Source organism: Nuphar pumila, chromosome 1, assembly GCF_984573655.1.
Source record: "Nuphar pumila chromosome 1, dmNupPumi1.hap1.1, whole genome shotgun sequence".
Taxonomy (NCBI): Eukaryota; Viridiplantae; Streptophyta; class Magnoliopsida; order Nymphaeales; family Nymphaeaceae; genus Nuphar; species Nuphar pumila.
In genome coordinates, this window is record NC_143249.1 from 44226405 (window position 1) to 44298493 (window position 72089).

The 72089-nt window shown below is 36.2% G+C and overlaps 1 protein-coding gene and 1 pseudogene across 1 annotated transcript; one reads left to right on the forward strand and one right to left on the reverse strand.

The window, feature by feature from the left end:
* The first annotated feature begins 4314 nt into the window (after positions 1 to 4314).
* On the forward strand, positions 4315 to 8700 carry LOC149848843 (F-box protein At5g39250-like; annotated as a pseudogene).
* Positions 8701 to 10170: 1470 nt separating this feature from the next.
* LOC149848844 (uncharacterized) lies at positions 10171 to 54035 on the reverse strand. The gene is made up of 18 exons (XM_089997680.1): positions 53999 to 54035; positions 53848 to 53878; positions 53667 to 53740; positions 53523 to 53588; positions 53353 to 53424; positions 52390 to 52462; positions 50753 to 50790; positions 50529 to 50645; positions 41513 to 41632; positions 41324 to 41404; positions 40770 to 40838; positions 39587 to 39664; positions 39346 to 39504; positions 37192 to 37299; positions 36915 to 36983; positions 36756 to 36818; positions 36465 to 36628; positions 10171 to 10630 (listed from the first exon to the last, which is right to left on the reverse strand). Exons 1-18 carry the CDS (start codon positions 54005 to 54007, stop codon positions 10327 to 10329), a joined length of 1695 nt encoding a protein of 564 aa, XP_089853806.1. The 5' UTR covers positions 54008 to 54035; the 3' UTR covers positions 10171 to 10326.
* Between the last annotated feature and the right edge of the window lie 18054 nt (positions 54036 to 72089).

Sequence of the window (72089 nt, forward strand, 5' to 3'; positions counted from 1 at the left end):
TCTTGCTGAGCAACTTCTTGATCACAGTGACATTTTAGCAGCAGTGATGGAACGCCATGATCTCCATTTCTGTAGTATAAGGAACCAAGCAAACATCCTTTCTAATAGCCACAACCAATGGCCAGCTTTTGCAAGAGACATCATTTTGCAGATGCTACAGTGCAAGATTTTGCAAAGGGATAACAAAAATGATGTGATCGACAGAACATGGTGCTTATGCTGGATTTGGTGACTGCTAAAACACTCAAGGATACATCGAGTAATATCAGGTGAGAGAAAGCTTGTAACAAAATCAGATCAGGCCGACAAATAAAAGGCAACAATAACAGCAAAAAAAATGTGTAAATCAAATACAGGGCTCAGATCAAGATATGAAACAGTCTGAAATCAAAGGGTTATGGTGCCAATGATTTTTGGTTGAAATGATTAAGGCTTGCTGATAAGGTATTTGATCCTCTGAATTTCTCTCTCGACAAACTATGAACTCTAGATCGACACCTATCTTGAAGCTTCCCCAATCAGAAGATCTTTCCAGAAGATCAACATGGGTTCATGAAATTTCCATCAATCGTCATTGGTCCTTGTGGGCTGATTGTTTAATCTAGATCTTGGATCATGCAATCTATCGATCACAATCTGATTACATGATAAAACAACACACTGAAGAATATTTACACGGGTGTGGATTTGTCGTAACCTGCTCGCCTGCCTTATGAAAGGTATACGTGAAGCACTGTAATGAAGGCAAGAGGTGACGTGATGGGAGTTTATTGCTATCATGGAGGTATTGTGTAATGAAGATGGTAAATGATGCATAGGGTGGCAGTGGATGGGGATCAAACATGCGTAAGTGATGGAGGAATTTTAATAATAACATAGGTGGGAAAGAAACAGAGAGTGTTACTGGATTAAATCTGTAATCAATAAATCAAAGGAAGAAAATACATGAGCCAACTGAACAAATACGCATTAACTAATCCAAACCCCTAGACCCAGCAAAGAGATCAAGCATCATAGATTGACGTAAACGATAAGCCAAACAGGGAGAATAAGAAACCCAAAAATCGAAGATAAAGAAGGAAAATGGGGAATCGATCATATCAGCAAAAAAAAAAAAAATTAATAATTAAGATCAAACAATATTATGCTAAATCGATGGATATTCAGAATTACTTGAATGTAAAGAAAATTTTAAAAGGAAGAAGATAAAATAAATGTTGGAGCGATCGGTTCCATTGATATTGCATGTCTATAAACCGAAAATTGCAGTATGCAAATCGGGATTAATAGATGATGCGTTAACTGGTCCTGGTAAGATTCAAAGAAAATATAAAGGGGAAGTAAAATAAACAAGAAAGGAAAACTAAAAAAAATAAAAATTCAAGGACAAACGCAACAATCCGGGGATGAATGAAATGTTCTTTTGAGACTATTAAAATGGAAAACCAAAATATAAAAGATGAAATAGATTAAAAAAAAATGGATGATTGGATATGAGAGTTAGGGACTCAGTTAATCTTGTAATACCGTGAATTTATTTACTATAGGTAAGTTGACATCGCAGGAAGTGCTTGAATAAGGTTGGAAAAGAAAGAAAGTTAAAGGAAAAAAGGGACTCACCGATGTTTGATCTCCTTTGCCTGATCAGAAGGGAAGAGGCTGAGACTTCTTTAATTATCCTTTATTCTTGCAGAGTTTTTGCTGGAGGATTGAGAGAGGTCACGATGGAGAGGTGAAAGATGGTGCGTGATAAGGAGGAAGCTATGTACAAGAAGGGGAAGGGTGAAGACGATCAAGAAGAAGAGGGGAATGAGAAGAGCACATGGGGAGGCAGAAGACGGATCGTAATGGAGAAGGTGGGTGGGTGAAGTTGGATACCTTGGCTTCGTCTGTATGCTCCCCTTTTAAAGAGCCAAAGGAGAGTTCGCGAGAAGGAGATTTTGTTGCAGATGGAAGGTTGAGGGAGACTCCGGGGAGTTTGGTTGAAGATCAATGGTGGGAAGCGGAGGGAGTCGTTGTAATTTTTCTAAAATTCCCTACAGGGGTCTCCTTTTCAGAAATTTCCTAAAAAAATAGTTTTTGTTTTCAAAAAGAGGTTTCAAGAGCGGGTTTTATCAAAAAAGGTTTAAAAAGGAAGGTAGATTGCATAGTTTCTGAAATTTTTGGATTTTTTATTTTCTTATTATTTTTTTTCTTTTTAAACATATATTTGTAAAAACAAAACTCTAAAACTAAGAAAATTAATACTAATTTTACAAAATTTCAAAATATTCATAAGAGAAAGGTTTTCCTGAAAGATCAGGGTTATTTTGGGGAAAATTTCTTCAGAAGAATGGGTTTGGACCCAAGTATTGAGGAAATGTTTGAGTTTTGACACTCGAATCGAAAAATACAATGTGATGGATCCAAATGGATGTCGGAGGGATTGTCCGAGCTATTTAAAGGCTATTTTTGGTATTTTCTATAATTTTAATTTAAAATTTGAACAATGAGGCTCGGATTTGGATCTGGACAACGGATCCAGGTCCGAAATCAATTTAAACATATACAATGAATTTAATTTCAGTAAAACTTGAGAAATGAACTGGAATTTATATTCAAAAGTGGTTTAATTTCTCAGAAAATGATTTCAAGGGCAAAAAGGAAATATTTAAAAGATTTTGAAAAATTTGGGGTGTTCACACTATACCATTGTACAATTTTGGAATCCTGCTCTCAACACTTTCCAATTCTTTGAATTTGAGCTCTTCATTACTTTAGAAGATGACACACATCACAAGATTAAAGTGTTATAGGAAGTCAGTAAATGCACCAAGGTTTGAAAACTTCAAGCATGAATGTCAAGTTATATTAGAGCAAATAATGATATATTTGAAGATAATAGGCTCAAGCTATGATTGTTGAGGAAGACATATGACAACAACAAACCAAAATTGCTTGATCAAATGCACTTATGATGATTCTTGAAGGTTATACCATGGACTATACCATCGTGCAATTTTGGAATCCTGCTCACAACACTTTCCAATTCTTGAAATTTGAGCTCTCTATCACTTTAGAAGACGACACACATCACAGGATTAAAGTGTCATAGGAAGCCAGTAAATGCACCAAGGTTTGAAAAACTTCAAGCATGAATGTCAAGTTATTTTGGAGAAACTGATGATACATTTGAAGGTGATAGGCTCAAGCTATCATTATTGAGGAAGACATATGACCACAACAAATCGAAAAGACTGAAGGGCAAGATACCTTGCATGAAAGGCTAGTCACAGACAAGACAAAGAGTTGAAGGTATTTCTGTTATATTTTCTTAGCACATGTCCATTCATCGACAATGATTGGAAGACCATCCATGCATCTTATACGCAACCAGTGTGAGATACGAATCATGTCAATGACTTTGCATGGGGGCAACTTCACTTGCACACCTACATGCAAGTCTGAGTTAGGTGAAGCAGGGTAAAAAAACTTAGCTGGCATTCTAGTTTTTCTAAAAGTATAAAAAGTAATATCTTGATTTGATTTATATGAAAATATGAATTTGTGGTCCTTCATGTAATCTGTGTAGCACAAGTTGTGTACTTTTCTTGTTTGGATACAGGAGCACCTAAACATTGGAAGACCTTTTAGACATGTCCCATAGCATAGGTTTTCATGTATGACAATATAGAGAAGGTCACGTAAGGGAGAGAACGAAGAAGAAGAGATAAATGATGAAAGATGAAAGGGACATACCTTAGGAAGAGCTTTTTTGTATGCAAAGTTGTGTAGACTAACCGAAGCTCAAGAAAATATACATGAAGCAAGGGGTTCTTGACTTTATAAATAATGTAATATACCTATTAATGTTTGAAAATTCATTGTGCAGGTAATGTGGTGCCCCTATGGAGAGCATGAAGATAATGATGTAGATGTGATCGTCTATGCGATGAAGCTTGCCAAAAAGGACATATGAATGCATATTGCATAACATGAATAAAGTCTAATGACAAATGACAAGCTGAGTAATATGGCAGCTTGGTTGTGGTCAGCCACCACCCAATTATCTTTCTTTTGAGAGCAAAATCATTTAATCTTGTCTCAAGGATTAGTGAAATCATTACCCCACCATGTTCCTTAAGGAACTGCAAAACTAGCGTGATGGTGGAGATGACATTGCATAATACTCTAGTGTAGATGTCACCCAATGAGATGATAATGAAAATTATAAACTTTGATTACCTCGTACACACTGTCATAGTGCATGCTATTCATAATTTATTTAGGAAACTTATATACTTTGTTTACAAATGTAAGGGGGTCGAGCAAATCATGGCTAAGAGTCTAAAACATAGAAGAACTTCAAGTGAAGTGGGAGTTGCAACTGATCAGTTAGATACAAAGGTAGAATTAGCAGCAACTGAAATTTCTCAACTGCATGTAACTTTGATGGCCTTAAATCAATTACTTGTGACAAAGGACAAGCTTCTACAAGCCAAGAAAGAGGTACTCGCTATGAAGGAAAAGGAGGTGAATGGTCTTAGAGTACACATGGAAACTCTACAACATTACAAGCCATAGATTTCTCGTTTGACATGTGATTCTTAATTTTCACAAAAACATGAAATGTTGTGTAAATAATATACTTGTTATACTATAATAATTACTGTAATTCTTTAATATAACAAAAAATAAATTTGAATGAATCCATTGGCAGAAATATGATTTTTTCATATAAACATGAAATATTATATAAATAACATACTTTTTAAACAAATACATGAAACATTATGTTAAAATAAATTAGCATTGCATTAAAAGGAGGTTCACATGTAGTATTTACGAAAGTCATGCCATACATTTGTTGACATCCTAACTATATGCAATTTTTAGTTAAAGAGTTTTTGCATAGTATCTACACGAAGGTCGAAACGCTTGCAAATGTATTACATGAATTTGTCAAGCTTGAATCAGAAAACATGCAAAGGCAAGGACATGCATACATTTGCAAAGGCCACGACTTACATTTGCAGATATCTTGACTTCATATGAATTTTTAGTTAAAGGAGGTTTGCATGTCGTCTGCACGAAGGTCAGGACGTTCGTAAATGTATGGTGCAAATCTAAAGAAATTGAACTTTTAAATTTTAAAAGGTTTGCAATCAAAAGATCTCTATATTTCATATGTGAATCTCTTTTGTTGGGATTCAAGATAACCATATTTACAATTTTTTTATACCAATGTTCTCAGGTTTATAAATCTAATAGTTAATGTTACAACCTTTAAACAACATACATATCTATTGTGCAACCATCAACAAGTTCTCTAGTGCGGAAACTAAAAATATCTTTAAAAAGTCAAGAAAGTCAAGAATAAGCATTTCTGAAAATGCACCATTTTAGGACAATAGTCACTTTTTGAAGTAATTAATTGTGCAGTGACATATTCACCCCTTTACCGAGGCCTTTATTTCTCTTTATTGACATCCATATCAGGCTATCTTTGTTTAATTAAGAAGGGTATATATGTAATTTCTTCTATATAAATTTGACTCCACATTGTTCAAACTGTTCAGACGTTGATTTTTGAGCCACCAAAAAACCTTTACACAAGTCAAATATGGGCGATTTAAATGTTGATCTCCCCTAAATGAATGATGTAGATCACATCTGTCTGATTTGATGAAAACAACATCAACAAAATCTTGAGGGGTATGAAGATAGGGATGACATAGGGGATGAATGAAACTTGGTATCCATGTTTCTTGTTATTTTTCATTAATTTCTGAATAACGAAGTCGTTTCTCTTGTTAGGGTTTATGATCAGTATCTACACAAAATTTAAGTGAAGGATCCAATTGATTCCTCTTTGCAGATGATCACTGATCAAAGACATGTATCTAACTCTTATTTATTTTCTTCACATTGCTGCAGGAAACATCTCTCTCAAACTCCATTACAGAACTCAATCTTCTGGAAAGCTGAAACAGAATGATCAAGGACTAGCCCTACAGGGTAATCTTGAAAGTCGTCTCCCCCCTGCTGAGCGTGTAAAACCCATGGAAAAAAAAATTGGACCCGACGCAGGGGGGCGCAGGTTTTTAAAACCCTCTTCTCTCCCCCCCCCCCCCCCCTGTGCACCGCACTCCCCCTTACGAAAAGAGAAACCCTTTGAGGGTTTTCCGAATCACACTCCCCCCTTCCATTTTACGAAAAAGGAAACCCCTCTGAGGTTTCCCTATTTGATGCCTCCGAACTCTCTTTAAATCAGCACAGAAAGGAGGAGGGCTTCCAGTGTCTCCTCCTCCCTCCTGACTCCTCTCCTCTCACGTCCCTCTCTTTGTTGCGCCTCCGACGAGCCCCAAAGGCACCAGATCCCTGTGTGTGACCACAACCCCAGTGCCACCTCCTCTCTCTCGTTGCGTTCACCATCACCGAAAACCTCATAGGTACGCCTCTATCTCTCTCTTGCTCTTAGTTTTCTTCTCCCTCCATCTTCTTTCTCTCCTTCTTTGTTTCCCTTTGTTGTTGAAGACCCAGCAGGAGACTGGCAATCCATGTTGTGCCCTCCCACTCTCTTTGTGGTTGTCTATTAGGTCGGCAGGGGACTGACAGCCCCTGTCACAACTTTTCCTTCCCCCTAAGCATGCTGAAAGATCGATAGGAGGTTGTCGGCCTCTGTTGTGCCTTCCCTCTCTCTTTTGTTGCTGAAGGGCTAGCAGGAGGCCAAAGGCCGCCTGTCGTGCCCTCCCCCTCTCTACTGCCTCTTTGTTTCGGCCGACAGGCAGGGGCAATGCCCCTGCATGATCCCCCTTTTTGGTAAGACCAATGAGGTCTCTGCTTGTCTGGCAAATGCAGTTAGTGCACTGTCACCTTGTGTTGGGATGCTGCAACTTCGAATCCCAAATGGTATGGTTGTATAGTTGGTCAGGGTTTGCTTAACCTCAACCTTCAGATTAGCCAAGCAAGTCTGGGCTCGCCTGGTTGCCGAGCCCACACATGTCGCCCCCTACTTCCACTGCGTGGGGTCGACACCCCCTATTTCCCCTTGACCAGTCGGCAGGCAGGGGCGATGCCCCTGCCACCTTTCATGTGGTAGGTTGGCAGGGGCTGAGCCCCTGCCACTCTGCATTTTTTAGCAAATCGGCAAAAACTGAGCTCTTGTCGCCTTCTGTGTTCATCAGTGAGACGGCAGGGGCCGAGCCCTGCCATTTTTTCGGCTTTCTGGCAGGTCGGCAGGGGCCAAGCCCTTGCCCCTGTTTGCGATAACAAAAGGTTGGCAAGGGACTTAGCCCCTGCAGCCATTTGTCTTTTCTACTGTTGTGACCTACGGTCAGGTAGGAGGCGGACCCTTCTTGCGCTTGTTTATGGCAGGCAGGGGTGCAACCCTGCTCCTTCTCTCCTTGTGGATTGGCGGCAAGGACGGTGCCCTGCCTTTTCATTTTTGTTTGATGGCATACTAAGTATTTTTCATTTACGTAGACTGCATGATATGTCATGCTTGTGCTCTACGGCATGAGCTTCGCATCATCGACACTCGTAGGCGCACGTAGCGACGCAACCTCTTGAGGTAAAGAAAAGTCGCACGAGGACTCTGGATGAATTAAATAAAATAGTTGAATCTTGAGATAAGAACGATTGATATTTTCATGCATGTGTACATATAGATGAATATGACTGATTATGGTTTGTTCTTTACTTGTATTAATTAGCTAAGCATGTTAGTTAACTGCACAGAATGTTGCTTACATCTTGTGTTGTCTCTTTCCTTCAGTTTAGATGTTCTTTGCATATGTTGCTCAGATTTAATTTCTTGCAATTACAAATGTTATTATTGCTTTCAATGAAATAAAGTGTTTATCTTGTGATGTCCTACTTTATTTATTCTATATTGTTTAGTTGTGCACCTACCAATTTGTTATAAAACTGACCTATTTCATGGGCAGGTGGCAAGTAAAACTTTACAGACAGTCGATGGCACAATGCAACATGGCTCGAGATCACCTTCTTTCTGCTGGCATCCTGGCTATTCTCTGTAAGTAAGATTGGTTTGTAAACTAACATGCCTAGAATTGTCAACTTGTTTTCCTTTCTAAAAAGAAATTGCTTTCACTGAAGTCTTTAAAACTAAACCCTAAAATTTGAAAGGTTTTCTCTAAATGATTTTAATGGCGAAACATAGAAATTTTGGGGCGTTACAAAGCAGTTCACACCTCGCAGCCTGCATGTGCGTGTGCCACCAATGGCGAAACATAGACAAACATGAATTCTTCTGGAAAGGCCTTTGTGCCAAAAGATGGCCATCCATCTGCAATAAGGCCTCGTCTCTGCCCGGTGGCTACCTGGAGTAGAGTTTGTTTGGAAGGGCCCGGATACAAGATGATAATGGCAATCAATCCTTGGTTCTCCACAGTTCAGAGTTAGAGCATCCTTGTCTATGTGCTCGTGTCTCGCTGCGATATCAAGAAGTTTGCTCACATTATCAGCAAGTCGAGTTTCGATTATGCGGAGCACATTCACACATTCACTTGTATGACTGCCTGGAGTTCTCACCCCTGCACCCATTTATATCAGGCATCAGGGCTTGGCTTTCTTTGACTCTTGATGCAAGATGGTCACGGTGGGAACCTTGTCTTTGGCATTGAAATGGATTTCTTTGATGCTGCCAACTCTGAGGATGAGGTATTGTGGCTTCTGGACATGCTGGACTGGAAGTGATTGATGGCTTTTTAATGATGTCACAGTGATACCATCTCGAGTTCACTCTCGTGTCGTGCCTTCTTGTATACCATTCTTTAATGGTAATTACACAAAAATGGCGTGAACGTATACAATTTACTTGACAAAGTTTTGATGGATAAAATCAGTTTCTGTAAAAAAATTGAAAGCCAAAACATTTCTTGTCCGTTTCAATTCCTCTACCTTAAAGAAATCAGAACGCTACTCATTCAGATCTTCATCAAATATGCCTAGCAATGTCATGTCTTAAACTATCCAAACAATAGGCACCATGCCGTTTTTTTCCCTTTTCCTATGAAAAGAAAGCTAAGGCTATGTAGACCCTTAACAGTTATTCAACACACGGATTCCCTGAGTTTCAAACTTGCAACATCCCTTCATTTGGCCCTCAAGGGGTCCACTCATCTGGTAAGGGAAACATGTGAATGTCACCAAGTTGGCGGGACATACACAAGATCGAAACTCATGGGTGGCATCCCTTATTGCAAAATCGAAGCTGGGTGTAGTTGTCGGTAGGCAGAGGAGCCCTCAAGGATTTTTACCAACCGAAGGCCAGCCGATGTGCAGTTGGTGATGGGAGGGTTTTGCCTTGATTTTTTTTTAGATTTTTACTCAGAGAAACCACCCTAGGCACAGAGACCTAGCCACACTGGCTCAGCCTGTTGTAATTACGGTCTCTGTCCATGTCAGCGTTAAAACTCCAGGGGCTTACCCCTCAACCCCAGGGAGTCACCAAGCTTTGGCTTATGCAAGTGGGGTGACGCCCATGGGATTTGAACCAACACGGCCTACGCCCCATCCCACTACACCAAACCTTGAATTAGCCACCGAAAAAATATATAAACCTCACTTGGTGACATGCACAAGCCGTTCCCAGCAGATGAGCGGAGACCTCATGGGCATCGTGTGCAAAAGCATTAACTAAAACATTCGGACACAAAATTTCACTCACAAAGTGGCAACCAAAATACTACCTTGAGGTAAATCATTTCAAAGGCACCTTCTTTTTTCGCAACAGATGAAGTCCCTTCCATGCTCTATGAAATGCTAAGAATAAAATCAAAAATAGCTTTTAAAACGTAGAAGCCCCTAGATGAGAAGATGGCAGCAAATTCCTAAGCCGATTAGACAATTTCTAGGGCCAACATGTAAAATGCTGTAAGCAATTCCGATTATTCAGAGAGAAAAAGCAAGAAGCTCGAGTGTTAGTGGAGACTTCCCAGAAATAGTTTCTTCCACGGTTCCACCTCCCACTCCATAGTGGTAATCAGAAGGTCCGCAATCCCATAATAAAATGCCCTCGATGATGTTAGAGAATAATTAGAAGGCATCCACTTGGAAAGAGTGCAGGTCACAATGTGATTTGGAAATGGAATGGGGCAAGGTAATAATTTCCTAGCAGTAAATAGGCCACACAGTATATAGATTAGATCTTTAGTCCTGCGATCCTGAACACCAACACAGTCACTGTTTGATTGTAAATTGTAGACAGCATTTAATCATCTAAACTCCTTACCTGATTAATCATTGGTCAATGTGTTGTAACAGTAGAACAGTATCAAAAGATCTAACCAATTGCAAATACATTAGACTTCTAGAAACCATTCAATAGCGGCCAATAGAGTGGCTTGGAAATGATTCATGCTGAATTGGCTCACCAGTGAATGGGTCAAACTTGTAAGGGACACCAGTGAACGGATCGAAACGGAAAGTGGGTTTCCGATCGCTGCTGCTTGAAGCAAGGCGAACATCGGATCCAATCCCCTCCTCATAAGCCAGAGAGTGTGCTGCTTCTCTGTATGCGGACTGAGGCCCAGAATCAACAAACGAGGTAAATTTTGACCTTGGAAGGACCGGTTCAGTTGAGAGGGATGACCGATAACGATCCCTTGTAGGTGACAGGTCGTACCTGTAACACTCATTCAGATTAAAAGATGTCCAGAAACCATGATGAAGAAAGAACTGGAAAAGAAATGTATCTGCAGCTGCTCGGATTATCACATTTGAATCCACTTTGAGCTATGGTAATTAGAATTATCATATCCCTCAATTTCTCTATTAGAATTTCGACCTCTCTAGGTAGGAACTCTAATTCTTGGAACCCATTTAACTGAGACCCCTGCTCTCTCTCTCTCTCTCTCTCTCTCTCTCTCTCTCTCTCTCTCTCTCTCTCTCTTAGGAGCTGCAAATGGGCAGGATGCAGTCAGATCATGTTTAATCCAAACCCAAACCCAAATCCAAATGTGTGGAATAAGGCTAATATGGATTAGACAGTGAGATAGGTTGAGAACAGATCCAACATACAAATAGCCATTGGGCCCATAAAAGAACCAAAAATAAGCTTCTTTGGCATAACAACGCAAATGGATCAGATACGATCTGAAATTAAACATAGATCCAACAGAAAATTAGATTTAAATAAAAAAATTAATTGGATTAAGTGATCTGAATCTGATCCAAAATGTGCATTTGAATTTTGTGTTAAGGATCCATACCCAAAAATATCTAATTCAGATCAAACATCAGACCATATTTAATTCATTTTCACCCCAACGAACAAGTGTTCGCTATGTTCTTTGGCTGAACTTTCTTTTCTATCAGTAGATAGGGATGTCAATGGATTGGATTTGAGTTGATATTTAATCGAATCCAATTAACTAGAATGGGCACCATCAAATGACTGAATTTGAATCTGATAGGTAATCTAACCTGATATACATACATACATATATAGCTAATCAGATCTGGAGTTGATATACATTTCTTTTTTACTCTGAATCCAAATCTAATCAGACAATAACAGATCGAGTCATATTCAGTAATGTACAGATCCAAACTGATTCTGATCCATTTACATCCCTTACTAATATACCTCATTTTTGGCTACCACAAATACATAAAAATGAGAATTTTCACATCAGTTCCATGATAAACCCAAATAATAATACAAGATTCTCAAAGCAAAGGAATAGTGCATCAAAGTTATCCAAACACTAGAAATCTAGATATTGAGAATTCCCTTTCATGAAATTTCTTTGGATTCAGAATTCACTTTTTCATGGGAATTCTCATCCAAAGTATCCAATCGCATCCTTAAATTCAATATTCCAGCTTGGATTATAAATTAGAGAGTTTATTTTTTAATTTAAGTTTAACAAGCATTTAATCAGTCAAGCTCGAACCAAACATGAGTAGCTTGACCTAACCACCCCTAGACCTAGGTGTCTCTAGTTGCATATAGCAGAGTAAGGTGGATCAGTAATTGAGAACGTCACTTGAGCATTGCTCACTTTTGAAACCAGTAACCTCTCCTGTAAGTATATGCTAATGGTAGAATTCAGCAATCCATGATCCTTGCATCCTAAATCTCTGAAGTTCAGGTCCACCAAAATTCCACATATTTCCTAGTAGTTTTTGAAATGAACAACACAATGCTCAGGCAATGCGAAAACTTAACAGATACAATACTGGGATTCAGACAACTGGAGACATCGGCAACAGTGCTGAAAGAGGTAAGTCACCAGTCATGATCTATGATCTGGCACTGATTTAGATAAACAGAAAACCATTTTCCTGATTGGGCTGTTGAGTTTTAAATTGTTGAAAACTTTTGGCGACCATTTGTATACTTCTAGAAGATTTCTTCTCAAAATATCCTTTATTCTTTTGCCAGTGCCAAGCATGACCCTGCTTGCACAAAAGGAAACATTACACAGTGGCATAGATTTATAAGGACTACTCTCGGTCACTGATTCATTACTATTAGGTAGCAGTCTATGATACTACAGTAACTGTCACAGCTCAATCAAGACATGAACGCTAAATAGTGCATGAAACTTTTGCCAGAAAACAAGGTGATCAAATGGGGATGCTGCCAAATAATGCACCACTCTGGCATGATACCAGGATCAATATGAACAGGGAACTAGGGTGTCAAATTCTACAATTGTTGATCCCACTGGAACTGAGATAAAGCCCCACATTGAACTAGCAGGAAAACCTCTGGTCAAAGGTCAGTCATCTCTGTATCTCAAAGATTATCAAGTCTCCACCCATATCATGACAGAAAAGGGTTGACTAAGTCACAATGAAGATAACTTACAAAATATTGAAATCAAGAAGAAGCATACCCCAAGAGGAAGAAGAGAAAATAGAGAGGAAAAACTCAAAGAAACTTCATTAGCTCTGAAAATGAGAAGCTACAACCAGAAATAGGGGGCGTCCCTCTATGGCACTACAGGGAAAAACAGTTGATTCTACTCTCTACCACTAAGTCTTAAATACAGAAATACGCTTGAAAAGAATGAAAAGTACACATAAATACAAAAAGAAGGGGTAGCACACTAAATGTAATACACATGTAATACATAAGTCTCAATACTCTCCCTCAAACTTGAGATGATGCAGAAGGAATCATCTCAAGTTTGGAAAGGAATGTGCTAAAGTGCAAAGGAGCAAGACTCTTGGTGAACACATCAGCAATCTGATTTTTAGAGCCCACATGCTCAAGAGTGATGACTCTATCTTCATAGGCCCTCCTTGTAAAGTGATAATATATCTCAACATGTTTAGTTCTTTCATGACATTCTGGATTCTTTGCAATATGAATGACACTCATATTGTCACAATATAAGGTCTGACAATCTATAGAAACTCCCAACTCTCCCAATAGTCATCTTATCCAAATAATCTCAGTTGTAACCGGAGTTATTGCTCTATATTCTTCTTAAGCTGTAGATAAGGTAACTCTTTGTTGTTTCTTACTTTTCCATGATATTAGGGAGCTCCCAAGAAAAATGCAAAGACTAGTAGTAAATAGCCAATCCCGAGTAGAGCTTCCAAAATTAGCATCACAAAAAACTCTCATACCTGTGGAGGAGGACGATGAAAAGATACTATAGTGCATGGGGTCCCTCACATATCTAACAATCCGACGTACCGCAACAAGATGAATTGTCCTATTGGAGCTCATAACCGACCGACCACATGATTAGCACAAGTGACATCTGGTATAGATATAGTCAAATATATACTTATATACCACTGGATCATCTAGTTCCACTTCATTTGAAGTTGTTAGCTTAACACTAGCTTTCATAAGAGAACAAATCCTTTTTAATCATATACTAATTGTGCCTCATAACCAAATCAGTTGCATACTTATGTTGGGACAAGAAAAGTCCTCGCTTGGAGTATGCAATCTCTAAGCCAAGAAAGTATTCCAGATTTCCTAGATCCTTCACCTCAAAGATGTCAGCTAACTATTTTTTGGTATCACTTACCTTCAGCAAATCATCTTTTATAATGATCATATCATCAACATATAGGAGTAATACACTTTCCTTGGGAGGAAGATGATACAAATAAGGTTGGATCATGGTAACTCTCCTCAAACCAAGAGATCTGACAAGAACTTTTCAAACCAGGCCCGAAGAGCCTGCTTGAGCACATACAAGGCCCTTGTCAATGTATATACATAGTACATAAGGGTATTATTGTCATTGTACACTATTTTCTATATTTATTTTATTTTTATTTTTACTTTTATAAATGTTAGAATAGGGAAGGGCTTGATGGTCTTTTGACCATAGAGCCATTGGGATCTTCCCAATTGCAACATTTCTAGCTGTTGGAGAGGTCTCAACGACTCTCGCTTGTCTCCTTTGCGTATATAAAGGGGTTGAAACCCCACACCATGTAAGCTATTTCTTATAACATTTTTCTCAATAACATTCTATATTTTTTGTGTTGTGTGTCCTTAAGTGGCTGATTTGTGTGACTCTTGTGTTCATGTAATTGACCCATAAGTGGTCATCTATGTCACAGGGATTCGGCTAACCAGGTGCGCCCGACCCTGGGTGCGGACACCCAAGGTCATTTATGTAAAAAGAAAAGAAAAACACGTCGAGGGAGGCTCGCCTGAAGAAGAAGAAGAAGAAGACAACAAGGAAAGAGAGAGGCGAGATGGAGCTCACCAGAAAAGGGGGTCGGAGGGCGCATCGCTGGCACAGGAAGGACCGGCGTCGAGTGGCCGGAAATCCAAGGCTCGACGAACGTGGGGCTCGTCGGACGTGGGGCTTGCCAGCGTCAGGTGGCCGGAAAACGAACGAGAAGAGGGAGCCTAAGGTAGGGGGGAAAGGCGAGTGAGGAGAGAGAGTGAGTAGCGTGGGGGAGGGTTTCTCGAATGAGAAACCCTACCCTGCGTGCTTTAAATAAGCACGCAGGGTATGTTTTATCGGGTTTAGATTCGGGTCGAATCCGAATCTGACCCAGGTTTGTTTGTTTGTTTTTTGTTGCACCCCTGCACCCATGTTTCTTTAAAGTGTCGCATCCCCGCACCCACACCCATGTGAGATAGGTGGTCATTGTGATTTTGTATGTCCATAAGTGACATTTGAATATCTTTTCTATTTCATTTTATAGTACCAGAGCCTGGAGTACTTTCTTGATCTTATTGAGGCATTCAAGAGACTCGTGGGAGACCAAGAAGATCGAGGAGAGACTCGAGAAGCGTGCCTATTACCTCACTTCAAGTTTTAAAGATTAAAAGAGTTTGTCATATCAAAGTGTAGAGCATTGCCAAACTAAGTGCCTCTTACTCTTTTTGGCTTTATTTTTTTTTGTTTTCTCTATTCTCTCTTCAATGTTTGATAAGGAGGTGGTGACGGTGGTGTTAAATTGTATTGTATCTTATATATATATATATATATATATATATATATATATATATATATATATATATATATATATATATATATATATATATATATATATATATATATATATATATATACAGGATAAGGGTAAATCAGTCTTTTCACTTTATTTTACGCATACTTCAATTTATGTATGTAATTTTCTTTTTTCTATTTTTTTCCTCTTTTTTATTTTTTTATTTCTTTTAGCTTTTAGCCATAGAGGGGCCCACTTCATATGAATGTTGGGCCCCTCCAACGGTCAATAATATGAGTGTTGGAGGGGCTCCAACATTCACATGAGGAGCCCCTCCAATGGCTCTCTCATTCCCTTATAAATAAGGGACTTCCCCTTCATTGTATTTCAAGCTTTTTAAAAGCTCTCAAGTGTGGCTTCAATAATAACATATATTCCTTTCCCTTTGTGCATGTGGTTTTGTGCCTTTGTGCACTTTTGAGTGTTCTCCTTGTGCCTTTGTGCATACTTTTTACATCTAGCATATTGTGCTCTCTTGCACATCTATTTCTATAGAGTTTTTCACATGGTATCAGAGCAAGGTGCTTAAAGAAAGAGGATTGTGTGGTTCTTCACATTATCGGGTGCCTCAAAAAATGTGCCTTCAACTCATTTTTTGGTGATTGGCGTGAAGACCTCTTTGCAATCCAATTTGTGAGAAGTATACCACAAGTAAGCTCTAAAAACATATTGTAGTATGTACCTCTATCTCTCTTCTCTCTTCTCAAATGGGTGAAAAAGGTTCTCATTTTTCTCTTAGCTTTAAACTTAATGGCTCAAACTATCACGTTTGGGCCGGCAACATGGAAGCCCATATCAAAGGAAAAGGGCTTTTGAGTTATGTCCAAGGCTCAATTCTGAAACCGGAGCAAAAAATCACTTTGGTAGAAAAAGGTGAAATTAAGATTCTTGAAAGTGAAGACAAAACTAAAGCTCTTGAAAAATATAGCAAGAGACATGAGTGGGAAATGAAAAATTTTAAGAACCTATCATGGATTTTTTCATTTGTTGAAACTAGAATCAACGCGAACATTATAAAATTCAAGAACGCATCTCAAGCATGGGAATACCTTGAGAAAATGTATACTTCAAGGGACTCGTCCCATAAATACTACCTTCAAAAAAGGGCTTTGACCCTTCTTCAAGGCGAAATGACCATTAGAGAGTATTTTGCCGAACTATCCTCTATTTGGGATGAGCTTGCCATGCTCAAACCAAAATGGAGTGGAGAAGTCATAGAACTTTGTCATAAGCAATTAGAGAAAGATCAGTTCTTTAATATTTTGAATGAGCTAAGGCCCGAATTTGAGCAAATTAGATCTTCTCTTCTGTTTTCCTTCACTTCTCCCTCCCTTGAAGATGTTATTACAAAATTGAGTGGAGAAGAAACTCGTATGGGCATAAGCAAGCACAATCCATGTGTTCTTGCAATGCCTTCAAATCAAAAAGAAAATGATGAAGTGAATGTTGTTTATAGGCTGGAAAATAATTTGAGAACCTACAAACCTCCTCATTTTAAAAATCAAAATTAAGGAGCTAATAGTAGACAAGGCAGAAGAAGTGACTATAGCAAAATTGTATGTCATTTTTGCAAAGAACCAGGGCACATCAAACCGGTATGTCCCAAATGGAAGAAATTATTTGCCATGGCCACCACATCCCAATCGCAAAAAAAAGAAAGTTCATCTACTCCCATAAATGAATCTCTCTCTCTCAATCAAATTATGGAGACACTTCAACCTCTTCTCAAGGGAGTCATTTCCTTAGTCGTGTCTACATTTTCTCCTTCAGGTAAAACCTCTTGGCTCTTATACTCGGGTGCATCATTTCACATGTCTCCAAATGCTTTATCTCTTCCCGAATATTCAAAAAATGCATCACCATATTTTGTTTCAACTGCGGATGACACTTCTCTTAAAATTAAAGGTATTGAAAACTTTGAAAGACAATTTCTTTATCCCCAAAATTAGATTTATACCAAAATTGAATTTAAATTTACTTTCCGTCACTCAACTCTCGGACTATGGATGTGATATAAAAATTTTATCTGATAAATGCTTAATACAGGATCGTCGGTCGGGAAAGTTGATTGGGGAAGGCTTTAGGAAGGGAGATTTATAATATGTGGACTATCTCCAAATACCAAAAACTATATTTTGCAATGTTTCACAACTTAAAGATATAAATGTTTGACACAAAAGACTTGGTCATCCAAAAATCACCAAGTTAGCCTATTTACATTTTGTCACAAATCTTTGTAAAAGTTCGCTCTCGTGTAACGATTGTATTCTTGAAAAAATGAGAAGTATGCCTTTTGAACAAAGATCTATGTTTACCACTAAACCTATTGAAATTGTTCATTCGGATGTTTGGGGACTGACACCCATTATATCAAAAGTAGGTTTTGCATATTATGTAATCTTTGTGGATGATTAATCTAGATATTGTTGGATATACTTCCTTAAAAACAAACCTGAAGTATTTTCGTGTTTTAAATCATATCATATGATGATTAAGAATCAATTTAGTGGGAACCTAAAAATATTTAGGACCGACTCCTGAGGTGAATATCTCTCCAATGAATTTAAGAGTTACTTTGAAAATTACGGTATTGTTCACCAAAAATCATATCCTAAAACCCCTCAACAAAATGGGTTGGCAGAAAGAAAGCATAGGCATATCATTGAAACCACTAGAACCTTACTCATATCTCAAAACATTCCAAAAAGATTTTGGGCTGAGGCGGCTCTAGCATCCGTTTATCTTATTAATCGTCTTTCATTCAAAAATCTAAACAAAATTTCTCCTTTTGAAATACAACAACAACAACAACAACTACGCCTTCATCCCAAAACAATTGGGGTCAGCGATATGAACCAAAAAAGAAATTCATTTTGGGTCTTCCACATGAATCCTTTTCCTCCAATCATTTCTATCCAACGCCATGTCCTCGGTGAGGTTCAAAGCATTCATATCCTTTCCTATCATCTCCATCCAAGTCTTCCTAGGCCTACCCCGACCTCTTTTAACTAATATATTTTCCCATTTCTCCAACCTTCTAACTGGAGCATCATTAGGCCTTCGCCGAATATGTCCAAACCACCGTAAACGATTCTCTCGCATCTTATTTTCAATGGGTGCAACACCTACCTTCTTACGTATCTCTTCGTTCCGAATCTTATCTTTTATTGTATTTCCACACATCCATCTAAGCATCCGCATCTCAGCTACACTCATTTTTTGAATATGATGTCTCTTGGCAGCCCAACATTCCGTACCATATAGTAAAGCGGGTCTAATAGTCGTCCTATAAAACTTTCCCTTCAACCGCAATGGCATTCTACGATCGCACAGCACTCCAGTAGCACTTTTTCATTTCATCCACCCAACCTTTATCCTATGATTTACATCTCCATCAATTTCTCCATACTTTTGAATGATGGATCCCAAATATTTGAAATAATCATTCACCGGTATATCTTGCTCACCAAGTTTCACTACACTCCCATCACTACTTCGTTGCTTACTAAACCGACATTCCATATATTCAGTCTTACTCTTACTCAACTTAAAACCTCTAGCTTCCAATGTCTGTCTCCATAATTCTAACTTAGCATTAACCCCAGCTCGAGACTCATCAATCAAAACAATATCATCAGCAAACAACATACACCACGGTACATTTTCTTGAATTGATCTCGTAAGCTCATCCATCACTATCGCAAATAGGAAAGGGCTTAAACCAGATCATTGATGTAACCCAACCGTTATCGGAAAATTGGTTGTCACCCCTCCACAAGTGCGGACATTGGTTACTACTCCTTCATACATATCTTTAATTATACTAATGTACTTGAGAGAAACACCTTTCTTCATCATTGTCCACCAGAGAACGTCCCTAGGTACTCTATCGTATGCCTTCTCTAAATCAATAAAAACCATATGCAAATCTTTGTTCCTCTCTCTATATCTTTCAATAAGTTGTCTAAGAAGATGTATAGCTTCCATAGTTGATCTTCCAGGCATAAAACCAAATTGATTCTCCGATATCATGACAACCTTCCTCAACCTAGACTCAATCACCCTCTCCCAAAGTTTCATAGTATGACTCATGAGTTTTATACCACGATAGTTTGTGCAATCTTGTATATCACCCTTATTCTTATATAAAGGCACCAAAGTACTCTTCCTCCACTCATTAGGCATCTTATTTGTTCGCCAAATCAAGTTAAAAAGATTTGTCAACCATTCTAAACCTTTCTCTCCCAAGCATTTCCAAGCCTCGATAGGTATACCATCTGGGCCAACTGCCCTTCTTGATTTCATTTTCTTCAAAGCCTCTGCAATTTCTTTCTTTTGAATCTTGCGCATGAAGTCACGATTTATCTCATGAAAAGGAATGGAGAAGTCTCCAAGATCTTGAGCATGACTATCATTAAATAGCTTATCAAAATAATCTTTCCATCTCTCCTTAATCTCCTCATCTTTGACTAAAACCCTTTGCGTTTCATCTTTGATACATCTAACCATACCCAAATCCTTCGATTTCCTATCTCTCATCTTTGCAAGCCTATAAATATCCTTCTCGCCTTCTTTGGTATCCAACTTGTCATAAACCTCCTTATATACCTTAGCCCTCGCGTTTCGAACAACTTTTTTAGCTTCCTTCTTTGCTATCATATACTTCTCCAAATTCTCATTATCACGACTCTTACTTAGATTTCTATAACACTCTCTTTTAACCTTAATAGCTAATTTGACATCCTCGTTCCACCATGATGTATCCTTACCTAGTGGTGCACCGCCTTTAGACTCACCCAATACCTCCTTAGCTACTTTTCTCATACCACCCGCTATCTTATTCCACATTGATTCTGAATCCTCCTCGAGACACCAATCAACTTCCTTAACTACCTGCTCTACAAACATTCCTTGTTTAGCTCCTTTCAGTGCCCACCACTTAATTCTAGGATCTATCCTATGTCTATCCCTTTTGCGGCATTGTCTAATTCTAAGATCTAAAATTAAGACTCTATGTTGTGTAGCTACACTTTCTCCTGGTATAACCTTACAATCGATGCAACAACCCCTATCTCTCTTTCTAAGTAGGAAAAAATCTATCTGACTAGTATTAACCCCACTTTTAAATGTTACTAGGTGAGACTCCCTCTTCCTAAACCAAGTGTTTGCTAAGATCATATCATAGGACAAACAAAAATCTAAAATCCTTTCTCCACTTTCATTTCTTTTTCCTATACCATAGCCTCAATGGATATTCTCAAATCCATCCCTACTAATGCCTACATGTCCATTAAGGTCACCGCCGATGAAAAGCTTTTCTCCATAAGATGTCTCTTGTACTTCTCCATAAAATTTCTCCTTTTGAAATATTATATAAAAAAGAATCTGATTAATAATAGGTTAAGATGGATACAAATGTTTCGTACTTACGGACAAAAATGATAAACTCTCCAAAAGCTATTCTTTGTGCATTTCTTGGATGTTTCGAAACACAAAAAGGGTTTCGATGTTATGATGTGTCAAATGGCAAACTATATGTCTCAAGGAATGTGACCATTTTGGAAAATGATAGTGGTTTCGAAAATTGTGAATCACATGAAAATAATGTCGACTATTCTTTTTTATTTGACCTATTATCTAGAAATGATGATATTAGTGATAATGAATTATCATGTAATGATACTAGTGATTATGAAATGGATGAAAACAACAATGATATAAATCCATCTACCAACCATCATCAAGAAAGGACATCTAGTAATCCTATCACTTGTACACATAAAGATAGAGGCACTTTTAGAAGTGCAATTGAACAATATAGTGAACCTGGGGAATCCACCTCCTCTCATGATACATATTCTAGGACTGAAAGAAGAAAGTTTCCTCTAGATTTGTATCCTTCGATTCATTCTCACCTAAATATAGAGCTTGTCTTAGTGTCATTCACTCATATTTCGAACCTAGAAACTTTGAGAAAGCCAAAAAATATGTTGAATGGAAAGAAGCTATGGAAACAAACTTAGGGTTCTTAGGAAAGCCAACACATGGGAATTCCAAAATCTCCCTAACGGAAAGGTGTTTAAAGTCAAAATCAAGACTGATGGATCTCTTGAAAGATATAAAGCTCGCTTAGTAGCAAAAGATATAGTCAAGAATATGGAATTGACTATGATGAAACATTTGCTCTAGTAGCACGCATGGTCACTGTTAGATGTCTCATCATCATCGTGACAGATTTAACAATGTAATGTTAGAAAATGGATTTTAATCATGTTATACTGACACTGCTTTGTTTGTTAAAAAATTTGATACAGGAATTGTAATATGATTATTATATGTTGATGACATGTTAATAACAGAAGATGATGTCAAAGGAATCAAGAGCATTAAATTTACATTAACCACAAAATTTAAAATGTCAAACTTAGGTTTTCTGACATATTTTTTGGGTATTGAGGTTGTCTAATCTGATAGAAGTTGTTTTTTATCTCAAACTAAACTTGCTTGTGAGGTTATTGACAGATCAAGAATTACAGATGACATGGTTTGTCAGTGAAACTTATGAAATAGTAGGGTAAAAAATGAAGATTGATAATGGGATTCCTCTAAAAGATCCCACTCCTTACAGGCAAATGGTTGGATCACTAACATATCTCAGTATTACCAGACTTGATATCTCTCATGCAGTGAATGTTGCTAGTCAGTTTCAACATGCCCCTTATACACTACATATGAGCACAATTCTTTGAATTATCAGATACATAAAGGGAACAATAAACAAGTGGGTATTTCTATCTTCCTTCTCTGATTTAAACTTAATTGCTTATACTGACTCTAATTGGAGAGGTGACCCAAATAATCGTCATTCCTCTACTGGTTTTTGTATCTTTTTAGGAGAATCATTGGTTTCTTGGAGATGTAAGAAACGACAGAAAGTGTCTCTCTTATCTACTGAATCTGGGTATCGAGCCATGACAACCACTACGATGGAAATTGTTTAGATTCGGAGATTGCTGGAAGATATGAGCATATACATTCAAGGGCCCACAAAACTGTGTTGTAATAATAAAAGTGCAATCTATATTGCCAAAAATCACACATTTCATGAGCGCACGAAGCATATTGAGATAGACTGTCACTATGTTCGCGAAGAATACTTAAGAAGAATCATAGACCTCTCTTATGTAACATCCAAATATCAATTGGCAGACTTCTTCACCAAGGCGTTGTGTTCTCCAAGATTTAACTTTCTTCTTGGCAAACTCTCAATTATGTCACCCTAAGTTTGAGGGGGGGTGTTAAATTGTATTGTATCTTTTATATATATTTATATAGAGAGAGAGAGATATATATACATATATATTATATATATGTGTGTGTATATGTATATGTTTATGTATCTATCTAATCATATATATTTAAATATATATTTATACTCGATAAGGGTAAATCAGTCTTTTCACTTCATTTTACGCATATTCTTATTTAAAGAATATGTATGTAATTTCCTTTTTCTTTTTCTAATTTCTTTTTCCTCTTTTTTATTTTTTTATTTCTTTTGGCTTTTAGCCATGGAGGGCCCCACTTCATATGAACGTTGGGCCCCTCCAACAGTCAATAATATGACCATTGGAGGGGCTCCAACGTTCACATGGGGAGCCCCTCCAATGGCTCTCGCATTCCCTTATAAATAGGGGACTTCCCCTTCATTGTATTTCAAGCTTTTTAAAAGCTCTCAAGTGTGGCTTCAATAATAACATATATTCCTTTCCCTTTGTGCATGTGGTTTCGTACCTTTGTGCACTTGTGAGTGTTCTCCGTGTGCCTTTGTGTGCACTTTTTACATCTAGCATATTGTGCTCTCTTGCACATCTATTTCTATAGAGTTTTTCACAAGTGGTCCCTATTAAATTTGAAGGAAATAACTATCACTTATGGGTCACCGCCATCAAAATAATCTTAATCGGAAAAGGCTTGTGGGAATACGTAGATGGTTCCTCAGTAGAACCTCAACCTACTTTTACAAAGTCTTCGACCCAAAAGGATGGTACTATTAAAGAAGAGGTCTTTAAAGGAAAAGAGAAAGAAAAGACTCTCTTAAACTATAAGAAAGCTATGAAAGAATGAAAAAATGGACATGCCAAGTTACTTTCCTTGTTTATGGGAAGTATGAATGAGGACACGTGAAAACATATTGAAATTTGAAAGAGTCAATGAAGCTTGGATCTAAACAAACTTATACTCAAAATGATGTCGTGTATAGATGATAGTTGCAAGACAAAATTCGCACTTGCAAACAAGGAAAAAAGAGTGTAAGAGAGTACTATGGGACTCTAAAAAGGTTGTGAGATCAAATGGAAAAAATGAAACCTATTTGGGAAACCCCAAATGATGCCCAACAAAGAAAGAAGCAAATTTTGAATGAATAATTTTTTCAATTTATAAGGGGTCTACGACCCAAATTTGAGCAAATGAGGAGCAACATCCACCATAGAAAGCAAGAAGAACTTCCACCTATTCATGAAGTTTTGGCTCAAGTATGCATTGAAGAAACGAGGTTAAAATCTCAAACCGAAGCAAAGGAGTCCAATGATAATGTTTTAGTTGTTTCAAGACCGGGTGCTAATTCTCATACATATAAACCTCCACATTTCTATGAGAATAACTTTGAAAAACCACGGTCTTTTGAGAGAAAAGGAGACGGAAAGAAGAAAATTGCTTGTTACAATTATGGAGAACCAAGACATATCAAGCCATATTGTCCAGAATTTAAAGCCAAAGAGGAAAGGAAGATCGCTTCATTTGGTACTTCTCAAGTCGACAAAGAAAACTCAAGCAAATCTATTGGAAACATGTCATTATCTCAATTGATGGAAGCTTTGCAACCTCTCTTCAAAGGTTCCTCCACAACTCGAGTCGTAGTCTCCGCTTCATCCCCCCTCGTATGACTGCTTGGCTCCTAGACTCTGGTGCCAATAATCTTGCCTTGTATCTCTTGAGAGGAAGATGATACAGACAAGGTTGGATCATGAAAATTCGGCTCAAAACCAAGAGATTTGACAACAGAATTGAACTTTTAAAATCAGGCTCGAGGAGCCTGCTTGAGTCCATACAAGGCCCTCTTTAATCTGCTCACTCTACTATCTAGATCTGAATATCCTTATGGGCAACTCCATGTATATGTCCTCATCCAAGTCACCATTCAAGAAGTTGTTCTTCATATTTAGTTGCCACAAGTTACATTGTTCACTGCAGCTATTGCAAGCAAAGTTCATATGGTAGTCATGTGAGCTATAAGTGCAAAGGTTTTTGCAAAGTCAATTTCAAACTCTAGATAGAAACCCTTTGCCACTAATCTTGCCTTGCATCTCTCAACTGACCCATCATCCTTAGTCTTGATCTTATAGAACCATTAACTCTCCACCATAGTTGGCAAACCCGGTGAGTGAAATCAAGAATCGCACAAAACAAATTGGGTCACTGATTTAGGACCACCGATCCATATGCCTCTTGTGTGTCTTTTGTCATGCATTTGTAGTTTTAATGCATAATGCTCATAAAAGGATAAATTTTATAAAGAATCATATATTTTTAAATCATAAATATCAAAAATTATATATAGTTGAATACTTATATAGCTTAGTCATTGATGTCATGTGCTAAATTTACTGATTGTTGTTAAGATATATATATACACATATACATATATGCATTTATATTTAATGTAAACCGAAATACCCATCAGGGGTATTTCGGTCTTTTCCTGTAATAGGCATCAGCTCATTAGGGGCTGACTATTCTCCTTTTTATTTTTTTATTTATTTTTGCTTTTGTCAGCCTTTTTCAGACTGAGGGGACAGCTCCAACTAGCTGTTGGAGCTGCCCCCAATGGTCACAAATTTGACCGACGGGGGCAGCCCCAACAGCCACTTGGGGAGCTGCCCCTTCTCTTGCTCATGTGTAAATAGGCCATTAAGGCCTTGCATTGAATGCATCTCTTGGAGAGTTTCTCCACATGTTTTTGACCCTTGTGAGGGTGGTTTGGATGATTCAATCAAGTATTCTACTTGATTGAAGTGTGTTCTTGTTTGTCCATAAGCGACGTTCTTGGATTTAGTCCGTTTCATTACAATTATACTGAGTTTGATTTTTTCCAAGGTTTTTAAAGGCATAAAGCGTAATGAAGCGTTTTTTGAAAAATATAAACAAGGCATAAGCCTTTAGGCATTTCAAGGCGTAAGCCTTAATGTTTTTGAGATCTCAAGATTAAATCATCCAAAAAAATTAGCATATTGAAGATTATTCTTTTTTATATGATAAATAAATAACAAGAAATATAAGCAACTATAGACTTTGTTCTTTAATGTTTGCAAAATCAAATACTAGTGAAAACTGGATTGCTTGAATTCATGAATCAACATCATTGTTAAATATTAGTCTACAATATTATTAAATTTGAAAAATAAATGTTTACATGAAAAATTAACTCATTATTAGTGATTTCAATAAATTTTATAAAAAAATCATGCAAAACAAAGATTACTAGTGCAAGAGCAGGAGAAAATGAAGCTCTTATTTTTGTTTTATATTTCTTTTTTTAGGTTTTTAATCATTTAAGGTCATGAAGCCTTTATATAGTCTTTGTGGAAATGCTAAGAAATAATATTGTTTCCACTAAATAGTACTTAATTTAAATTAAGGTTCCCTTTCGATTTGTTTTTACTCTAGTTAATTGTGGTAGTTGTGCAACCTAATTCTTATATAATAGAGGATGTCCATCATTGTAAGAGTTATCTACTCAAAAAGAGCTTAAATCTAGATTATTTATATTTTTATTAACGATTATTTAAGTTTAATTTAATGTATAAAATATTTTATCAACACAAATCTGATGTTACAACAAGATTTTTAATTTTCTAAATAACTTTATTTCAACTAAAAAGAAAACTTTAAAAGTAACTAAATTGTACAAAGACTTTTTAATGAACTCATTTTTTAAAGGCTTAAGCCTCGTGTAAAAGCTTAAACCTCTATAGGTAAGAAGTGTAGGCCTTGACGTGCATGAACCCATGAGGCGTAAAAGGAGTAAGCCTCTAAAAACCATGATTTGTTCTGCATCTTAACACTAAAATAAGCAGTCCTAAGTGTTACTGGAAACACCTAGGTAAGTGGGGAAGCGTGCTTCCCCGAAGCGCATTTCGGAAGCGTGAAACGTCGTGCTTCCGAAATGCACTGGGAAGCGCACTTCCCCTTCGCTTCCCCTATTTTTTTTGTATTTTTTTTTCTTTTTGTTTTTTTTTCTTTTTTCTTTTTTTGCTTCCCCTCGCTTCCTTATTCGCTCCTAAGTCGTCCCACGCTTCCCGCTTCCTAAAATTTTGAAAGTGCCTCGCTTCCCGCTTATGCTTCCCGTATTGCTTCTCGTTCATGCTTCCTCGACTGGCAACCATGGTCCTAACTTGTTTGAGTTACCGAGTCAACCCATGGACTCGTGAGTCAAGGGTCAGGCAATCCAAATATGAGTTATGATTTTGCCAACCATGCTTCCCACTATATTCTTGCATGGTGGAAGCATTACTATATCCCACGCATGCATTCTCTCCATAGCATTCATCGCCTTAGTCATTGCTTGCAGCCACTCTTCTTTACTAGTTGCATTTGCATAAGACTCAGACTCAACATAAGAATGAATCAAGACTAAAAATGCATGATATTTTTGGGATAAAGCTTCATGAGACACAAAGCAGGCAGGAGGAATAAATACTCTAGAGTCTGAGCAAACCTAAAGAGAGGGTGAAAGAGATTAAGATGAATCAGGTCACTCCAAACTTGGATGCTTAAGGTCAGCCGAAGAAGGAATGAGATTAGAACTGACCTCTATGCTTCTTACTGAAAAGAAGTCGTTATTGGGTCTTGGACCCAAGTCGGGTCTGTGCAGGACCAGACCCGACTTCTGTACTGGATCAGATCAAGATCCAAATGTTAAAAGTGTTATAATTAAGCTTGTTGTTAGAGGGTATTTTTGTACCCTAAAATTATGTATTAGTTATATACTCAAAACATAATACAAATGAATACACGCTGAATTATTTTAACGTGTTTTCCCTGCAGCCACTTCTCTCAATATCTCGTTCCTTCTTTCCTACACAGGTGAACGTGGAGACCTTCATTTTAACATGGTATCAGAGCAGTGTTAAAGTTGGGCCTGAGATTGCTTTCCTCCAAGGAGATGATCTGAGTTTTTCAAGTCAAGAAATATCATCTATGCAGCCTTCTCGTCTGCGTGCGTCTTTCTTCCTCCTTTCTTTCTATTTTATTTTCAGTTCTGGTAAGAATGTTAATAGCTCCTTCTTCTTATTAACGTCTCCTCCTCCTCTTCCGTCAACGTCCCCTCCTTCTCTTCTTTTTCTTTAGATTTGATTCTCTTGAAATCAGTTAATCGATTCCATAACTATAAAAAAAAAAAGAGGACAGGCGTCTATCTAGAATCTTTTCCTTACTCAAAAGGGATTTTTGTTTGGATTTGTCGACGTGAAGAGACTCAGATCAGTTTTCTTCACTCGATCTGAACACTTGCTTATTAATGCTTGTGGTATTTCCGTCTGCATAATATTTTATTTTGAAATATCCATATTCCTATTTCACGATTTTCCTTAATCTGGAACCATTTCTTCATTATTGTGTTGTTTTCATTGTGAATATTCTACTCTCTGAAATCAATATTGTGTTGTTTCAGTTTGCAATACCTTTATCTTAAAGTGTTCATAACCCTGTTTCACGTTTACACTGATTCAATTTTGATATTCAGTTTTTGATCAGTTTTTTTTTTATCATACCCGAATATAATATATCGGTCACCCTAAAAAAAGACAGAATATTCGAGTGACTGATTTCTTTGTTCGGTCCAGGCATTCCTCTTTCTTCTTTCCTTTTCACAATATTTTTTTTTCAAATGGACTCCTCTTTCCCACGGTCAGGCCTTTCCTCTAACTTCCTCAGGCAATTGGTCTCTGAAAAGCTGAATAATTCCAACTTCTTGACCTGAAAAAGGCAAATTGTTCCTTTTATAAGGAGACAGCATCTCTCTGGTCATCTGGATGGATCGGTCTCACCCCCTCCAGAGTTTACTTCGCAAGAAAAGACGGACAATAAAGAGGCGCAATCTATTGTTCTTCTCAAAAATCCAGATTATGTTGCTTGAATGAAAAAAGATCAAGCATTAGTGGCATTCATCACCTCAACACTCTCATAGGAAGTTCTTGTAGCCATTCTCGATGATTGTTCAGCCAAAGAGCTATGGGACAAGCTAGTTCAGACATATTCGCAAATCTCTGAAGCGAGAATCGTGTTTCTCAAGCGAGAATTTCAAATGTTGAAGAAAGATTTGATGTCTATTATGGAGTACCTGAATAAAATGAAAGGCATCACAGATCAGTTGGCTATTGTGGGATGTCTTGTCAGTGATAAAGGCAAGGTGCAACAGACCTTAAGTGGATTGGGGTCAGACTATCATGTTCTGACGACGTCTTTATTGTGTCTCCCCGAACTTCCAAATTTTAAAGATCTTCGTGCAAAGTTACTTCAGTATGAAATCACCCTGAAAGGGTTTTCTGAGGACACCCATGTACAATCAGGAACTCAAGATGTGCCGACCACGGGGCTGACCTATAGTAGAGGTAGAGGAGGAAATTCCTTCTGAGGAAGGGGAGGACAAGGGAGAAATGCTTTTGGGGGTCGTGATCTACTTTCAACGCCCAGTATACAAGGACAAAAGCCCATTCCTACTTGCTTCCTATAAAATAAGAAAGGGCATATTAAAGAAAATTTGGTTCAACCCTCAAAATAAGGGAAAAACCAGAGTTACCATAAGCGCCTAGGTAAGTGGGGGAAGCGCGCTTCGGAAACGTGCGAAGAAGCGCCATTTTTAAATGGTAAACACGCTTCCCTTTAATAAGAAACATGTTTCCCATCACGCTTCCCCCGCGCTTCCCCCATTTTTTCAATTTTTTTATATTTTATATTTTTATTTTTTTCGCTTCCCCCTCGCTTCCTATGCCGCTTTTGGTTCGCTTCCAAGACGATTCTCGATTCGCTCCTAAGTGGTCCCACGCTTCCCGCTTCCTAAAATTTTGAAAGTGGCTCGCTTCCTGCTTCCAGTATCGCTTCTCGTTTCCTGCTTCCTCAACTGGCAACCATGGGAAAAACCCCACAAACAGAGACTAAGAGGGATGGAGAAGTAAAGGAGTTGCTATTGGCAGGCTTGAACATGAAACAAAATGATAAAGGCATTTGGTACGTAAACTCTGGAGCAGCGACCCACGTCTGGAGTGATGTGGGTAAACTCTTGAATCTTACTCCTTATGTTGGTAAGAATAGCATAGTCACAGGAGATGGTTCTCATCACTCGATCTCACATATTGAAAATGCCATTATACCCATGTCCAAGTCTTCTCTTAATCTTTCGAACGTTAATGCCTCAGTTTAATTTATTTTCTCTTCTGTTTATGTCAAGGATTTTCGCACGAGGGAGACATTCGTTGAGGGAAAGAGACGAGGCAACATGTACATCTTTCAAGAAGATCCCTCATTCTTTGTTCATCCTTGAAGCCTCGTCAGCATCCATCTTTTGTTTCTTTTGAAAATATGTTCATCTCTGAATGTAATAAGTCAACTCTTTAGCATAGTCGTTTAGGTCATTGTGATCGTCAATTTATTGAAAAACTTGTTTCGAATAATTTCATTCATAAGTCCAGTCTGAGTTCAAAAGTCAGTGATATAAAGTGCCCTAGTTGTCATTTATGTAAGAGTCGCATTTTGCCCTTCAATTCAATTAATAAGAGAGCTTCATGGCCCTTTGAGGTCATACGTTCTGATGTCTGTAGTCCTTCCCCAATTACTTTTGTTTCTGGTAGTAAATATTATCTTATTTTCATTGATAGTTATTCACATTATACTTGAATATTTTTCATGAAGCACAAATCAGAAGTTTTTGGATCGTTTCAAAATTTTCATTCCTTTGTTTAAAATCATTTATCTACTAACATTCTCAATTTTCAATGTGATTGAAGAGGTGAATTCTCTTCTAGTGATTTTGTTGGTTTCCTTCAACATAATGGGACAAAGAGAAGAGTGTTTTGCCCACATACACCTCAACAAAATGGGATAGCTGAGAGGAAGCATCGACATATTGTTGAGAGTGCAATGAGCATGATGCACGGGAGTAATCTCCCTATTACCCGATGGACAGAAGCTTTCCACTCCACAGTCCATGTGATAAATCGATTGCCCATGATCATTTTAGAAAATAAGTCACCACTTTTCTATCTATTTGGCATACAACCCGATTATCATGAATTACATGTGTTTGGATCTGTTTGCTATGTTCACGTTGACAGCTCATTGAGACATAAGTTTCAAGGCAAAGCCTTAAAGTGCAGGTTTGTGAGATATGCTGAAGACTACAAGGGGTATAGGTGCTATGATCCATTGAGCAAACACGACAAAATATCGAGAAATGTCATTTATGACGAGATGAATTTTGACAATCAGCCTGCTAATCCAAATCTTCATTTTGCTGATTCGAGTCCCAGTGTTGAAGTGTACTATCCACGGTTAAATTCAGAACTCTTCTCCAATGCTAGGGAAGATTGTCCTACAGATTGCAGTCAGAAGAAGATATGTGAGGAATCAGCAAATGCATCCCAACCAGAAGAGGTTACCACACAAAACTTAGAACCAGTAAGGTATAAGGGTGTTGTATACACCCGACGAGACAAAGAGCCCTCATCTATTCCTTGCACAGATATTGGTCCTTCTACTCCCGCTCCACAGATGTTGGACATCAGAAGATCCACCTGGATCCGACATCCGCTTGACAGGTGGGTAAGCTATAAAAACTTTTCATTGGATTTTCAATTGTTCCTAACATCCATAAATAAAGAGGATGAGCCTCTTACATTTTATCAAGAGGCAAGTTCTAGAAGATGGATTGAAGCAATGAATGAAGAAATGGAAGCCTTACATGAATGTGGTACATGGAAAGTTGTGCCTAGACCACTAAATAGAAATGTGGTTGGGTCGAAGTGGGTGTACAAGATAAAATATAAACCAAATGAGAGCATTGAAAGGTATAAAGCTAGACTTGTAGCCAAAGGATTTACACAAGAACAAGGACAGGACTTTGATGAAACTTCCAGTCTTGTCGTTAAGATGGGGATCATTTGTATTGTATTGAGTCTAGCCATTGAACATGGATGGACGTTGAGCCAGCTAGATGTAAAAAATGTCTTTTTACATGGGGACCTAAAAGAGAAAGTCTATATGGAACAACCCACTAGATATGCCGAACATGATGCCAATCAGTATATATGCAAGTTGAAAAGAGCACTCTATGGATTGAAACAAGCTTCTCGGTCCTGTTTCAAAAGCTTTTCGCTAGAAATACAAATGCACGGTTTCTCTCGGTCTCTTCTAGATCACTCATTATTCATCCACAATGAACGAGATGTCACCACTCTTCTATTGATATAGATAGATGATATCATTATCATAGGGAACTGCAGAAATCATATTCAGGAAGTAAAGAAGCTATTAAATCAGAGATTCAAAATGAAAGATCGGGGAGAGCTGTGATATTTTCATGGGGTGAAAGTTGATAAGATGTGTGATACACTTACTCTTACTCAACACAAATACACTATGGATATTCTTAGTAGGGCAGGCATGAAAGATTGTAAGCCATTGGCAACTCCAAGTATCGTCCATCAGAAATTGAGTTCTAAAGAAGGGAATTTATATGGAGATCCCACTAGGTATCGCTGCATAGTTGGCATGATGCAATACCCGACCTTTACTAGACCCAACAGTGTATTCGGTTAATCAGGTATCTCAATTTATGCATGAACCTCATACACCGCACATGGAGGCAGTTAAGCGAATACTTCATTATCTGAAGGGTGCAGTTGGTGATGGGATGGTGTACAGGAAAAGTGAATTAAATCAAGGTAGCCATGAAATCATTATCTATGCTGATGTTCATTGGGCGGGTGACCCAGATGAACGACGGTCAGTATCTAGTTATTGTAGCTTTATTGGATCGAACATGGTCTCTTAGAGTAGTAGAAAGCAAAAGGCAATTGCTAGGTCGAGTACTGAGGCTAAATACAGATCGATGGCTACTGTCACTGCTGAGGCTACATGGATAAGACATCTCCTAACAGAAATGGGAGAACTGATTGCTCGATCACTTCTGTTGTGTGATAATCAAAGTGCCATCAATATGTCTTTTAATCCCATCTATCATAGTTGAACAAAGCATATTGAGATAGATCAACATTTTGTAAGGAAAAAGGTTGAAGACAAAGAGATTGAGCCTATGTTTGTGCGAACTGAAGAGCAAGTTGCGAATATTTTCATCAAAGGGTTGACAAGGGACAGATTTTGGTTTCTAAAAGACAAGTTGTTCATGGTTCAGGACCATGCATAACTTGAGGGAGGCTAAAAAGAAGTTATTGGGTCTTGGACCCAAGTCGGGTCTGTGCAAGACCAGACCCGACTTCTATACTGGATTGGATCAAGATCCAAATGTTAAAAGTGTTGTAATTAAGCTTGTTGTTAGAGGGTATTTTTGTACCCTAAAATTATATATTAGTTATATACTCAAAACCTAATACAAATGAATACACGCTGAATTCTTTTAACGTGTTTTCCCTTCAGCCTCTTCTCTCAATATCTCGTTCCTTCTTTCCTGCACCGGTGAACGTGGAGACCTTCATTTTAACACTTACTCCATAGCCTCCACTTGATTTGATAACAGTATTTCAACAATATTTTCATGTTGTCTAGAATAGAGTTATCCAAACCTATTCTCTCTAAAGGGAACTTGCTCCCCATGAACCTCCACATGCCCATCAACTCCCTCTTTCTTAGAAAATGACACCAAGGACAAATCAGTCTCCTCTCTCACCTTAACCTTAATTTGACTGAAATAAGGTGTATCTTCACAAAAGATAACATTTTTAGATATTCAAATTTTTCTTTCAATTGGATTATAGCACTTACATCATTTTTTACCATATGAAAAAAACCCAAGCAATACAACAATTTTAGGAGAGTTTATCTCTATATCTATTAAGTAAAAGCACAAAAGAGGTACATCCAAGCACTTTCATTACTTTATAATTCGAAACAATTTCATATAACTTCTGAAAATGAGATATACCTTTGAAAACATTTGATGGCCATATACACAGCATTTGCCCAATATATTTTCAGCACACATCCATCAAAGAGAAGAGCTCTAGTTGTCTCCAAAATATGTCTATCTTTCCTCTCAATGACTCCATTTTGTTCTAGAGTATAAATACAAGATTTTTTATGATTCACACCTCTTTCCTACAAGAACCACTCAAACACATAACTGACATATTCACTATCATAATCGGTTCTAAGAGTTTTAATCTTAACTGCAAACTGAGTTTCAATGATAGTACAAAAATTCTTGAATATCGCAAAATGTTTACTTTTATTTCTCATGAAATATAGCTAGGTTGTATAATCATCTATGAATGTTACAAAATATGACGGAACCACCCTTAGATAGAACTGGTAAAGGATCTCACACATTTGAATGTATAAGCTCAAAAGAACACTCAGCTTCCTTGTTTTTAATCCCAAATGGCAAAGCATAACCATCTACAGCTCTCACATGCTTGCATATGACTTGACACAACTATCTTCGGCCCACCTAAACTCCATACCAAACGTTGCAACCTGAAACTAAAAATATGACCTAGTCTGTAGTACCACAAAACTAACTCATCTATAACTGCAGCTCCTAGCAGTCATGTGGCAATTGGCTGAAATAGATTCATGAGTAGTCATGTGGCATGATGCTCCTGAATCTATCAACTACCCAACTACCTGAAATACATGAACAAGCAATATCAGAAAAGGAAGTGGGAACATAAGAGAGGTCAAAAGAGAAAGCATTAGTGAATGATTGAGTTAAGAGTTGCAACTGAAGAATCAGATGGTGAATCTGTCGCATCAACTGTAAAATTCATAGTTGACTCCCACAAGAATGCTCAAAAGAACTTCCCATAGGCAATGGTTCTTTCCACTATTATCCATTTGCCCATTCTGGTCCCTAGGACTCTCTCCAATGAACTAAGTTGCAGAACTCCACTCTTCTTTTTCAATGCAGAGCAAGATTGCTTTATATGCCCCATTTTTTGCAATTTGCAATGGTAGCATTTCATACCACTCATGTCACCCCTGGATGCTCTTGACATAGCAATCCTCTAGTCACTGAATCCGACATTCTAACAAACATATGCACAGGTCCCATAAAACTTCACAGGACAATCTGAACAGATTCCCCCTTCTCCATATTCACTTCAACCTCCAACTATTCAATTTCGCTGCACACAACAGCAAATATAGCAGGACAATAACAAGGAACCACCAGACTATCAACTGCAGTAACACTAAATCACTATGAAGCTTATTACCATAGAAAAAGTCAAGAACTATACCCAAAACTGAGTTGCCGATATCAAAGTAAGAGTGCTACCTCAACAAACACTCACCAAAATATATGAACCTCACAACCAAAACACAAGATGGAACAACAGCAACCCCAGCGCAAACTATGTTGATATCAAAAAATCGATAATCAAGAACACTTAAAACTGGGTACTGGCTACAATAACTCCAAAAACTTATTAGAAACCATTCCAATGACTCCCATAAGATCATTACCATTCAATCCCTTACACAAAAATGACCTTAGTGCATCAAATCAAGACCATCGATTCTCACAAATGCACAACCACCACCATTAGTGACAATATGATACTATTGATTGCACAATGGCACAATAATCACTACTACACAAAACAGCCAACTGATGGTAGTCGGTCAAAAATACCAGCAACAAGTATCAAAGAATGGCCAAAATACAAGTGACATCCACAAAACCTAGTTACCGCCCCAATGAGAATAGAAACCTCAACAAAAATGCTGTTAAATCCTCAGAACAGCACCCAAAACACAAATCAATCAGTCCCTCACACAAATCAATCAGTCCCTCAACCAAAAATGATCTGATTGAAACCAATCTGAGACAACAAGACCCACAGATAATCAACAGATTCGTGCAAACAGGGCACTATTCACCGTAATTTCCAGAAAATATGGAAAATTTTGCAGAAAATCAAGATTTCATCCAATCTTCACGATTCTTGATTCACTGACTGTTAAAATAAAGAACTAGCTTAATCAAACCTCAATTGATGTGATTTGCTCATAGAAAAAAGGATAACAAATCCTCCTAAATCTATATATAAATGCTGGTTGATCAAAAATATGCAAGAAAAGCACTTTCAATTGTCAACCAAAATCTTGATATCTGGTCTGATGTCAGCAGCAAGGCACACAAAATGAGGTTTGCCAAAACTACAGTCGGTTCTCATGAAGCTCCTTCCTCTCAACAGCTTCTTCACACAGCCCTCTTTCTTATTTTAATATGGCTCTGATACCATATTGAAATCAAGAAGAAGCATACCCCAAGATGAAGAGGAAATAGAGAGGATCAACTCAGAGAAACTTCATTAGCTTTGAAAATGAGAAGCTACAACCAGAAATAGGGGATGTCCCCTCATGGCACTACAAGACAAAAATAATTGACTATACTCTAAGTCTCAACACAAAACAATAGCTTAATGAGATTTGACATCTAGATGAGCCATGGTCCCTGGGGACAACTCAGCATTTCTCCAATTCTAAATTTCTAATTCCAATTTGCAAGTTCAGGTGGTTCAACCCTGATTCAGCAAGCCGGCAAATGATGGTATGATAATCCTCTAGTCAACACAGATTTTGTTGTAAATCAGCCGTACAAACCATTCAAGAACCAGGTTGGTTCCATGCATATACTTCAATTAGCAGTTAATAGGTGATACAAAAAGCATATAATGAAGAACATTTAAACAACTCAAACAGAAATGTATAACCTGATTGAAGAAATGGCAGCAGGCCTTGAGATAAGAGGTTCATAGCTAGGAGTGTGAATAGAAGCTCGTTCCTTCAGAAAATCAGCCTCACCAGGAGTATAATCCATGTAACTTCGTTGGAAAGAAAATGAATCATGACTGATTCCCAATTTGTTCGTCTGATGCTGCACAAGGGAATGTAAAAGGATAACTGAATCACAAAATCTATAAATTACCAATAAAGAACTCCGACAAACACAAATTTCCTTTTTTTAAACCTTTAAACCAAAGAGGTGGAAATATCAAGTCAACCTTTGCAATTAAGCTTGCAAGATATGCTGCTTTGGCATGGCCAACTGGCCCACTGGATAAGAACTACAAAGCCAGAAGAGAGCAAGATATGAAGGATATATTAGTAAAAATTAATGTCAAAAGAAAATGAATTGCAAGAAGCTTGTTAATGCTCCACACCTCATCGAGAACCGCTACAGCTGTTGATTCAGGAAGTTCTTTCAGGCTGGTAATACACTGAATATCTATCTGCAGAACATGACAAGGAACATGGTTAATTGAATTCACTATTATGATTCAACAGAAATCAGGAAATGTACAACTTTTTTTCCCTCAAACCAAGCAGAGTTGTGGACCAAAAAGCTCTCATTACAGCATAAAGACCCAAGCTAAAGACCTATCAAGTCAAGCTTTTAATCATAAAAGAAACTTTCCATCTTTACACAAGTTCACTTACATCATATCTTGTAGCAATACCAAGGCGAAAGATACGAAGCAACCGCCCCGTAATTGATGATGGCAAAGAAAGTACAGCTGCTTCATATGGATCAGCAATGCCAGTATCCTGGAGGACAAATCAAAGTAATGGATCAGCAATTCCAGTATCGAGGAGGAAAAATTAAATGGATCAGCAATACCAGTATCCTGGAGGACAAATTAAAGTATGCAGGAGAAATACCAATTCTGATATTAGGCATGTGGAAAAATACTGATATTGATCTTGTTATAACAAACAGATTCGTGTCCAATAATGTGCGGCAAACATTGTTAAGCTATATAACCAAATCCTACAATAATATATGGACAGCTTGCAAATGCCATAACGACACATATGTAAGTACCTGTATAATAATTCAAGCAACCACTTAAGCTTTCCAGGTGCCAGTCAAATACTTAAGCAGAGCACCTCAGCTAATTGTTATGAGGATCTTTTCTGTCCTGATCCTTTTACCAGGTCTGACTTCAAGTTTGTCCTGGCCTATAGTGGATAGGCTATGTCACATAGGTGCAGGTGTGGGTGCGGGTGCGGATACAGCGATGTGGCACTTTAAAAAAACTTGGGTGCAGGGGTGCGGGGAGGGTAGATATATATAATTTTTAACAGTTTTAAGTTAACACTAATGAAATAAAAACAATTATCATATCATCAACCCATCATGCATAAATTCATGCAAATCAAATTAACAATCTACAATTGCTATAAATCAAGTTAACAGACTATTCAATTATCAAGCAGGTCACAACCAACGAGGAGGAGAGGGAGGAGGCAAAGAGCAAGAGAGAGAGACATACCTAGACGAAGAGTCTTGTTGCCGATGAATGAAGAAAGAGCACATGGAGGAACAAAGAAGGGAAGTTTGGGGGCCTCTTTTGCCCTGATTTTTGTCCTTTTTATTTTTATTTTACATAAAAATTGGATAAAAATAGACTCGGTCAATGTTGACCAAGTCCATTTTGGACATTTTTGGCCTTCGGTGAGTGTTGACCGCACCCAAGAAATGTTAACTACACCCGGTGCAGCAAGACCCGTGTCCTGCCACACCTGCACCTGCACCTGCATCACACCCGCACTGGCAGGGTGCTTTAGGCTATATGAAGAGTCTATGTGACATAGTGAATAGGTCATATTAACCATTTTATAAGGTCATCTTGTCAAGAAATTGTAACCCTTATAATTAATAAAAAAATAGAGAAGAGGCATCGAAACTACCCACTCTCTGTTTTGAATGTCATATCCTGCTTCCGCTTCTAATCTTTTCTAGCCCTTTTCACTGTTTTCCCACTGAAACAGCTCGGATCTACATGGGGAGGAGGCTTTTATTGTGGCACATGGTATCAGAGCCATGAATGTACTCTAGGACAGATGATTAAAGCATGAAATCAAACTGTAGTAACGTCACCCACATACTAAATGATTGGAGCAAGGGGGCTAGCTATTGGATTTGGGTCACTTTGCATCTAATAGAGGACGACTTTAGAGCCAAGAATAACAACATTCATAAAAAGGAATAAAATGCCTTTATTCTTTGATTTGTTGAAAAAAACATAAGATGAGTTGTTCTAGAAAACACCATAGCCCTGTTTCAGAAATTCCCGTGCCATACCTTTCATACCTGTACATGCACCAACACTGTGCCAATATCTCTATGACATAGGTAGGGAATCAATTCCACGTACCAATGAAGACTCTACACTCAAATAATGGAAGAGTATATAGCTCAAAACTTCCAAAGGCTGTCTACCTAATCATGGATTTGAGTCTCAAACTACTTTCCCCAATACTTCTCAGCAAAATGGCACTGCAGAAAAGAAAAATAGACACCTATTGGAGGTGACTTGTGCACTATTGTTTGAAATGACTGTACCCAAAGGGCTTTGGCCTGAGGCCCTTATTAATGCTATCTCATCAATTGTACGCCCTCTGAGGTCCTTAAGGTCAAGTCTCCTCTTCAAGTTTTAAACCTCATGCAACTATCTTCCATGTGATCCCTAAAGCTTTTAGGTCCACATTCCTAATATCTAAAAGTACAAGCTTGATCTTAAAGTGAAGAAGTGCATTTTCCTTCTGCGAACAAAGACAATAATGTCATTAACAAAAAATAAAACCTACCTTAACTGGACTGTTGAGACGTGGAACTTTCAATTTATGATCCACTGAATGGTCATATGCCTTGGATGAGTTGTGCTGACTTTCGGTCCGGTTATTCTTTCCTTGAGATTCATCACGAGCTCGTTTGTCAGCCTTGACAATCGTCCTTGCAACTGACACCTGATAGATGGGCAGTACTCCATTATGTGGATATACTCATGCAAACCTGAAGCTTTACCTTAAGAATGGATCATATGCGAACCTGCAGCTTAAATTTTGGTCCTTTCCCAGGCCCTTGAACTAGTCTTCCATCCAATTCCTTGATTGCTTTGTCCAACTCCTACAAAAATCACAACCATACAATGAGAAAGTTGAACACTGCTAATAGGAAAGTAAAAACCAATAAATGCACGTTAAAACTTCAACAATTAAGGATACACAAAAAAAGATATAAAGATACAAATATGGATGACTTTCAAAGCATTCAATCAAATAAAATCCATATGACAAGCAATAGATTTAGTAATAAAAAAAAATTGAATGTGCACTTAATTTTTTAAATTTTATGTACCTCAATATGCACCAAACCCTATTCAACCTTAAAAAAAAACTGATTTCATATCATGATTGATAAGAAAAAAAGGTATCTTACAAGCAGAAAAGTCCAAAATCATTTAATCAAGCTAATGTCACCTGGGTATGGGTATGGAGGGTACAACACAGCAATTCCAAAAAATGTGGGTACAGGGACATGGCTATATATATTTATATACTAAAAATATAAAGTTATAAACTGAAAATATAATTATAAATTATAAATTGAAAACAAACTTGTATGTACCGAGGGTAAAATGGTGTGTCCAGGTGTCAACGCGTGTTGACACGGGGACACGCATGTCAGCATGGGTACAGAGGACAAAATGGAGTGTCCAGGTACCATAGCAAATCAGCTATCTCAATCCTCATAAAGTAAACCAGATCTTTCTAAACCGATGCTTTTCTTTTACTTTTGGTAGCATATTCAGATTATACTTGCAATATACTTTTTACGAATCTTGGTTTCTTTTTTGTTTCCATCAACAGAACATTGCAATTCTCCATGCTTCTTTTCTGCAGTTAGAAAAAATGATCTGGGTTTAAGTCAATCCCAGAATTATAGCTTGCAATCAATATTCTTCCTTCATTTCAAAATGTTATGGTGGTCCAAGAAGGTGCTTGCTGTCTGATCTTGATTCAATACACTTCCACTGTAGCTCACCTATCACCTATTCCAGATTAACCTCTTTAAATTTAATTAACCTCGATATCCAGTCAAATGAATAAGAGTGATAAAAAATGCCAAAGATCAATAAAGGATAAAAGTTAGAAGAAGTTAGTCAACTCAACATGATCAAATATCGCAGATGAGAATAAACATTATTATCAGTTGAAAATCCATGACTTACTGAGCGCTTTGTATAATGGACAAATCCAACAGGCACATTACTTTTCCATGATATAGCAACTCTCTCCAACTGCAGGTGGAAAATGTACAGAAATCAGATGCATCAGGAAAAAGAATATATATATATAGGGTAGTGGGAAGCTACCCGACTGCATCCCTAGCAGATGGTACCAGATTGCTTGGGACCGACAATTTTTGGTGTTTTTTTTTTTGAAATTCTGACCTTACAGATGTGTTCAGCATGATTGATTTACTAAAAAATTGACACTTGGATCATTTGATTCTGATGCATGGATAGGTTTTTATAATGTTCAAAAATCAATGGTCTACAATTTTCATAAATTTTTTAGGCTTCAAATACCATTTTTTTCATCCAAATGCATGATCCAAGTGCCAATTTCTAGTAAATCAATCATGAAAAATTCTTAGTGGGTAGGGTTGCTCTCTCTCTCTCTCTCTCTCTCTCTCTATATATATATATATATATATATATATAGAGAGAGAGAGAGAGAGAGATCTGTTTAGTGCCTATTGGAAAAAGTAAATAACTAATACCTTCCCAAAGGGCTCAAACAACCTTCTTAAGTAATCCTCAGAGGCATCTTTAGGGAGGCTGGCAACAAATGCTACTTTTATCTGAATTATGACCAATATAAGAGAAATGAACAAAAGGTTCAAAGCAAATAATTCCTTTTTTAAATATAAAATAACAAATATGAGAAACTTCATCATATAGAAAATTACCTTGGACATTTCCTCAGGGTCAAGTTTAGCTTCCTTTTCAGCCCAATCCACAATAGGATGCCAATCATCCCCAAGGCGAAAATCAGGTTTACTTCCAATACGAAACGCACGTGCTGCAGCCTGTGATAGAATTTTCCAGTGGACCAGATCAAACGCCTAGGAGCTAGTGAGATGTTTGGAACTGGGAAGATCATTCTTCAAGTGATCCAGACCCAGAAACTTATACAGAAGGTAGAAAAAATTGGTGGATTATGCAGTCAAGGAGATGTTCGGACAAAGTATTGATCTTATATAGTACTGATGAAAATGGAAGAGACTGGATTTATGAAATTGTGAAATAGTGTTAAGAGCTTAGTATTTTGTACTTTGCAGCAATTTTTGCTGGATCAGAGAAAAAGAAATGATGACTAAATCAAAAGTCATTACTGAATTGTGTTCGAAATTTCAAAATCCTTTGGGATGAATGAAATATAGAATAATAGAAATAATGCTTTTGAGAGACCCAATAAGCATTCAAGAGTAACTTCCATTTTCTACATCTGAAAAAAAACTGTGATTTACACTATTAGATAATCATCTAAAGTACATGGACAGAGGAAGATTTAGGGGAATGAGCACCTCCATTAAAGGAAAACAATCTGTAAAAGAATGAGAATTATAAACCATGTTGAGATGAGGAGAAATTAAATGCAGGACTCACATTTCTTGATTCAAAAAAGAACCAGAAGATGTTCTATCAAACATCAAATTGATGAATCTAAATAAGTTTGTGGATATTTAGTTGGCATAAAGGGGAGCAAGTCAATAGACAAATTCCCCTTACTCGAGAACAAATACTTGTGCAGATAGCACATATTGATGACTGGGTCTGATCAACTTCTCATAACTACCATATGCACTTACAAGAGCAAACAAGCACTTGACAATTTAGAATGATGGCTCATGCATGAGAAACAAACTATTCAACAACTGGAACAAATATATTTCCCACGTGAAGTAGAATTTCAAATAAAGAGAAATAACAAAAATCAGGGACAAAATTCAAGGGAAATGGGACATAGCGGCAGAACCCACATGTTTTTCACTGCTGTCCAAATTGAAGTATCTGAGTCATTATCAACATAAGTGTGATGACATACATGTGCTTTGCACTGATTTCTTGATACTCGTGTGTGCATCAGTCTGCTAAAACAATAGTATATTTCACAAGCCTTATTTTCTCTTGCAGTAGGTCCAAGTAAATCTTACATCACTTTCCTTGTGCTGTTACTACTGAGTTTCCAAGCCCTCAATCAGAAAAGAAAATTAAGATGAAACCAAGTCGAGGCAAATATCTCACAAACAAGATGATTAGGAATAAGGATAAATAGATTGGATGATTCCTACATGGAAATGGTTCTGACAGTTTTTTTATCCTTCTTTATGAATAGAGCAAAAAAAATGCCAAACAATAAAATAATACAATAAAAATGTGGCTTTATCACAATGTGTCAAGAACCAAAATGATCATACTACAAGTGATAACAGGAGAGATAGGGAAAAGAAAAAGACAAGGACACAAGACATGGAGAACTTCAAGAAAATAGACTGTCCATTGCACATTTAAGGACAATGTACAGTTGGTAGGAGGTAATAAAAAATATATCTACCCTGAGCTGCAACTCTTATTGCAAACCAAGATATCAAAGGCTCCTGCACTCAATCTGGAAAAGACTAAGCATGAAGCACTTACGGCCCAAGCATTCTTAGCCAACCACCTATGTCACATGGGTACAGGTACGGATGGTACGACAAGGCAATTTCAAAAAATGAGGGTAAAGAGACACAGCTATATATAGTTTGGGTCTGGATCAAGTGTGGATCTATATTAGGGTCCATATCAGAAATATAAAAAAAAAGTTTGTAAGGGGGGTGACTAATTTTTGGATAGAGTGGGAGGGGGAATGAAATGTAATGAAATCAAGATGCCTGCACACACCTCAAATAAGAGGCACAAACAAACCCACAAATAAAAAATATATTCTTGGCTAAGTCACATAAGGGCTTACGGAGAACACTCTAGCATAAAAATTATATTCTTTTATTGATGAACAAATGCACAAAAAATGCATTGAAGAATAAAGGGTAAAAGACCCTTTTTATAGTGTACAAGAGAGAGACAGAGAGCTCATGTAGTTGTTGGGAAGCTCCCAACGGATACAAGGCCAAGGATTAAAAAGCCCCTGGCGAAAAAACAAAATCTTAATCTAATAAAAAATAAAAATAGAAAAAGTTGGATCTGTCCCTAATGGACAGATTCCAATTATACAGGTAAAATTACAAAAATACCCCTACAATGTATTCCTATTACAAATATGAAATAATATATATAAGAAACCATATACATATATGAATATATATAAGAGAGGACTCTCTCTCTCTCTCTCTCTCTCTCTCTCTCTCTCTCTCTCTCTCTCTCTCTCTTCTTCTTCTTCCCTGCCTTCCACCAAGGTCAAACAAAAAAGTACATGATCTGAGAGAAGGAAATCAAGAGAGGGAAGGGGGCGGGGAGGGCAGGGAAGACGAGAGATTGAGAGAGGGAAATCGAGAGAAGGGGGGAACAAGAGGGAAAACGAGAGAGACAGAGAGGGGGGGGTGTTATCGTGGTGAGGGGGGGACTAAAATGGCCCTTCCCTTTTGACCATAGTAAAAAATAACTAAAAAAGTGTTTTGGGTCGGGTGAGGATTGGACTCAACCCGGCTCGGTGTGAAACCTGACCCAAGGTGTACCCGCACTGAGTCTAATATGCATACCCATGTCCTGCCACGTCGACATGGGTTCGACGGGTCCCCTGACGTGTCTATGTGACATAGCAATCACACGCATCATCAAACAGAGAACATTCATTTTTCTCCTTGTACCCTAGAAGGGATTTTAGTCAAACCTAAGTTCCTTGTTATGACTGTTTCTTTAAAATCATTTAGGCAAGAAAAGAGATCAAGAAAAATATATGCATTGCCAACTAGCTATCACTTTAATGTAGGATCCAAAATTTTAGTACTCCTCAACCCATTATATATAATCTATGCAAATGGACGTCCTAGGGGAAGGCTCCCAAGCACAAAGGGCTTCCTAGGGAATATTGCAGCTCAGGGCTCAGTAACAGCTAGGTAGACCTCAATTTGTTATAATTACAAAGACATCAACAACAACAACAACTACGCCTTCATCCCAAAACAATTGGGGTCAGCGATATGAACCAACAAAGAAAATCATTCTGGGTCTTCCACATGAATCCTTCTCCTCCATTCATTTCTATCCAATGTCATATCCTCGGTGAGGTTCAAAGCATTTATATCCTTTCCTATCACCTCCATTCATGTCTTCCTAGGCCTACCCCGACCTCTTTTAACTAATATATTTTCCCATTTCTCCATCCTTCTAACTGGAGCATCATTAGGCCTTCGTCGAATATGTCCAAACCACCGTAAACGATTCTCTCTCATCTTATTTTCAATAGGTGCAACGCCTACCTTCTTACGTATCTCCTCGTTCTGAATCTTATCTTTTATTGTATTTCAACACATCCATCTCAGCATACGCATCTCAGCTACACTCATTTTTTGAATATGATGTCTCTTGGCAGCCCAACATTCTGTACCATATAGTAAAGCGGGCCTAATAGTCGTCTTATAAAACTTTCCCTTCAACCGCAATGGCATTCTACGATCGCACAACACTCCAGTTGCACTCTTCCATTTCATCCACCCAACCTTTATCCTATGATTTACATCTTCATCAATTTCTCCATACTTTTGAATGATAGATCCCAAATATTTGAAAGAATCATCCACCGGTATTTCTTGCTCACCAAGCTTCACTACACTCCCATCTCTATTTCGTTGCTTACTAAATCGACATTCCATATATTCTGTCTTACTCTTACTCAACTTAAAACATCTTGCTTCCAATGTCTGTCTCCATAATTCTAACTTAGCATTAACCCCAGCTCTAGATTCATCAATCAAAACAATATCATCAGCAAACAACATACACCACGGCACATTTTCTTGAATTGATCTCATAAGCTCATCCATCACTATAGCAAATAGGAAAGGGCTTAAAGCAGATCCTTGATGTAACCCAACCGTTATAGGAAAATTGGTTGTCACCCCTCCACAAGTGTGGACATTGGTTACTACTCCTTCATACATATCTTTAATTATACTAATGTACTTGAGAGAAACACATTTCTTCATCATTGTCCACCAGAGAACGTCCCTAGGTACTCTATCGTAAGCCTTCTCCAAATCAATAAAAACCATATGCAAATCTTTGTTCCTCTCTCTATTTCTCTCAATAAGTTGTCTAAGAAGATGTATAGCTTCCATAGTAGATCTTCCAGGCATAAAACCAAATCGATTCTCCGATATCATGACAACCTTCCTCAACCTAGACTCAATCACCTTCTCCCAAAGTTTCATAGTATGACTCATGAGTTTTATACCACGAACATGGACAAGAAAAAACATGCGCCCTGCAGCCACATAATTGTACAATAGTCTCTGATTCTAAATTCAAGAGCTAACATAAACTCAAGTTCGGCAGTGCTCCAATATTAGAATAATTTCAATATTGAAATAATATCATGACAATTTTGAATTTAGATATATTTGTCATCAGTGTGACATTTTAAGGACCTTTCGGAGAAATCCTGTTGTATCAAACTATTTCCACAATGTCACCAAAATTTTTCAATGAGTTGCCAATCCTCTCTGACAACTACTTTTGGTACATGTTACTTGTGTTGGATTATGGGCCACAATTGTTTTGAAAACTTTACCAATCACAAGTTCTCATCTCTATTCTCTAACCAATTTCAATTGCCACCACCATAAAGAGGAGCTGGTTCAATTTCCTTCAACTTTAGATCCCCAAATGATCCATTAACTGTAAACTAGAACTTAGAAATCTACTAATAAACCAAATAGAATACATTTCTCTGCGTTAAAATAACAGGATGATGGTGATGACAATGACAACTGAGGTGACAACAATGGAGGAAAATGAGGTTGAAGTGGTGGCAAAGAAGGTAAAGATGACAATTACGATTACAATAACAATAATGATAATAGTGGAGGACAACAATGCAGCAGTGTGAAGAAGAAAAATATAAACTTCATGATGATGGTACTGGCAGTGAAGAAGAACAGGATGATGATGACAACCACAACAGCAATTACAATGGTCATGGTGGTAGTTAAAAAGAAAAGATGGTAATGAAGAAGAATGATGATGACAATGGCCAATGACAATGAAAGAGATGACAGTGCTAAACTTAACAGTGATGAGGACAACAATGATGGCAATAATGACAATGATAATGATGATGATGAAAATTATAAGATGTGTTGTGCTTTTATCAACATGTGCTGGTGACACCTTGTCATCACCCTCCTGTAATCTTTCTTTACATTGAATGAATGGGTTTTTTTCCTCCTTTTGAAAAAAAGGTAAAAAAAACAACGAGAATCACAATGTTGATGTCTTGTCAACATAAGCAAATAATGGTGGTGCCAACGAAGACAATAATGTTAGATGTTGAAGCAGATGATGATCATGAGAAATAGATTCTTATAAAGTAAAATATCAAAAACCGGATTACTTATCATCTATACAGCATTTAATTGTCAACTGAGTAACAAATGATCTGCCTCTAACCAATCAAGTTTCAAAACCAGATCAATAGGCTAGTACAATTCAAAAGGGCCTCAGAAAGCAGCAGAGAACTTATGGAAAACCCACACACCAATAACTTTATCCTCAAGGGCGAACACGGGGTTCAGTGCATGCATTCTTTTGTAAAAAAACTTCAAACCATTCTCTAGCCTACTTGTTCATGAAGGAAATGGCAGGCTGGGTTTTTTCTCGATCTTCTTACTTTAGAAGGTCTGCTACAGAAACTATTTCAAGCTGCTCTTGCCCTCTTCCTTCAGCCAGTGACCGATGCAATTTCCCATTTCAATCCTCTTCTGAGTTTTTATGCCATCTTTTGATGAATAATTTTTCTTATGAAGGAGTATACAGCAGGAAATCATTTACTCACTAGCAGCCCCGACTAATTTTTTGATGAATATTTTTTCTTATGAAAGAGTACTGCAGGAAATTCTTCATTCACAATGTTGCAGCTAATAAAGATGCAACTTGGGCATAAGAAAGAGTTAGCCAACTAATGGAACTCCAAAACCCACAGAAAAGCATCAAAATAAGAAACTTGCTTGATAGGTTGATAAGGAAAATTCTCATTCAGGGAGATAAAACTTTTCCACATTGATAGGATCCAACTAATGGAACTCCAAAACCATATTCCTGCCTTTAAATAAGAAGCTTCCTTCATAGGTTGATGAGGAAAATTTTTAACCCAGGAGATAAAACTTTTGTCCACATTGATATCCTACACCCTTGATATCTTCTTCCAGCTTCCTGACCTCATCAACATCAAATACATTTCAAGTTCAACCTGATGAAGCAGTACCTGAACCCCATAACTAGGGAAGATAAAGTCCACCCTCCCACCTAGAAATTGAAGATACTGCTCTATACTTAGAGATCATCCAGATGCAGAATAACAGAAGAGAAACACTAACAGAGCCATATTCAGCTGTGTCAGTATAAATATCTATAAACCGTCTTGTTTTTCCATCAATATTGTTCTTCATCTTTTTTTAATAAGAATAACAGATGCTTTCTATTGATGCTGACAAATTGCACCATCTTTATAGCCTGCTTGACAGGAAATACTCAAAAACAGAATTTATCATGTATGTAATTCTTGATGTACTCTTGATAGATAAGACGTTTCTTGGTGAAAAAAATATGATATTTATACATTATATTGAGGAAAACCATTAAAGTCACTTTCTATTTGATGAAAAGAAACTACAGAAATAACCAAGGAAAGAGAACTCTAAATTGAACAACCCTGACCAGTATACTGCTGGGTAACTCCAAGAACCCATCTGGTGGCCCCCACAATTAGATTGTCCCAGAAAATGAGCATCCTCTTAGTTAGATGACACACCTTTCATGATAACAAGCAATGTGGCTATGGTGCATAATAATAAATTCGCTGGAAAAATAAAGATGAACTTTGGTAAACACAAGATTAAGTGGACCTCAATAAAGAACTAATGGTTAAACACCTGATCCATAATCACCAATCAGATGGCATCTAAATTAGAACTCATAATCACAAACCATATTGTAGCAATTGACAATCATTTGGAAAAAAATGATAGCTTAAGACATGTCTTGCGATTATCTAATAAAATGTTACCCAGAAATGCTAGGATACAAGTTTTGGTGAAAAGTATATAGTCAAAATTGTTCCAACAAAGAAACCCTATGCAGATTACAGCGAAGCATCAATTCATAAAATTTGGCATTTGAGATGAACTTACCAGTGATAGGCTCACATGAAAAGAGCATCTAATGCTGAAAAAGAACATTTCAATGAATTAAGCAAAAGCATGACAATGCCAACAGAGTTAAGAGGGAAGCACAAAAGGTAGAGAGAGGTTGGGTTATGGTCTTGGAAAGGACCTGAAACTAAGAGTGTGAATGAAATATGGAAGAAAGAAGAATTATTATTGTATAGCATTAAAACCTGAAAGATTATGCTATCATGGAGAATTTTCTCAAGGCCACTTTTGAGAATGATAAAAAGTTCACTACAACAGACAATTGAATACCACCAAAAAGCACAAGAAGATGTGTGCGATAATAATGGAATATCATTTGCTTCACAGATGCTAGAAGCAACAATATGTATTGTGTATTAAAAGGAAGGTCCCCCCCCTTACATCAGGGGAGCTTCCAGTTACACCTCAGAAAAAATGTCTGTTAAGCCAAACCTTAATCCTAGATGCTAATCTGAATTATTAAGAGAAGAGAGACATTCTCATGCCTATCAAATTTAGGCAAGGATATGGTTGCTTGAAGACAAACATGTTGTCACCGTCCTTGATGATCCAAATAAATAATAGAAAAAATGACTGTTAAACAAGTCATGCCTAGAAACCACAAGTAATTGCAGTGTCATGACTGCTCAGCAAGCCATGTCTCGAAACCACAAGTAATTGCAGTGCCAAGCCATCTATTGGTGTACAACACAAGAGTCACTTACCAATCCCCAAGACAGAAAAGCTTTGCCATTGAAAAAACAAACAAGCAGCTGATTTTCTGGCCTCAAATACAAACAATTGCTTCAGTAAGGTTCAGTTGAGGTTTAAAGAGAGAGTTTAGAGGCTTCCAAGAAATGTGTCTCTTCTTAAAACCAGAAAAGCATTGGCCTTGAAAGTGCACAAATAGAATAATATATTTCCAGAAGAAGATACCTCACATATTGGTTGTCAGGTTACATTTTCCCTGACAACTGCAATAATGAATAGAAGCAAAAATCAGTGAAAATTCCTGTTTAAAGAAGATGGCATTTGAAACAAGGAAGAAAGAATGGCAGTTTAGAACAAAGGCAAACATAAATCAAGAAGTTTCTTTCTTATGGCAAGTAAATTTTTCTAATATTGAACCAGAAATGCTCCAGATAAAGGACAAGCAAAAGCTGAAAGATAACTCGGTATAAAAAGCTGAAGTCATAGAAACTGATCATGTAAAATCATAAAGAGAAAGGATAATGAAGTGTGTAGCTCTGCATAACATGGGCAGATCAAAGCACTTTTTTGTTCAAAAGAACCAACTACAGAATAAAGGCACCATACTGAACTGAACAACTATGAGATAAATGAAACTCATTAAGGCCACAACATGCACGCCCAACGAAGGTTTCTGCCAAAGCAATCAAGAGGAGCATGCAAAATTAGTAAACACAATAAAACCCTTGAAATATGCAATTAGAAGATCTAACCGTCAAGCAGTAAGAAATTATAAAGAACTGTCAACAAATCTATCAAGAAATGAATCTGATAAATTAACACGCATTTGTATGAGAATATAAATTGTCCAAAGGAGGTAACTCACAGCATGATAAGAGAAGTGCACAAACGCAAATCCCCTATTCTGTTGCTTTTTCCCTCGAGGAAGTTCTCCAGTACTTAAAGGCATTGCAAGATCAACAGATACAACATCATCAAAAGCCTGTGCATTGACAAGAAAGTAAAAAGTCATTCAAAGGTGTGGTTGGTTTCTGTACAAAAAATAAGTAACTAAATTTAAAAAAATTATACGGATGTTCAACCAGTTACCTGACGAATCATTTTTTCAAATTCTTCTGGGCTCCAATCTAAAAGATAAACAAGATTAACACAAATGAATGCTCCAGTGGAAAATAAGAACAGATAAGAAAAGCAAATAATACCAACAAATTATACTTTATAATCAAAAAATGGTTCATTAAGTGCATGGTGTAAAGAGAACAGCACAATCAATTTCTTAACACGTTAAAGAAGCCACTCTGATTAAGAACTTGCACGCACTATCTTGGGATATCGAAAACACCTAGCAAGCAAAAAGTATTTGTAATTTTACTCCTGATGGAGACGCTTCAATGACAGTTTCTTGGATCATAATGCAGGCTACAAGCCATCCAGAACAAGTTAAAAGTTCAAGACTTGGTTAGAAACTTAGAAACGATTATTAACAGTTTAACTTCAAAGAGATTATCATTTTGAATGCACAAATATAGCATTGAGGGGATCAATTGCACTCATGCATGTCTCAGCATACCTAGAAAAAATCAAGTTGGAACACCGGTGCCAAGATAACAATATAAACAACTAGAATAATGATCTTTCATGCATTGAGCTTGTAGGCTACATCCAGTGTTGTGAAAAGCATTGAGGCATAGCGAGGCGCTCCACCAAAAATTGAGGAGAGGAGTAAGCCTCGAGGCGTAAAGTGTAAGCCTTAAATTTTTTTTTAAAACATAAAAAAATATCTAAAAATACAAATAAATAAAAAAATGCTTTATTGATGAAGCAACAACCAATAAGAAATAGAAAATCTCAAATAAATACTAAAAAATATGAGAATAACATATAAAATTAACTAAGAAACTGACTATATAACGAAAAATATCTGAAAACTAATTATATAACTGAAAAATATTTGAAAACTAATTATATAACTGAAAAATATAACTTCTTCTTCAAAAATCTCAAATAAATACTAAAAAATATGAGATTAACATATAAAAGTAACTAGGAAACTTATTATATAGCAAAAAATATCTGAAAACTAATCATATAAACTAATTATATAACTGAAAAATATCTGAAAACTAATTATATAACTGAAAAACTTCTTCTGAAAAATATAATATAACCTCTTCTTCTTCTTCTTAAACTAATTATATTACTGAAAAATATCTGAAAACTAATTACATAACTGAAAAACTTCTGAAAATATAATACTTTGTTCACGCCTCAAGGCGAGGCGTGCCTTTTGCGCCTCAAGGCGCGCTTTTAACAACACTGGCTACATCTAAATATTATCTACTACTGCAACACCCAAAGTACACACTAATAACAGCTGCACCAGCAGATGTCAATGATAAAAAACTAGATAACAAAAAAGCAAACAGATGTGTCATCATGCATGCCATACACTGATATATACAGATCCTAATAATAATCTTAGGACTGCCCACCTCTCCTCTCTGAGAACTTCTAATCCTTCTCACTATCTACTTAAGCAAATTCCTTTCCAATAAAGAGATTCAGTTTTTCACATATTGCCTCTCCATGAAGCCCAATCCTTTCTCGCAATTTAACAATCAGTTATTTATCATCTTCTTTTGATATTGTTCACATTGAAGGGATAAATAGATAAATATATATATATACATATGAGCTCATTCTAGATGGAAGAAATTGTACCCAACCTTTCCGCAGGCTACCAAAGAACAAGGAACTCTGATCAGATGACAGAGCCACCACAATCTTTTTGCCTTGCATCTGAAACATTTGAGATAAACCAACAAAAAGAAACACAGACAATGAATTAGCATAAAAGGGAAAGAAGCTAGAGGGAAAAAATATCAAAGTTAATGCAATCCAGCAATTTGACATATTTAACTAATATGCACATGCGTGTTATCGGGCATTCACACATTGGTGACAAATAAAAAAAAGGCAAGATTGAGCTGGGATCAAACATGCACAGAACGAAGTGCACAGTTGTATGTCAGGTTGTGCGAAAACCAGCTCATGCATGCATTATGAGCCCAAGGTTACTTCCATCTGAGCCAAGACACAACCGTAGGTAAAATAACAAAAGAAATTAAGACTGACCACACAACATAGCCTTAGCCCTCGGAAATCAATTTTGTAAATTTTGACATCTTGAAGAGTACATACGAAAACTTATGTGCTTAAGCACTGAGGATCCTAATAGGGTTGTTAGCAAAAAGCTTGTGAATGAATATACATAATCAAGTTTCACTTTAATTTGGAAGATGAATCTGTAATAAAACCGGGACCTGCATGTACTTCTGGATGAGCAGCAGACCAGCTAAAAGTATAGAATGCCACCCACAAATGTATATAGTAGGTTATGGGATACAGAGACACGGTCATTTTTGTGAAGTGTTCAATGTGACTAGTATATAAGGGGACACCATACGGGGGCCAAAATCGACTATCCGCGTGGCGTAGCTGCAAGCATTATTTTCAAGTTGCAGGGGAAAGGTTCAAAAGCTTGGACAAGAACGCGTAGGAGGATTCAAGAAAAACACATCGAGTTAAAAACAACACAAAGCTAGGAGTAGAGTTCAGTGCTACAGGAGGCTTCAAGAAAAACATAATCTTGGAGCAGGATTCTGTGCTGTAAGATCTCATCTGCCTACCATATGACCATCTTTTTCCTTTTGGGCCTTCAACGCCGCATCTTTTGTCGTAAAACGAACGAAACAATATCCCTGAAAAGATCAAACCAATACAGCATCAATTATCACATGATATTTCGCAGAAAATAATGAAATTGTTAGATGAAACCTAATCCCAACATGAGTTAAACCTTTGAAATTCCATTGTGATCCTTCATCAGGCGTATCTCTAGGATTTCTCCACAAGATGAGAAAACCTGCAAAGGGAAGGAGAATGACTAAAGCAAACATAATGATGTAATGCTTCCTATTATTCCCAACGAAAATGAACTGACCTGACCAATCATGTTTTCTGTTACCGATCGAGCCAACGCCCCGACGAAAACTTCGGTTCCTCTCATCCTAGTTTCTGAAGAAGAGGAAATTTAAAAAAATAACAAAGAAGGGTGCTCCAAAATTTGTTTTTTGTCGTTTGGTTATCCAATCATTGGAAAAAAACTTGAAAATCGAGATTACCAGTCTCATTTGTAGAAGAGAGGCGCTTTTCCTGCAAATTGAAAGCAAAGAAAAAGTGAGCTCGATACGAATATCGAAAAAAAATTGAGGAAAAACCTAATAAATAAAATAGAAATGAATTCGACGATATGTGAGAATTAGGACGACCAACCTTCGACATTTTGAGCGAGAGAGAGAGAGAGAGAGGTTTTCGGTAAACCCTAAAAATTAGAAAAAAAATACAGAAGTGGGGAGTTTTAGGGAGGAGGGGACTTCCCAACCTGGCAACGGGTTGGAACTACGCCGCACCCGTATGGATCCAGAACCGGTTGGGTACCATTCCGGAAATATACAGGTGGATGTGGGCGCTGGGCCGGGCAGCCCGGGGCCAGCCCACCATGATCCAGGCCTGGCGGGAAAAATTTGGCCCTCGCTTAGCCTGAACACAGCCTTTGGCCCGGACGTTATATATATATATATATATATATATATATATATATATATATATATATATATATATATATATATATAACCTAAAGTTTAGGTTAAAGCTGAGGCTAACTGGATATACTATTGTTCATTACATAAATTCCAAGTGACATATCAGGTAGATTAAAAGTATGTAGTCTATTCAAATTTGGATTTGGCTGTGAAGCGATATGACTGATCCAAACCAATTATCGAATGGATTTGCTTACTGAATCCAAGCAAAAAGATTTAGGTTCGGTCGGATATCCACCTACACTTAAAGGATCTGATATGTAATCTAGTAACACAATGATATGCATCAAATCCAATTATGTTAAAATTCAAACAAAGATCACGTGTGCCATGTGATGGCACCTGATCCTAGCAAAATAGTGTCCACAGCCAATGGGGATTACATTTTAACGGAACTTAGTCCCAACGCATAGATATTCATGTTTAGGGCTGGAAAACAAGCCTAACAACAAACGAACCGGGCACTTTTGGTCGAGCGTCCTGCACATCATGCGGGATGCCGTGGTTGCCAAGACTGCAATTGCCGCATCCATATTAAGGCCTCAACACCGATCCACCCCGTGTTAAGCTGGGAATAAGGACAAAGAGAGTGGTGTTGAGCAAACAAAAATTTGTGTAGAGGGAGGAGGGGCCCTAACCCCAACTCTCTCTCTCTCTCTTGTGCAATGGTAGGCAGAGAGGAGGGCGTCTAACCCCGAACTTCACCTTTTTTTTCTTTCTTTTTATTTTTTTGTTTCTCTCTCTCTTTACTTCTTTGCTTCTTATTCTTTCTATTCTTAGTTTTTTTTTTCCTTTGATTTGATTAGATCTTCTAAATAATTAGGGTTTTTTTTATTTTTATTTATTATGATTTTTTTCTTTGGTTTTTTATTGACTAGAGGTTTTGCTTTGATTTTCATTGTCTAGGATTATTTTTCTTTGATTTTCATTGATTAGGGCTTTGAGTAAAATATCTTTAATTAGAGCTTTTCTTTTATTTGAGTATAACTTTGAATTAAATAATTTTAATTAGGGTTTTAGATATTTAATTTGATTAAGAATTTTTTCTTTGTTTTTCTTTGATTAGGGGTTTGAATCAAACTTTTATATTTAATTTTAATAGGATCCAAATTAGGGCTCTTTATATTTAATGTTAAAGTTTATTTTTCTTATAGTGTAGGTTTTTTTTGTTTATTGATGGTTTATTTATAATTTATTTTATTATATTTTAGGGTTTTATGATTTATTTATGCTTTTTGCATTTGTATATAAAAAATATGAGTTCCTAATTTTTCTAAAATTATAAAAAATGAAACATTTTTGTTGTACTTTGATCCAATTAAAGATTCATATTTATGGTTAAAATTCATAATTTTTTAATAAACTCATAATTAGATTGAAGCACTTATATATAAAAAATATATAATTTTTTTTATTTTCTCAAATTACCTAATTTTTAAATATGTTTTAGATTTTAGATTCTATATCCAAAGTTAAAATTCATAATAATATGTTAAAACACTCGTATTGTTACATGAATCAAGTCGTACTATTCAAAATAATTATTCGACCCATTATCCATGTGTATCCATTTAAAACAAATGTTGAACTTAGGGCGTTTGATGGCACACTACGGGACGAAAAAACAATTTTTGTTTAACGAACATTGGAAGCGGCGCGCCGCTTCGTTCATTATTTTAACGTTGTTTTTAATCCACCTCCTCCCGTTAAAAAAGAAAAGGGACGGAGGGTACGAAAAAAAAAATGCATTAAAAAATATATGAGTGAAAAGGAAGGGGTAAGGGTAGATTCTTCCTTTCCTCCTCCAAAAGCGCCACCAAGTCGAGTGTTCCAGCGGTTCGCCAGCGTCTGCAAGTCGAAAACCATGGTGTTCTTCGCTGAGGAAGACGAATACGAGCAGATTCCGGTGATGGGTGACGATGATTTCGACTCCAAGGAGGAGCTCATCACGGACCAGAAGGTGGTCGTCATCAAGCCCGACCATCTTCGCGACTCGTCGGAAACCCCCTAAATTGGTACCTCCCCACCTCTTGATTCTCTGGTTTCTTGCATTTTCGCGAACGTCTCCGCCTGCGAATCGGCTTACCTTCAGTTGCACAGGTTGAGGAGAGGCAGAGTATGCTTAGGACCTATGAGATGACGGTGAACCGTCTCCAGTCTGATATCGATCGGATGGATTCAGAGGCCTCGATGCTGAAGGAGCAAATCGAGATGATGGTTGGGAGGAATTCAAGGTTGGCGAGGCGATTGGGCGATTGGACGATTGGAATTCTAGACAGATCTCTCTTTTGAGTATTTTTTATCCAGCTTTGCTGGAGGCTACAAGGTTGTGTCATAGTTTCACAAAGGTTCTCATTGAGTACATGAAGCGGGCAAGGTGGGACTTAGATTCTGCTGCGAATTCACTTCATCCAGGGATTGATTATGCAAAGAAGAGGCATAATAGATACGCATTCTTGTCGTATGTTTGTCTTTAGATGTTCAGTGGGTTTGATTGCGAAGATTTTTCGGAAACAGAGGTCTGGCAACACAGTCATTCAATGTCAAGTGTATCTAAATGGAATGACATGTATAGAGTGACTGAAGAGTTAGTTAATCAATGTACCAATTGTAACAAACACGTGTAGGACTGAATTCCTCAGCTTGCTGGTTTGACCAATCGATGAAGCTCTGAGAAAGAGGTCAGCATAAAGAGACCATTTCTTTCTTGTGGTATATTTTGCTCATACAGAGATCATTTCATGTGTAAGCATGCTTCCATGTTTCATCTAACTGTATACATTCATGTACAGATCACGTAACACATTTTCAGCTCATGGTTGATGTTCGAATAAACGTGTTTCCTATTGTTTCATAAATTTAGTTGAAAGTTGTTGCATTATCATGTATAACCTTCTGAAGGAGCTAGCAGCCACATTGTCAGTGAATTCTCAAACTAAAGTATGTTTGGACTTTCTTATGCAGCTATATTTTGATCTTTAGGAGTGGTGATAATCTCCTTCATGTGAAATGGCTAGGGCTATCCAAATATGCTTTGTTCAAAATAGCAATAAAAGGAGTAATATAATTTTCTGCTCTCGTGGCCTTTATTTCTCTATTTCATCTTTGGCTAAGTAAATCATTGACAAAAATTCATTGTTTTTGTTTTTCACAGTTCAAACAGATGTCTGATTACATAGATTTTGTTACATGTGGATTTCCCCAAATTTGTAAGAATAAAATAAATGTTTGACTGGAATATTTCATGTAGTACTAGGTAGATAAAAGCAACCATTGTTTTCTGTAGCACAAGATAGATAAAATTCAGGTTATTCTACTTTGATCCTTTTTTTAGTGGCTTAGTAAAAGCAACCATTGTGACTGGAATATTTCCTGCATACTAGCATTATCTTTATCAAGTTTTGGAGCTTTGAAGAATTACTATGAGTTTTCAAGAATTGGTATCTAAATGATGTGTTGCATTGCTTAGGCAACTATTGCATATGTAGGTCAAGAGTTCATTCTTTTTTTCATACATGATTAAACAAGTAAATGCATGGATGGGAACTTGCTTGTCTAACCCCTGCACTGGTGTCAAACAAATCAGATCTACATAGATGTCACAATGAAATGTGATTCTCTTTCATTGTTCCCATTAGAAATATATGCTGATCTTTTAGGGATTTTCTTGTACAGTTCATTTTCAAACTTGTGAAAACAGGGGAACTGCATAACAGACCTCGATTAAAAAGAAACAGAATGATCTACTCTAACATTATGTGATACATCCTGGCAACTGATAGATTATGCAATTGATAGCTTTATGCTAGGCGCGAGTCTACTTTTATGTAGTTTTCCGATATTTTTTCTCATCTATCAAATTTTAGGTGTCTGTTGATATCAATTATTTGATTTCACACCGAGCCATTTGAAGACTAATGATTTTTTGTGGAAGATTGGGATCTCTAGTGTCCAGACTTTCTGGACCTGTTCTCTGCAAAGTCGTAAGACCATGTATGGGGCCTGATGGCTGCCCAGTACCTGAAGGTCAAGGAAGATTGTGACCAGATGACAGGGGAGCTCAGCATAAGCCTCGCCACCGCCTTTGATGCCGGGTTGTTTCTCTCTCAGGTCGTGGAGAGGAAGAAGACAGAAACCTTAAGTTTTCATCTCAATTTTCTCTTTGTTTGAGAAGGAAGGAGAAGAGAGGAAGGGGGAAAGGAGAAGAGAGGGGGAGAAAGTAGGGGAGAATGGGGAAGAAGAAGAAGAGGGTGAAGAAGGTGTAGTGTTACCGCTGTGATCGCAAGTTCGAGTATGAAAAGATCCTGGTGCAGCACCAGAAGGTGAGGCATTTCAAGTGCCATGTCTGTTAAAAAGTCACATATATACTTATATATTTTAATATATATATATATATGTGTGTGTGTGTGTGTGTGTTTAAAGTATATACATATGAAATACAATTTTGTAATATGTATTTTTATTTTTATTTTCATTTTTGTCTTTTTTGCTTTATTGTCAAAGTCAATAGTCAAGATTTGACTATTTGACCAGTTGTTGGACTGTTCCCAATGTCTCTGATTAGAACTGTTGGGGGAAGTAGCCCAACGACTATTACTGTCTCTCTCTCATGTCTATAAATAAGGGACTATTTCTTCATTGTAAATCACTTTTCAAAGTGAGGTTTCTCTCTCAATAATATCTGATATTTCATATGTGTTCTTGTGCCTTAGCGCATTTTGTAATATTTGTGCCCTAGTGCACTTTGTGTTATTTACGCTTTAGTGCATTTGATGAGTGAGTGTTCTTGTCAAGTGTTTTTGTAAACTTGATTATTTGTGAGATTCTTCACATGGTATCAGAGCTTGGTTTATACTCACTCGTAAAGGCTACCTCGTAAAGCATGCATTGATGGGTTGTCTCATGAAGCGTGCTCGTACTTCTTCTTTGGTCGTGGTTCTCTTCTTCTCCTTGTCCATCATGAGTAAATTCTTCATGCACAATACAAGCAACTTCAATTTTATTCCACCATTCAAGCTTGATGAAAACAATTACATTATTTGGGCAAGGCATTTGGAGACATTCATAAAAGGTCAAGGTTTGTGGGGATATGTGAGAGCTATTATTCTTGAACTCACTTCTAAAATTACAATAGGTAAAAATGTTGTCGAAACAAGTCTCGAAAAAAAAAAGCAATAGAAAAATATTAGAAAAAATTAGATGAATGGGACATGAAAAATGTCAAAATTCTTTCATGGATGCTAAGTGAAGTTGAGACAAAAATTGCATCAAATTTCTTGTGCTACAAAAAGGCAAGCAAAAATTGAGAGTATCTTAGAGGTATGTTTACTGAAAAACATATGGCCCATAAGTATTATCTACAAGAAAAGGCTAAAAATATTAAACAAGGAGATAAGAATGTTAGAGATTATTTTATGGAGTTATCATCCATTTGAACTCAACTTGCTCAATTTGAACCCAAATGGGAAGGAAAAGTCTATTGAGATGCAGAGAGTTCAAGTTGAAGAAGATAGACTCTTTACTTTTTTTTATGAATTGAGACCCGAGTTTGAACAAACTAGGGCTTCCTTGCTATCATTCTCAATCACCTCCTCCTATTCATGAGATTATCACTAAACTTATTGGAGAATATACTAGGCTAAACATGAGTAAGAGTGATAGTGTTCTTGCTTCTTCTAGCAATGGTCAAGAAGAGGATTGTGTGTTGTTGTTGCCTCCAAACCGAGACATTATATCAAGTCATATAGACCTCTTCATTTTAATAAGAATAGAGGTGAGTCTAAAAATAATTTGTTATAATTGTCGTGAGTCCATATTAGACCTCAATGTTCTAGATTCAAGAAGGACTATAGACCTCAAGAAAAAAGAGTTATCGGGGCAACATCAAAACAAGAAGAGGATACTCTAAACCTCAAAGATCTCACCAAATCATTATCTCAACTGACGGAGGCATTGCAACCATTACTTAAAAGATCTACCTCAGGAGCGACCATTACATCCTCTTGAACTTCTGGTATATGCTTTTGGCTTCTTGATTCAAGAGTTTTATTTCATGTGACCCCACACAAGTCTATTTTATTTGAGTGTCAATCTAACTCAAATGTGTCATTTGTTTTCACTATCGATGGAACTTTCTTGAAAATTGAGGGTGTTGGGATTTTTAAAAATGATTTGACAAAACATAAGTTTCATATTTTAAAAGTAAGACTTATACCAAAACTTCATCTTAATTTACTTTCGGTTTCTCAAATCTTGGATTATGGATGTGATGTCATATTCTCATCAAATAAATGTTGGGTGCAGGATCGTCAGTCCGAAAAATTGATTAGGGAAGGTTTTAGGCAAGGAGATCTTTATTATATGAACTTGCTTTGTATTCTAAAGGAATCATTTTGTAATGTTGCTCAAACAAAAGATATAAAAGTTTGGCACCATAGACTTGGGAATCTAAATATAAGAAAATTGAATTTTGTACCTATTACTAAGGATCTTTGCAAATATAATTTTGAATGTAAAGAATATTTACTTGGAAAAATGACATATTTGCTTTATGGACAAAGAACTTTTTACTCCTCAATGCCTTTTGAGTTGGTTCATTCGGATGTGTGGGGTCCTGCTCCGGTGATTTCTAAATGAGGATTCTTCTACTATGTTATGTTTGTCGATGATTTCACTGGATATTGTTGGATTTATTTTCTTAAGTTTAAATTTGATGTATTTTCAACCTTCAAAACTTTCTATAACATGATTAAAAATCAATTTGAAAGCAATATCAAAATCCTAAGAGCTGACTCTGGGGGAGAATATTTGTCAAATGATTTTAAACAATTTTTAAAAAATGAAGGAATTTTGCATCAAAGATCATGTCCTAGAACTTCACAACAAAAAAGGATTTCAGAAAGTAAACATAGACATATTATGAAAACTATAAGGACACTACTTATTGCTAAGAATATTCCTAAAAATCATTGGGTTGAAGTAGCCTTAACCTTAGTGTATCTCATAAATATAATGCCTTCAAAAATTTTATGCAATGAAATTCTTTTTAAAAAATTATTCAAATACCAACCTGATTATCAAAGACTAAACTATCTTCTAAGGCAATCCCGTGTGCGTTCATTAGTTACTCAGAAACACAAAATAGTTTAAATGTTACGATATTAAAAATGATGAACTCATTGTCTCAAGTAATGTTAACTTTGTTGAAAATGAAAGTGGATTTGAAGGAAATATGGCTCAGGCTATAATTTTTGACTACTACTTATTGAACTATTGTCTATTGATCAAGATACTTATGTAGAATCCTCTATTGAGAATAGAACAACAATTGAAGAAATAGTTTACACTAGAAGAAATAGAAACATATTCGGTGAAAGTGTAAATCAAGATAATCATAAAGCATTAGAAATTTCCTCTAAACAAATCACCATTCGTAGATATGAATGAACCTCAAGGATTCCAAATAGATTTGTTTCTTATGACTCATTTTCTTCTAAACATAGAGCATGTCTTGTAGCTATTCATTCATATTTTGAACCCTCTTGTTACAATGAAGCCAAAAATCTACCTAAATGAGTAAAAGTCATGCATATAGAATTAGATGCTCTTGAAGAGCCAACACTTGGGAAATTCTAAGTCTACCCATTGAAAAGAAAACCATAGGTTGTAGATGGATTTTCAAAGTCAAGACAAAAAGTGATGGATCCTTGGAAAGACATAAAGTCAGGTTAATTGCCAAAGGTTATTCTCAAGAATCTAGAGTATATTACGAAAAAACATTTGCTCCTGTTGTCGGGATGACAACTCTTTGAATTCTTGTAGTTATTGTAGCTATTAAAAATTAGAATATATTCTAAATGGATGTTAAAAATGATTTTTTAAATAGGAATCTCAATAAGGAAGTATATATAGATGTTCCACCTGGATTAATAGTCTCTACAGGTAAAGTGCTTAAATTAAAAAAGGCATTGTATTGTCTCAAACAAGCACCTAAAGCTTGGTTTGACACATTCAACAATGTTATTACAAGATATGGTTTCAAACCATGTTATAATGACACAACTTTATTTATTAAGAACTTTTCTGTAGGTATTATAATTTTACTTTTATATGTTGATGACATGTTGATTATAGGAAGCGACAGAAGAAATTAAAAAAGTAAAATAGTTTTTGAAAAATTCTTTTGAAATCACTAATTTTGGGTTCCTAACATACTTTCTTGGTATAGAAGTATCATATTCTAACAGAGTATATATATTGTCACAAACAACATTTGTTTTAGATATTATTGACAGGTCAAGATTATCAGATGACAAAGTTGTTGACACTCCAAAGATTGTTGGAATAAAGATGCGAGCTGATGATGGAGTTCTTTTGGACAACCTAACTCTCTTCAGACAACTCGTGAGATCTTTCATGTATCTAAGTATTACGTGACGTGATATAGCTCATGCTGTATATATAACTAGTCAATTTCAACATGCTCCAACATCAGCTCATATGGTTGCAGTCATGAGAATTATCAAATACATCATAGGCATAATTAATAAGAGAGTTTTGGTATCCTCTTCTTCCTCATTAGATCTTATTGCATACTCAGATGTTGATTGGGGAGGGAATCTAAATAATAGGCGTTCAACAACTGGTTTTTGTGTGTTTTTAGGAGAATCCTTGATTTCATGAAAGTGCAAGAAATAATAAAATGTATCACTATCATATACAGAAGTTAAGTATAGAGCAATGACGACTACTACCATGGAAATTATGTGTCTCAAACAACTAATTTCATATATGGGAGTTCATCTTCAGAATCCTACAAGATTATGCTGTGACAACAAGAGCTCTATATACATTGTTTAAAATCATATGTTTCATGAAAGGACTAAGCATATAGAAATGGATTGCCACTTCGTTCGTGAAGAATACTTAAAGAAGACTATTGATCTTTCTTATGTGACATCAGAATATCAACTTGTTGATTTTTTCACCAAGGCAATGTACTCACCGAGATTCAATTTTCTACTTGACAAACTTTCGGTGATTAAACTATAAGTTTAAGAGGAACTATTAGAAAGTTACATATATACATATATTCTTGAATATATATATATGTATTCATGTATGTATTTAAAGTATATATGTATGAAGTATAATTTTATAATACGTATTTTTATTTTTTATTTTCATTTTTTATCTTTTTTGCTTTATTGTCAAAGTCAATAGTCAAGACTTGACTATTTGACTAGCTTTTGGGTTGTTCCCAACGACTCTAATTAGAGCCATTGGGAAGTAACCCAACAACTATTACTCTCTCTCTCATGTCTATAAATAAGGGACTGTTTTTCCATTGTAAATCACTTTTCAAAGTAAGTTTTTTCTCTCAATTATATTGGATATTTCATGTGTTCTTGTGCCTTAGCTCATTTTGTAATATTTATGCCTTAGTGCACTTTGTGTTATTCATGCTTTAGTGCATTTGATGAGTGAGTGTTCTTGTTTGTAAACTTGATTATTTGTGAGATTCTTCACAATGTCTGCCACAAGAAGCTCTCGACTGCCGGGGGGATGGCGATCAACTTCCGAAAACCGTCACCGAGTATCGTGCTCTATCCCTATGCCTTTTCATGTGTTTTTCTTTTTGTTTTGTTGGTAATTTTTCATCTATTCCCCGATACCCTATTTCTATAGTTATGTGTATCGCTAGGGATTTTGTCGATTGGTAGTACAGTTGTAGCTTATTGATGAATTGGGTTTTCCCCCTTTTGGAGGTTTGTTTTGGATTTGATTGGGTGGTGTGCTTGATTTGAAGTGATGAATGTTCTTTGTTTTACTTATTTAGTGATTTTTTTTCTTTATTTATATTATTGATGCTTAATTTACACAGAATTAACAAATCTTAACATGATTGGAAGTTTCTTTTATTAATAGGAGATCAAAGACAAGATTTATGTAAAATTTTCAGAAGAAACTGAATTGAAAATTTCTGTTGATCTATACCTTTTTGAAGATTGTGCTAGAATTTGCGGAGATTATTTAAAGAGTGCCAATATTTGAAAAATTAGTTTTCTTGTAAAGTTAGATTCCTTCTATTGCATAATAATGTCTTTCTTTTCCTCCTCATCAATGGCATAGTCCATGCATTATTATATTTTCTTAATGTGCTAAGGAGTGAAACATTTGAACCTAATTATTCAAAGAACATAATATTTATTGAAGGTGCTCATTTTAATAAAAATACTACATTGTGTTGTGTTAGCATAGAAGAAAACACTCACATTAATTGAGGATGATTTCTCAATCTTTTATCTCAATGTTTTGTTTGATGAGGTGATTTGATCTTCTTTCTCAATCTTTTATGTTTAACACTCACATACGTCAATGGAGCAATGATTGACCCTGTAGCCATAACAACACTCATGGCTAGAAACAGTAACTGGTTCTGAGAATATTTTTCTTTTAAATTCATATGTATGATTTTTCACTATATTTAAGTGTTAGGAGCTTTAGATAATTTTTTAATTCATTTCAATTTATAAAACTATGCAGTTGTTTTCTCCAAGAGTTACCTAATGTTAGCACCTTTTTAATTTGACAAAAAAAAAATCTTTTCATATGCTCAATCATTATGTTTCTGTTTGGTGTATTCATCTTGTTGTCTTATAGAAAGAGAACATTAGATTTTTCACTTTTGTTTGGTGTAAACAGATGAGACCACCAAATGTTGGATGGAGGATAGTTTTCATTCTGTCTAATCTTGGACAAGCCACCAAACAAGCCCTTATGGATTGAACTCTTGCTAGTATTTAGCCGAGTCTAGCTCTTAATGAGACAAACCGAACATGAGTTGCCTCGTGTAAAAATATTTCATGGTATTTATATATAAAACATATATGTTTTAACATATTACACTTAGAAGTATGAAATTTGCATGATATTTTCATAGAAATCATGAATTTCGTACAAATAGTATAAATATTGTGACACATTTGCTAAAAATAGTTACTTGTGAGTTTCATCAAGAGTTTTACATTGGTGGTTGTGAAAGTCTGCCTTTTTATGTAGAATTCATGAAAAGTTTACGGAATTCACGAACTTTTGCATGTTGTCAACTTATAGCGATGGGGAATTTCATTTTAATATGTGAATTTACGTATATATATAAGTGATTCGATTGCGAATTTCGTCAAGAGATTTGCATTAGTTGTTGTGAAAGTCTACTTTCAATGCAGAATTCATAAAAAAGTTTATGGTATTCACGATTTTTCACATGTTGTGGACTTTAACCGATGCAAGATATTGTTTTATTAAATTTTGTCAAGAGTTTCACACTGATGGTTGCAAAATTTTTGAAATATTTGTAAAATTCTTAAAATTTCTTTTCAACGTGAGAATTCTGCAAGCATTAAAAATGTTTCTATACGAGCATAGTATAAAAGCAAAGCTAGGGTTTTATAGAAACTAGGTTTTTGTGGTCTCCCACCAGTGAAAATTATAGCGATTTTTTGAGTGCTAAGCATTGATGATAAGAAGAATGATGACACTTTATCGACCAAAAATCATTGACGATGAGTTTTTTCTGTAAGCGCAATTTATGGTATGGGTGAGATAGGAAACGAAAAAGTCTACAAGTTGTTCGTGAGTGCTACAGTTGACCATCTGAAAACTCGTTCTCATCATATAGAACATGAATGATGATGATGTAGAATTGATGGTGGGGGTATGTAATTTTAACAAACTATGATGGTTGTATAAATGTCTTGAACGATGATGATGATATAAAATCGATGATATATTCTATTTTCTCTTCGTCAACACAGAATCGATGTATCTTACAATCATCGCTCGATCAGATGGTATGGGTGGGATAAGAAAACTCATGAGAACAACACAGAATATAGAATCAATTATGGTGTGCTATATTTTCTCTCCATTAAAGATGTAGTGATATGCAACATTCTTTCAGCCCAAGAGTTTGAGGTACCTTTGCACATGCTCTGTTTTCTCTTCATCAAAGAAGCAGTGAAAAACAACATTCTTGTGAAAAAATGGAATGAATATAATGTATGAGTTACTTCATTTTGTGAAAATATAGAATGAATGCAAGTATCACCATTCATTGGTTTTGTAATAGAATGGCATGAATGCAATATATGAACGACTTTATTTTGTAAAACAAATGGAATGAATGTAATGCATAAGCGACTTTATTTTGCAAAAAAAATGCAATGAATGCAATATATGAACAACTTCATTTTGTGAAATAATTGAATGAATGCAATGTATGAAGAATTTTATTTTCACAAAAGGATGAAAAATTTATACATATAGTAAACAGATTGTACATATATAAAACATGTGAATTTCCTCCTAAATATGTGATTTTCCTCTTAAAGATGTGAATTTCTTATATAAATTAGCAAATAAGTGAATTTCCTCCTTATATACAAAATTTTGCAAAAGGATGAGAAATTCACACGTATAAAAAACATGTGAATTTCCCTTAAATATGAGAATTTTAACTAAATATGCAAATTTGCATGTATATATATATATATATATAATTTTTATAAAAATTTGCATGTATACATGTAAATTTTCTATGAAAATTCACACATATACAAAACATGTAAATTCCTTTTAAATTTGAGTTTTTAACTAAATATGCAATTTTTTTACACAAAATCACATGTATACATGCAAATTTCTTATATAAATTTGCATAGATACATGCAAATTCACATGTATATATGCAAAATTCTTTTAAACTATATGAATTTCCTATTTATTTGTGAAAATTTATCAAATATGCAATAATTTTTTTTTATATTTCATTGTTACAAAACAGATATGCATATTTAACAATTTAATAATACATAAAAACAAAACTTCTAAAATTTACAACTAAAATGCATTCACAAACATAACATAACTACAAATTCTATCAAGCTAATATGCAAAATTATAAAAAAGTTTTTAAATATAATCATTAATAAACTTTGCAATCCAAATGACATCCAAGTTTTTGTTATTCTGTCAAAATTACATCCACATTTTTTGTTATTGTCAAAATAGAATATACATGAACATTAATATATACTCCCTAGGATTATCCAGAGCTCAACTAACTTCTCATCGTCATTTGACACATCATTGTTTGATGCCCTCTTTTTCTCTCCATCAACCACCTCTTTAACCCACTGCAAACGGACATTCTTTCTCTCAAATTTATAGAATTTCATCATATGTTTCCTGTAAATAGATACATTATTATGAAAAAATAATTATTAGTAAACAATTAATATATTACATATAAAAGAAACAAAACATGACATACACGATATCTGGGTGAAATTTAATTATTCACCTAAGCCCAAGTATTGCACATACATTAGGACATATATTTCGCAATTATACCTGTAACAATCATATACCAAGTCAACGACATGTACATGTACGAATTGAGTTTACGAACATGTGCAAAGTAAGTACGAGTTTGTTTGCCAAACTTGTAAAAAATGAACCTACAATACAACATCTAACCTAACAAGTACTTTAAAAAAAAGCACATTAATAAATAAGTATTGTTATTGTACCATATTTCTAACGTTTTGATCAACAATATATATACAACATATATAAGACATTTGAGCAGTTCATTGAAAACACTATATAAATTACAATGAAACAATTCATTAAAAATCACTAGCTAAATACTTTTCAAAACATAAAATACTCATACATACTTTTATAAGTGTTTTTGCTTATTGTGACCAACCTCACCATATAAACTGCACTTGTATGGCACTACATTTTTGTCTCTTAACTGGGGTCGGCCTAGTTTATGTCTCACTTTTGATGGATAAATAGGAATAAGGGTTAGATGAGTGATGTGTGGAACATTATCCATCATCGAAAAGAATGGATATGTATTATATGTAGCTTGATATGATTCAACTGTGAAGAACTTGTCACAGTCATCCTCGGTAGCTTGCCCTCATACTAAATGCATGAAATCCCTCTAACCTACCACTCGTGACAAGGGCATGTTTGCTTCTCAAGATCAATATTATAGTTGTGAGAGTGGTCATGGGTTTTGTATCGACATCGGAGGAAATGCCCTACTTGCACACATAGTAGTTGTGTCTTTCTCTTAAGTTCATTTAGCTTTTCTTTTACCTCAAGCACACCAACATCTAACATTTTTCGCTAACCTTTTTTTTCCTATAAAGTTTTATCAACATAAGAAAAAGCCCCCTAATAAAAGGCACTAGGGGCTTGTCACGTATGAGGAAAATCTATGAATTGCTCTTTGCAATATTAATAGAGGTTAAGCACCCATACCTTCTTTCTGAAAAGTAATTGTTAGCCCAATATTTTTTGACCACTTCCTCAGTTACATACATGTATGCAGCTTCATCTTGCTTTAGGATCTTTTTTATAAAATAATTGCATTATTATCATGTGGATGCTCAGGTTGCACTCCATCAGAGTGCACTGAGTGATAAATCAAATTTCTTAAAAAAGTTATTTGTCAGGTGCTTCATGCAAAATCAATATGACATATAGGCCATGTGTGAAAGACAACATACTGAAGCCCTAAGTGTCTATTTGAGACAAATATCAATTCTACCTTATTTTTGTATTTATCATCATCGAAATGTGAGAATTATACCTTCAAATGCCTTAAAATCGTGCTCATGACTCCTTAGACTAATTATCTATAACGGTAAATGTTACAAGAAGCATCTCACCTCTGTGATCAATATTATGGGCCTACAACAATATACCTATATATTTTCCTTTTAAGAATGTATCGTTTGCCATAAGAATTGGATGACATTCTTTCAAAAACCTATCGATGCATGAATGGAAGGTAAGAACATGTACTAAAATCAATCTTTTTGATCGGTTTTGATGGTGCACAATAGTGTATCATTCAGTTAACAATAACTACTCAAAAAACCAACAACCCACAATAACCATGTAACCCCTATTCAATACTTATGTATATATTTAATTATGAAAAAAATCTAAAATAGTAAACCCTAAATAGTAAATCTATTGCCAAATATTAAATAAAACATTCACAACATGAATACATAATACATTAACATCAATAACCAAACAAAAAAACTAAAGGCTATAAACTATTCATATCTACATAAAAAGAAAAAAGTTCACAAACAATGTAATCACCGAAATGAAGCAAAAAAATTAATCGAGAGATTCGATGAGAATCAAAATAGAGCGAAAAAACATTTACAGGAATCACTGCAGGGATAAAAAAAATGGTTAGGGTTTTAGAGGAAAAAGGGTTACCTCTCTTTCCACATACAAATGAAAAAAAGAAAAAAAAATGAACATAAATGCCTATATATACAGGTAAATTCGCACGCTAAAACATAATCTCACATCGCTTAAAGTTTAGGGAATGAGAAAATCCTTGAATTTTGCAAACTTTTCATGAATTTTGCTTTGAAAGTAGACTTTCACAATCACCAACGCAAAAGTTTTGACGAAATTCATACTCCAATCGCTTATATATATATATATATATATATATATATATATATATATATATATATATATATATATATATATAGGCAAAGTCACACACAAAAGAAATTTGACATGATTATACGTTTTGCGTTTGTGGTTGAATTCACAACATGAGAAATTCCCACTCTAATTGCCTATATACATCGGTAAATTCAGAGTATGCAAAACTTCTTGAATTCTACAAACTTTTTATGAATTCTGAATTGAAAGACAGACTTTCTCAAGCACCAATGTGAAACTCTTGACGAAATTTGCCAGTAAGGATTTTCGTAAGCAGCGTTGCAATATTTGTACTATTATCAAGAATATTATACAAATTTCAGATTTAGGGAGATTTAGCGAGATGAGAGTGTTTTGCGATGTAACATGCAAAAACTGGGCAAACTTTGCATGTGATAAGGGTAAAAAAATTCTAAAAAAGTCATAAACCTGCTAAATTGGGCATCAGGTGGATTTTAAAATTTGTGGGGCATTTGGAGAAATACATCAAATTTGTATTACAATACCGAAGCATCTGGATAGCTAGGGTCAGTCTGGGGTTAATGTAACACCTCGAAATCTTAACCAAATTTTTTGAGGATTTTTTTTTTAACAGCAGAAACCAGTCATACCATAGGGCTAAGCATTCCAGAACATTACAGGTGGAGTAAGACCAAAACATTCTTTACATTTCAATATCAATGAAAATTAAGATCAGAGTTCTCACACTATTCTTGGAACAGTAAATCCAAAATCTTGATTGAAGCTTCATCTCGCAGCCGCTCCTAACTCAAATTCTTCACTTGAAAATTTATAGGAATTAGATTACAACTGTCTAAGTAGGAATTACTGTAATTCTTCTTTCAGGTATATCATGTGTCAAGTATGTGATATGGGTGCTGAATGTGAATTTCAACCCATACAAGAATAAGTAAAGAACTACGCTACAACAATCAACAATTTATCAGAAGCAATCTGACAAGTATCATCAAATGCAATCATTTAAATATCCCATAACCACAGATACAAATTCATACAATGATTCAGATGAATGCAATTATGACAATTACATAATTCAGGTAAGCATTCTTACAGCATTGTGCATCCATTATGTCAAAAAGAACATAAATCAATACCATGAATTATAGTTTAAGTAGAACAGGGCATTTAACATGCACTAGAAATTAAACATCATGCATCCACCAAACAGATCATAATTAAAAGAGCAGATAATATATGCATGATCTAATGCATAGCAGAAAAATGCATGATACCATTTTCAATGCATGAATTCCTTTATTATCTTACCTTTAAGTTTTCTTTTCTTTTCCATATGCATTTTAATGCATACATCTTTAAGTTCATCTTTTTAATTTTCATTGCCCGCGGATACACCAAACGGGTAAAAACCCCGAGGTCAAGTAGGTTCCCAGGGTAGCTTAGCACACAATTTGTATTTTATTACTGGGTTCCAAACTTAGCTCTCGACCGATATTAGGAAACTGCACCATCCATCGGAACATTAGACCTCCATATTTAATGTCGGGGACACAAGGGATACTCCACGCCCACAAGTGTTACTTCCTTGGTACCATAAACAAATTCACAGTTGTGACCAACACACCACTCCCGGGTAAAGTGGCGGACTCTCTCTAAAACCGTGGTCAGGAGAAGGAACCTCAATATCGGGTTCAGGTGACCAAATTTCAGCACACAGAGTTATTGTATCCTCACAGTCTCCCCAAGATCGGAATTCTAAGATTCTCATAATCCAGATGAGATATCCCAGAACGTATATTACACTGTTTCTATTCATTATCTTTTTATTAAAAGCCAATTATTGAGTTTTGCAGTTCCGCATGCAAAAGCAAAGCAAAAGCTTACATCTACCCCTACGAGACTCCAGCCCGTGAAAACACATTGAACAGTGCAATATCGAACAATAATATAAAATATGATTTTTTTTGTGATGCATTTAAACAATTAAGGAAAGAGCGAACCAAAGCTCAAGGCTCTTCAGGCCTGTGATGATTCATTTAGACCATCGATGCATCTTATGCAAACATCATAACAATATGCAATTTATGCAATTATACCAACATGATTCCAAATGCACATTCATTCATACCAATTTAACAATGTGCATGAGCTACCAGAGTCATATGCATGTGTTCATCATTCGTGTGAAATTGCTTTAATGTAATCACCTAATACACATGCATTCA

Excerpts from the sequence above, each read along its gene's own strand:
- LOC149848844 (XM_089997680.1), bottom strand. Across the intron at positions 50,646-50,752 it reads TTGAAAAAATGATTCGTCAG|GCTTTTGATGATGTTGTATC; the intron begins GTAACTGGTTGA and ends GTCAATGCACAG. Across the intron at positions 40,839-41,323 it reads TGTTTGAGCCCTTTGGGAAG|TTGGAGAGAGTTGCTATATC; the intron begins GTATTAGTTATT and ends TTCCACCTGCAG.